This window comes from Pseudocercospora fijiensis, assembly GCF_000340215.1.
Source record: "Pseudocercospora fijiensis CIRAD86 unplaced genomic scaffold MYCFIscaffold_2, whole genome shotgun sequence".
NCBI classification, from domain to species: Eukaryota; Fungi; Ascomycota; class Dothideomycetes; order Mycosphaerellales; family Mycosphaerellaceae; genus Pseudocercospora; species Pseudocercospora fijiensis.
The window spans coordinates 4,941,478-5,007,165 of NW_006921533.1; the positions used below are offsets into that span (position 1 = coordinate 4,941,478).

Sequence of the window (65,688 nt, forward strand, 5' to 3'; positions counted from 1 at the left end):
TAATAGTTTAATTAGCAGTTCGATTACTAGTTTTAGTTTAACAAAAATTTTAATTAGTATTTTATTAGTAGTTTCTTTAATAGTTTTATTAGTAGTTTTATTAATAGTTTTATTAGTAGTTTTGTTAATAGCATTGTTTCTAGTTTAGTTAGTAGTCTTAGTACTTTAATTAGTAGTCCTATTTATAGGTTAGCTTATAGTCTTAGTAGTTTTAATTAGTAGTCTTATTAACAGTTTTATTAGCAGTTTTATTAATAGTCCTATTAGTAGTTTTACTAACTATTTTACTATTAGTGCTATTTGAGTTATTAGTTTTATTATTAGTTTTATTATTAGTTCTTTTATTAGGTTCACTAATAGTTTAGCTAATAGTTTATCTAATAGTCTATCTAACAGTTTACCTAATAGTTTAATTAATAGGTTTGTTAATAGTTTTCTTAATACCTAGTCCTACTAGTAGCTGCCTACTAGTAGCCCTACTAATAGTCTAATAGTCTAAAGTTACTAGTAGCTCTATAGCCTCTACTAATAGCTTTATTAAAATTAATAGTACTATTAGTAGTCTTACTAATATTTTCGCTACGGGGACCTTTATACTAGTCGATAGGCTTCGTATTTAGTAGAATATAGCTATATCTAGGTCTTTAGTCTACGTTAAGCTCCTACTAAATTTTTATTAGCGTTTTACGCTTATATCCGGGTTTCGTTAAGCGCTTTCGATTTACGTTCTATGCTAAAATCCGGGATAAGTTAAACTTCCCTTTAATTTTTAATTAAATATTACTTCTACTAAAATTCTTAGCTAATTATTTCGGTCTTAGCGGACAACTTAGATTTTCGCAGGCGGTAGGCGCGGTATCTAGATTAGTAGCTACGGTACTAATTATTTCGGTAGTAGCGGACAACTTAGATTTTAATACTAGCTAATACTAGCTAATAGTCCGAGCTAATACTAGCTAACACTAGCTAATAGTCCGAGCTAATACTAGCTAACACTAGCTAATACTAGCTAATACTAGCTAGCTAACACTAGCTAATACCTACGCTAAAATCCGGGGCAAGTCAAATTTCCCTTTAATATTTGTTTCGATTGACGTTCTACGCTGAAATCCGGGGTAAGTCAAATTTCCCTTCAATCTTTGATTGAATATTACTTCTGCGAAATTTCTCAGCCAATCATTTCGGTCTTAGCGGACAACTTGGATTTTCGCGGGCGGTGGCCGCGGTGTCTAGATTGGCAGCTGCGCTGCCAATAATTTTCTTTCGCAGGCCGTCGATGGAATTTCTTGTCGAAGTCAAAGTAGATCTCGGCTCACAGCAAGCAGGGTCCGCGCACTAGCAAGGAAATAACGGGCCGAAGCGAAGTCTCAACGCGGAAGGTACCACAATCCTTACCTTAATCGAAAGTTGCTGCTGTCGGCGATCCTATGCCACCTCTCTCCCTCCGCACACCGAACTGTGCAAATACGACATTAGCAGTTGAAAATCATTTTTGACCTCGTCTCACCCTTTCTCCGCCGCTTCTCTGTGATCAAGCCAAGTATTGGTACATCTACAAGCATTGCGGAGGAAATCTATGCGGCGAGTTCAATATGGCATCAACAGCGGACCCGGCGAAGAACACAAATACCGTAGAAGCGGCCGACGAGACCACACCTCTTCTTGGGGCTCCAGAATCAGCAGTGGACAGCCATGGCACCAATAATGGCGAATTTCCAACCAAAGGAACCTCGGAGACCGACAACGAAGAGGAACGCATGCCATATGCTCAGATATTCCTGTTATGCTACGCTTCCATAGCCGAACCTGTGGCCTACTTTGGAATCTTTCCTTTCATCAATGAAATGATCGAGAGGAATGGCCATCTGGACGAGGAGAACGTGGGCTTCTGGAGTGGCATGATAGAGTCACTTTTCTCCCTAGTGCAGATGGTGCTCATGATCTTCTACGGACGGCTTGCGGACCGGCTTGGGCGCAAACCGATCTTGGTCTGGTCACTTGCTGGTGTCAGTGTAACAACAGCTCTTTTTGGCCTGAGTAGGACTCTGTGGCAAATGATTCTACTGCGATGTCTTGCTGGCACATTTGCAGGGTCTGTTGTCACCATGCGCACCATGATCAGCGAGAACACCACGAAGGCTAGTCAAGGCCGTGCGTTTTCCTGGTACATGTTTGCCAGAAACCTTGGAATCTTCATTGGACCTCTCATAGGCGGCGGTCTGGCTGATCCTGCGGAGCAATTTCCAAATTTTTTTGGCGATGTCCAGTTCTTCATTGACTATCCGTACGCCTTGTCTACATTTTGCGCCGGTGCTATCTGCTTGACTGGCACTATGACGAGTCTACTGTTCATCAAGGAGACTCTCAAACGCAAAGATTTCGCTTCTGGACAACCTGAGCCTCCGATGTCCACATGGGCGATTCTGAACTCTCCTGGAGTACCCATCATTCTATACACCTTTGGTCACGTCATGCTACTCGGACTTGCATACACTGCCGTTGCACCTGTTTTCCAATTCACGTCGGTTGAGAAGGGCGGCTTTGCCTTTCCCCCTTACCTCATCTCGTACTTCATTGCAATAGGTGGTGCATCGCAAGCTCTATGGATGATACTGGCTTTTCCCGGTCTGCAGAGACGATTTGGTACTGGGTCCGTTCTGAGGGGAACCGCTGCTGCATGGCCATTTTTCATGGGATTGTATCCGATTCTGAATGAATTTCTCCGAAATGGCTGGAATGCGGCTTTCTGGATTGTTTCAATCACTGGCGTCGTCCTAGGCTCTGGAGTAGCGATGGGATTTACATGTGTGCAGCTCTGCCTCAATGACATCGCGCCCTCGCATACTGTCCTTGCTACCCTGAACGCTTTGGCACTCACCGTGAACTCTGGGATCAGAGCGGTTGCCCCGGCTCTCTTCACCAGCATTTATGCCTTTGGCGTGAAGATCCAGTGGGCCGACGGGCATCTGTGCTGGTTCATTCTGATTGCGCTTGCCGCAGCTCTGAACATTCCTTTGCGCTTTCTACCCGAAGCTGCTGAAGGACGACCAGACCAGCAGAAAGCAGACAAAAAGTCAACTAGTGCGACGGAAGACCAAGAGACAACACCTGGGATTCGAAACACTTGAGGCTGCGGTCTCTCAAATTCACCTTTTCGCGGGCTTGCCAGACCCTTATGATTGGTCCGCAATTCTGTGCATTGATGTCTCATCCGGACCATGCCTGCGCCCGAGCGCAAAGACACCCAAGAAGCCCCGGTATGTCATGTAAAGCTTTCGAGAGGTGGTTAGGAAGTGAAACCACACCTCCGCCTCGGCCACACTTCTGCACTGGATACTCATGTTCCACAACATGCTGACGGGCTTGACATGTTCGACTCTGACTGAATCAAGATATCGTCAAGAAACATGATGAGCCTTTTCGGGGTCTCGGCCGGCAACAATCGCGAAAGTCTGCCGACGTGCCATGAACAGCCATTCACAATGCTCACCGTTTGGTCGGCGCGCTTGCTATTGGAGCCAGATGCCCAGATTCACCACCAGCGCCGGCACGTCTCAAACGTGCTTCATCATGGTCTTGTTGCCCCAATCGAGGCTCGGCCTCGTAGCAGTCTGCGTCGCAGGCGGCGTTTGGCCAGTTGGTGTCGCAATCTTTGGCATAGAACCCCCTCTATGGCTGTTGTTTGCACTGTCGGATCTTGATTCGAGGCGAGCGGAGTCTCGTTTGGGGGCTGAGGTGTTGTTGTGGGAGTATTAGTTTCCACTGGTGTAGTCGCTGTCGGCTGGTTTCCATTAACTTCTCCTAGTCGTACACCGCTCAGTGCGCCTCCAAAAATGTTCGCCATCCTGATGTCATTCGGGCCTAAGACATGAGGGCAGATGGATCTATATAGTTCTCGTGATATATTGCTGTAGACTCCTACGTTTGCGCCAGTCTCTAGCTTGAAGATATTCTGACTCCAACGGCCGATGTCCTGGACGAGTCAAGAGAGCATTTGGTAGTGATATCGCAGCAACGTTGGACTTATGAAGTTCTGTTCTTCTCTTGTGACGTGGTTTCGCATGCGCCAGGAGCATAGGGGTTGGAATGATTAACGTGGACCGGAGATGGTGAATGTAGTGGAGTCCGTGCACAGACCAACGCTGATACCAAGAGTGTCTCCCTCTCGTGGCTCTGGGACGGTGACCTATGCCTTCCAGGCATTCATGAAGGTAAGCACGGTCCGCACGTAACTTCCACAGTGTCCCGGCATATTTCCCCACCAGACGTGATTAGCATCGAGAAACGCAGCTTCCATGGGAACAGATAGGGCAAGTACTTCCAGATCTGGCGCAAAGCTTGACGCGGCGCTGTATATCCTGCATGGGCGGGTTCGCTCACGCAGTTTTGAAAGAATTGCTGCATTATCTTGTCCACGCCGTCGTTTATCCAGCAGTAGTAGGAGGTCTTGCTGGAAAGATGCTGCGTCGGCTCTCCGAGAGAAGCATCGTAGTATGTGATGAACGTCATTGCTCCACCAACCGTGCCACGGTGCATGTGCCACTAAACGACACCAATTGAAAGGCGTACGGGATCAGGTGCGAGCAGTCCAGATTGGTAATTGAGGGGGCTGCATCACCTGAACTCGTCCAGTGGCGTGCAGATTGGACGCTTGCGTTCGAGCACTACTGTATTGCCTTCTGATAGCTTGATACGCCTGCACGTTGCCCCGTCACTGTCGCTATTCCTGTTCCTGGAGCTGACGCGTTGCTCCCTTGGCGTGTAGAAATGCAGCATTTGCCATTGCCGTGCACTGAAGAAGGTTTCTCAGCTGGTGGGAGTGGTCGCATCCTGTCGCCGGTCGCCGATGAAGTGTGGGAGAGGGAGAGGGCCGACTTTCGTTGAATGTTCGGCTTCATGCAGAGGGCGGAGAACAGGGGTGGCATTGGTCATCGTGCGGCTGCGACGTCCTTGTCCGTCTGAAGGCATAGGTAAGCTTTTTCTCGCGTGTGCAGTTGAGTTCACAGCTAATACATAGTTGAGGCACAGCGGCTAACGTTACTGCCCGACTCTGGAGACTTGGCAAGCACGATACAGGCGTGCAGTGTACATGTTATCATGGTGCCATAGCAGCAGCAGCGGCAGCATACGTGTACATGTCCCTCACCCTCCGTTCGTCGCCCAATAATAATGTGCACAGGGAGCACTGTTCCTGGAGGCCTTGCCTTGCCGTGAATCAATCGCTCCGAAGAATTGTGGGGATCCTTCCGCTTGAGGTTCGACTCCATCCTACCTGCTAGCGCGCTGCCGCAATCTTGCAATCGCAGCCGCTCTTCTTCTTCGCAGCCGCCAGGACTTGCAGAAGGCGGAGCGGAGCGGAACGGCGACGGCGACGGCGACGGCGACTGCGACGACACCACTTCTCCGCACTCACACCATCCTCTCCCCACCCCTATCGCCCTCTCCCTCCCCCGCCGTCGCTACCGGATCTGGTGCTGGATGCTCGCGCAAACCGCCGTGCTGATAGCGCTCAATGAGGAGACGTCCTTCCGGCTCGGGAGAAGATGAGGACAGCTGCAAGTCCGCACCGACCAGTGCTCCCAGCGACAAGGGCGACAAGGGCCGCGACAGAGAGCGAGAGATGACCACGCGGGAACATGGCCGCGCGACAAGGCAATCTGCGCGCCAGCAGAAGCGCGAGCCGCAGCAGGCTGGCGCCGACTTGAAAGTAATGCCAGTGTCGAGATCAGAACAGAAGGCGGCATGGTCGCGCACCACACCGATATCGAGTCCTGCCCTGGAAGCAGACCCGCAATCAGATTCGACATTGGCCCCTAGCCGGCCAGACGCCATGTCCGACCAACTGCACAAACTGGCGCGACTGAGAAGTCCATGGCGATGTTCATTTCTCACCCTCGCCACGAGCATAAGCGCGATAGTCATTCTGCTGACTGTCATCCACTCCTTCCTGAACCGACAGCAAGACCCGAAAGGATGCGCCATGTCATACATGCGACCGCGCTTCGACCCTTTCCCCGATTTCGACACAGAACACACTCGTTTTGCAAGCAAATACTCCCTCTACCTATATCGCGAGGGAGGCATAGATAATGGTAGCAAAGTCAGAGGCATACCCGTACTCTTCATACCTGGAAATGCCGGGAGTTACAAGCAAGTGCGGCCGATTGCTGCCGAAGCAGCAACGTACTTCCATGATGCACTTCGAGAAGATATGGCCAGTATCCGTGATGGCAAGCGGCCATTGGACTTCTTCACTGTCGATTTCAACGAAGAGCTCATAGCTTTCCACGGCCAGACTCTGCTTGATCAAGCAGAGTATTTGAATGAGGCTGTGGCATATATCCTAGCCCTCTATCACAACCCTCACCGCTCAGCACGAGACCCAGGATTACCGGATCCCAAATCTGTTATCATACTAGGACACTCGATGGGTGGTGTGGTTGCGAGGACGATGTTGAGAATGTCGAACTACCAAGAGCATACTATCAATACCATACTTACTTTGTCGGCACCTCACGCCAGACCACCGATCTCGTTCGATGCGGCAATGGTCTCGACATATCATGATATCAACACATACTGGAGGGAATCATTTTCAGGCTCGGCAGCAGGGCGGAATCCGTTGGATGATGTCACACTGGTTTCTGTCGCTGGAGGCGGCTTGGACACCATGATTCCGTCTGAGTACACCAGCCTGACATCGCTTGTGCCCGACACACATGGTTTCACTGTGTTCACGTCTAGCATACCTAATGTCTGGACTGGAATGGACCACTTGGCCATCATGTGGTGCGACCAATTCCGCAAGGCCCTGATCAAGGCTATTTACGATGTGATCGATGTTCGTCGTCCTTCTCAAACACGAAGCCAACCGGAGAGAATACGCGCGTTGCGAAAAAGGCTATTGACAGGCATGGAGCCTGTTGTGGAGAGGGGTCTTTTGGAGCAGGAGCCCACAACTTATTTGACGCTCGAACACAGCTCCACAGGAATCATGTCGCACGGACAGCGTCTCGTGCTGCGATCACTCGGCGACACCGGTGCAACGAAAGCTCATGTGATGCCCATTCCTGCACAGCCATTCACAGAGGGCAGCAAATTCACGCTGCTCACCGATCAAACCTTGGATTCGGAGGAAGATGACGGCACGCTCTCGGTATTGCTCTGCAGCGTCTTCCCACCTCCTTCGGCATTTCCCGTCTTGTCGTATGCCATCAATCTGGATGCCTCGAACAGCAATAACGCTGGATCTACGAGACTGGCATGCAAGAATGCGGTGAACGATGTGTCGCTTCTGCCTGCTTCGACAAATACATCTGCAAATGCCTTCGACAAGGTCAAGCCGTTCTCATACCTGCAGTACGAGTTGCCCTCCATCGCCGACTACCAATTTGTGGCCGTTGTGGAGAAGGCGAAGGATTTGACACCAGGATGGGTTGTAGCCGAATTCAGCAATGCTGCGGAATCGTCTACACAGGTCAGCAAAGGCCACCACCAGATACTAATCAGCGGCATGAAGGTCAAGCTTCCTGCCGATAGGCCCATGATGACCGAACTGAAGATTCCGGAGATTCACTCTACCATGTTTGCGTACTCTCTGCAGGTGAAGCGCAAAGAATGCAAAAAATACGAGGAGAGCTTTGCACCACTTCTGCGCCAGTACATCGCGGAACCCTACGAGTCGAAGTACTTCGTGAATACGAAAGGTGGTAATATCAACGTTCATGGACTTTCTCCATTCATGCCACCACCGCTTGCAGGAGGTCCGACCGACGGTCTGTCGTTGCAGCTTTGGACCGATCCGACATGCAATTCCACAGTTGAGGTCTCTCTGCAGGTTGATGTGCTTGGCAGTGCGGGTAAGCTCGTCATGAGATACCGCACTGTCTTCGCCGCCTTCCCGCTTCTAGTCGTGGCACTGGTCCTCCGGAAACAGTTCAAGGTCTACGACACGACTGGCGTCTTCATGAGCTTCACGCAAAGCATGGACCAATGCATCAGGTCATCCATTCCGGCAATCTGGGTTGCATTGACATTCTTCGCCGTTGCGGTCTCAAAGTCTAGCCACAGCGTGTGGACAAGACACCTGCTCAGTACCTCTACTGGCACCTCTGAGCAGGCCATCGACTTTACTGTCAACGACCTCATGCTGGGCACATCCGATCCCTTTTTCTGGTTCCTGGTGCCTCTCTTCGCCATCATCAGCGTCGGCATTTGCATCGTCATGAATTATGTTGTCCTCATGTTGACACATGTTTTTGCACTCATCACTGCACATACTAGGCCGGGCACTCAGCGGCTTGCAGACGGGTACGTCAAGCATCACATCTCGCAATATCTCATGTCTAACATTGTCTCCAGTACGACTCAATCCTATGGCGGTGCCATGAATCAACGATTATTCACGACCGGCATGTTATTGCTGCTTGTGGTAACTGTGATTCCGTATCAATTCGCCTACCTGGTGCTTTGCACAAGACAAATCTTTACCTGCGTTGGCTCGCTTAGAGGTGCACAGGAGACTCAATCTGCAGCCAGCTACAACTTCTACAACTACACGCATTCGATGCTGATCCTCATGCTTTGGATTCTGCCTATCAACATGCCTGTCCTGGTGGTTTGGATACACAACTTGACAGTACACTGGTGGACACCGTTTTCCACGCACCACAACTTGCTATCTGTGCTCGGGTACATCTTGCTGGTCGAGGTGATGAGCACGAACAGTATGATACCACGGGTCACGAGCCGGTATGTATCCCACTTTAAGACAGCAATGATGACCATGAGACTGACGTCCAATCCAGCATCCGATTCCTCACCAACACATTAATGTTTGCATTGGCACTCTACGCTGCCGTGTACGGCGTCACTTACGCCTACCGGATGCACTACCTCGTGAACGCGTTGTGTTTCTGGCTGTTCGTCATACACCTCTCGAACGGACCATACTCGCTGGCGAATATGGCGAAATTCTTCTCTGGCAGCGGCTCAACATCGCCGCCGCCTGGAGGACATTCCAGTCATGGAAAGAAGCGACCATGATTCTAAGGACAACAACAATTCTGAGATACCACCAGCTTTCGTGTTTATTGTTTGTGTGTGAAAGAGAGGGTGTCCGGTCTGGAATAGGAAGGACTGGGCGACCTTTTTTACTGATAGAAGATGAACCCGGCATGACAACTTTGCATCAACGCATGGAGCCTCTTTGCAGCGGAAAGCCTTTTTTTTTACTTGCGGCGTCCCGATGTACATACATACGCTTAGAGACACCCCAGTAGTATATAATGAGTAATACCCAACGCGCGATTGAGGTTTGAGAAAGTCTACACAACAATCTCCTTGGAAACCTTCGAAGTCATCTCACCACCACCACCGCCGACATCCTTCTTCACATTCGCGGCTTGTTCCTTGAACACTTTCGCCTTCCCATAACTCTCCCTATAACTCCCACCCACACACTCCATCACCGTGATCGGCTCATACTTCTTGCTTTCCCCCTCTTTCCTACAATTCGGCAAGCAATCGATCACATAATCCGGATGTCCCGAAAAGAAAAACGGGACGGAATATCTTTCTTTTCCGCTCTTGTTTATCACCCGGTGCAGGTTGCTGATGTATAAATCGTTGGACCACCGCATGAACATGTTTCCTAGGTTTACTACGTAGGCGCCTGGGACGGGGAGGACCTGTGAATTTTTTTTAGAATGGATCGTGGATTGGGGATGGGAAGGGAAGGGATCAGCTTACGTCGAGCCATTCGTTTGTGGATTTCTCGTGGACTTGGAGACCGTCTACTTCGTCTTGCATCAGGAGCGTGATGGAGCCGAAATCCGTATGCGCGCCGATTCCGCGGGTGAGTTTTTCGTCGGAGGTTGGCGGTTGGGGTGGGTAATGCAGGTATCTGAGTGTCGCTACGGCTCCGGTTGTGAAGGGTTGGAAGTAATCTTCCGGCAGGTCTAGGGTGAGGGCGATCACGCTGAGGACTTCGCGGGCGAGGGTGTGCATGTGGGAGTAGTAGTGCATGGATACGCGGCGGAATTTCTCGGCGTCGAAGGAGGGATGGGAAGGGGTGGAGGGGGGCCATTGGTTTGGACCGCTGTTGAGCTTTTCGCCGGTGAAGTAGGGGTGGGATTTTGAGATTTCTTCGCCGATGTAGAAGCCTTCTTTGAGGTCGGGGTTGGTTCCTGCTTCGAGGATTTGGGAGCCGATGGATTCGTAGCCGCGGTTCCAGGTTGTGTTGTCTGGGTTGGAATTTTTGATGAGTATGATGGGTATCGATCGATTCTTTTTTTAACAAAGATACACACCTTTGTGCACTTTCTCCTTTAGCTCCTGAGGGAGATTGAAGAATGATTTCAAACTATCTAGCACATCTTCCTGCAGTTGTCGAGGAACGCGGTGCCCGACGATTTGGAAGAATCCGTTGCGAAGACAACATTTCTTGACCGTTTCAACCAATTCAGACTTGGCAGCTGCATCGTTGCCGTAGATTACGGAAAAGTCGAGGATTGGAGGTGCTTCTGCTATTGGCTTTGACGACATATTTTACGATGTCTTCTTCTTGATGATGAGTGAGGTTAGAACACGATCAACTGAGAGTTTTTGACATGATATCCAGCATTTGAGAACTGCTGATCATCACGGGCAGTAGATATCGAGAGCTCCGCCAGATGAGGTTCTTCCAGAACAAGGTGGGTCGGATGGACCCGCTTGGCAGCAGGGAGAGATATGGAGGAATGGGGAAATCTTGTGACCAAGTACCCTGTCGTTGCAAAAGTGGGGAGTCAGTGCGCACGCTCGTGACATGCGCTTAGAGATGACCATTGATCTTGCGCCAAGAGGATATATCTGGTTTCTCTGGCGGCAATGTGGGACTCTTGTCTCCAGGAAGTAGTGGACGTGATCCGCTTCTCTTACGTCTTGTTTGTGCAAGACCGGGCGGGCAATGACTGACTCTCTCAAGCTACAGATACCAGGAAGCTCTTCTCGCCGTATTTAGGCTCAACTGTGCCCATTGCCAGGATTTCATCACCCACTGCAAGTCTCAGTCGCTCGGCGGTCGCAGGACTGTCGAGGACCAGCGGCTCTTGCACTCCACGATCCGCTCTAGCACTCTTCAATGCCTCCCGCAAAGCAAATAAGACGGTTGCTCCAAGAAATAAAGGTGGCTCGCCGACACCTTTGCTGCTCTGGATCGACTTTAGATGTCCCCACTCGACGCCTTGTAAGTAGCTGACATTGAATTCTTGCGGAATGTCGGCAAAGCCTGGAATCTTATATGTTCCAGGTCCGCGGGTAAAGAGCTGTCCGCTGCGCGTCCAAAGCGACTCCTCGATAGTAAACAGTCCTTGACCTTGCACAAATGCGCCCTCTATCTGTCCATAGTCGATAGCTGGATTGATGGAGCGTCCGATATCCATGTGTATATCTGTGCGTAGCACTGTGTGATCGCCAGTAAGAGTATCAAGTTCAACCTCCGAGCAGGCCACACCTTGCGTCCAGTAGTAGTACATATCTTTAGCCGTCTCTGGGTCGTGGTTCCATGTATAACCCACTCGGGGCATCTTCCAGAAACCGGTGGCATTCAAATTGACGCGATCCAGATATGCGGCATGTGCGATGGCCGCCATGTCATTCCCGTACTTGGCTCGATACGGCTGCAAACGCTCATTGAGCTGATCACATGCGTCCTTGATGGCCATTCCATTGAGATCGCTCCCAGATGAAGCTGCAGTCGGAGAGACGTTGGCAGTGTAGTAACTGCTGGTATCGGACGTGTAGACGGAATCGAGCGGTACGTCCAACTCTTCTGCCGCAATCTGACACATCTTGGTGTAGAGTCCTTGGCCCATTTCGGTGCCGCCGTGGTGTAGGAGAATGCTTCCATCGGCGTATATTTTGACCGCAGCCGTGGCTTGGTTCAGATTTAAGGCTGTTGCGAATGAAATGCCGAATTTGCATGGCAATAAGGCGATGCCACGTTTCCGCCATTTGTGTTGCTGATTGAAAGCCTCGATGTTCTTTTTCCGGGTGGAATAGTCAAACCTGCCGTAAGACTGTTCCAGTAGCAGCGGAATATGCCAATCGATCCCGAGCTTCTGCAGAAAAGGAGTCCGATGCTCTTGCCGGTAGAGGTTCTTGGCTCGAAGCTCCTCTATCGGTATGTCCAATCGCTCGGCAATGTTCGTCATGTAAGCTTCGGCCATGAACATACCCTGTGGCGCGCCAAAGCCTCTGAATGCCGTGTTACTGTGAGTATTGGTCTTGCAGACATGGCCCCTAGCGTGACAGTGCGGAATCTCGTAGCAATTGTCGAGATGTGTCAAAGTGCGGCCCATCACAGCAGTGCTCATCTCCGTAGAGAACCCGGCGTTATTGTAAACATCGATGTCGAGCGCCACAAGCGTACCATCTTTCATAACACCGACCCTCCAGGTCGCCTTGAATGGGTGTCGCTGTCCGCTCGTGATCATGTCTTCTTCACGAGTCAGCATCATCCGCACAGGACGCTTTTCCTTCTTCGCAGCGAGAGCCAATGCGCACGCCAAAGGCACGCAGCGAGACTCCTTGCCTCCGAAGCCACCACCCATACGCTTCACTCGGGAGTCGACCCGATTGCTCGAAACACCAAGCACCTTCGCGACGAACTCCTGGTTCTCCATTGTGTTCTGCGTACTGGACCATACCTCGACCTTGCCATCTTCTGCAGAGGGAACGACCATGGCCGCTTGCGTTTCGAGGTAGAAATGCTCTTGGCCACCCATCCGAATGGTGCCTTCAAAGACATGATCGCAGGTCTGGAAGATAGCTTCCATGGCTTCACCACCCTCAGCAGCAGCTCCTTTCCGGAGCTCACGCGGAAATGGAAAGTAGCTCTCAGCCTCGATCGCCTCGTCAATTGTGAGGATGGCAGGTAGGTCCTGGTAGGCCACTTTGACCAGATCCGCCGCCTTCCGAGCTTGAATGGCGGTCTCTGCATAGACAAGTCCTATAGTCTGCCCATGGGATTTGACCACGTCCGTAGCGAAGAGTTCTTCATCTTTGACTACGGAGCCCCAGATATTCGCTCCTTCTGGGACATCACGGTGATCAACGTAGCCGATCGCCAGTCCGGGGCCAATTGCCGCGGAGTAGTCCACACTGAGAATTTTCGCATGAGCTTTTGTTGAGAACACGAAGGCGCCATGAAGCTCTCGATCGTGCTTCGGTATGTCGTCCAGATACTCCGCTTCACCAGTACCGTGCTTCAAGCCAGATAGATGAGGAACTTGCTGACCTACCACACGCAGCGCCGTTGGGTTGACATTGTCTCGGGCACCATGCGATATGCCTCGATGGATCTCATCGACCAGGTCTTGGTCGTATCCGCCAAGATTCAGCTCTCGCATAACCTCGTGCCAGAAGCGGGTGAAGAAAGATAGAGACAGTGTAGTCCGATACGTGGCCATTCCGCCGGGAACACCATACGGGAGCCCAAGCTCTTCGCGAAGCGAAAGTAAAGCGTCGCGGAGAGTGCCTGGATCCTTCCACTCTCTGCCTTCCAGTAATGCCTGCGTCTTGGGAGCCAAACGAGTGATGGGAGCCATTCCTCCGAATGCACACGCAACATGTTCCACGCGACCGTTGTGATTGAGTCTAACTCGGAAGGCACTTGTCACAATAGCAATGTCATCGTCCTTGCGCTTTGCTTGCTTGTATGCTTTGAAGACTTCCGTCGAGTCTGCTGGTGGAATTGGCAGGATGATCTGAACAATGACAGCGTCGCGCGAAAGAGCAATCTTCCGATATCCCTGGAAGAATGTCTCAATTGGTAACACCACAGTACCGTTCGCTAAGCTGCGGGTAACAACTTTGGCTCCTGATGCAAGAAGCACAGGATTCATGTCTGAGATCGGAGATGCTGTGGCCAGATTGCCAGACAAAGAGGCTGCGTTTCGGATCTGACGACCGGCGAAATACCGCAACTGTTTCCTAGTAGCCTCCAATACAAGTCCTCGCCGTCCAAGCTTTGCCGATGCATTGGCGCAGAGGCTTTCCAGTTCTGTCAATGGCGTTCCACCGCCAATTTGCAGTTCTCTCATTGAAGCCCACTCAGCATCACTCTGAGGCAACTTGGTCTCCAAAAGCTCTGGAATGTCGCCGATGTAGACCATTATTGCAAACTTTGACTTTCGAAATCGAATGTCGACTTGCACTTCGCTTGAACCGCATACCATCTGCGCAGAAGGGTCAAGATTCTTGATTCGAAGAAGCTGATCAAGACTCGTAGGTCGCAGCCACATCTTTTCTGAATTGCCAAAACATAGCGGTTCGCAAGAGAATTTTCGTAGCGCCGGCGGAAATATGAGCTCGGCGTCGGATCGGTAGGGGCTGAAGTCCAGATCTAATCCATCAAACATGTTAGGGCGCTTCCTCTGCTTCTCCTCGTGCGTGATATCGGTGACAAATCCATAATCTGAGGCGTGGATCTCTGTCTCCGTTGTACTGGAAGGCGGACGATTAGGACTACCGTCACTAGAGCATTCTGGATCTGACATCGACTCGTCACTAGATTCTGCTGAAGCCTCTTTCTTGTCTCGACAGCATCCTCCCGGCCTTCCACACGACACTTTTGCATCTTTGCAAATGGTCTGCACTTGCCTTCTTTCTTCATCTTCAGCAGCCAGTGAGACATCTGCGCTGCTGTGATCATCCTGGATTAGTTCGCAACCCAAGTCTGAGGTGATGAACGTCTTGACTGCTGCGAGTATTGGTTTGTATCCGGTACAGCGACATAGATTTCCTGTATTTGCCGTGTCAGTATGTGAAGCACTCTCGACAGCCGGAACGTTCTGACAGACCATCCAAGTGGCCCTCGCTCTCAACCATTCGCTCTGACAGCGTGAAAGCTTTAGTCGCAGGGTCGTAGGCATTTCGGATCATGGCATAAACACTCATAACAATGCCTGGAGTGCAGAATCCACATTGTGATCCATGAAGCTTTGCAAGTCGTTCTTGAATCGGATGCGGTCTCTCTACGTTGCCCAAACCCTCAACTGTGATGAGATGCTTGCCCACAACACCGACCAACGGAAACAAACATGCATTGACAGCCAGATGTTTAATCGTTCCCGCGCGATCAAGTTGCTGCAAGACCACTGTACAAGCACCACAGCCGCCCTCGCCGCATCCGAGCTTGGTGCCTTTAGCATCGGGCCGAGATCGAATATAGTCCAGCAATGTCCATTCTGGATCGGGATTCTCAAGCTCGATCTTCCTACCATTCATATAAAAGCGCAGAGTGTTGTCGGTGAACTCAGACTCGATGATCGGCTGTACTTTCTGGAATGCCTCTGGTATTGCTGGTCGCCGTAGCGTGAACGGCAGTGCGTGAGGCATCATTGTGGTTGCGAATTAGATGCTATGTGACGGGATTTGGCATGGGAGTGTCCTGTTCAATGCGTGAAATGTGCTCACGGCTATGTTTGCAATGCACGAGCATAGGATAGTATTGCTGCACTTGAAGGAAGTGGGGTGCGTGGTAGCAGTAGTACTGCAGTCGAAAGTGGGGAAGGGAAGAGGTCTGATAAGAGGTGGATTCCAATGCCAATCCAATGTTGAGCTGCGGACGACTCTTGGAGCCCACCCATACCCATGCCCATGCCCATGCCCATGCCCATACCCATACCCATGCCCATGCCGCCGTCGACGTCGTTGTCCACGTCTCACTGTTCACATCATCCTCCTACGCGTGTTGCATACAGTAAGTTGGAGGAGCATATTGTCCTCGCCTCTCCACCTCGTTTGCCATTCGCCTTCTGCTGTAGCCCACTCTTCCTTGTGCAGCAGCTGGACTCTGGAGATCAAGTCTTCGCCATTGCAGGGCTTTTTCGAAGGCATGCCAACTGCTGGCAAGTGAGGTTGTGGTCAAGGACAAACGGAGGCGCTGAGCTTTGTTTACGTGCACATCTCAGAGGAAACAGCCGGAGTCCAAAAGCGGGCTAGCGAGCGTCTGCATGCTGAGACAAGACAAGGTCAGAGAACACGAGGCAACTCCTTTTACACATCACATAGCATAGCATCATAACCTCGTGACTGTTTCTATATCCCATCACATCATTTCAACAAATGCTTCTTCCCTTGAAACATGAAAATCCGATTAAGAAATCTTGGGCAAAATCCAAGTCACCACACTCTGCGGCGGGATGGTTCCACTCCAAGTCTGACCGCTGGTAGTGTTGAGTGTCATATAAACACTGTTTGTAACAGTGCTGAGAAAGACGACAGTTCGCGTGCCATCAGGATTGATGGATCCGACACTCTGGACAGCCTGTCCATTTGAAATGCTCCCACCACCAGCGACAGGCAGGACTCGTGCACCTCCAGGCATGAACTTACTGAACTGCGCCATCATGTAGTAAGCAGTATTCAGTGTATAAGATCCATCGTTATTGATGGTGACGAGACCGGTACAGTGTGCGCAGCCATTGTAGATGTGAGGACCGTTGTTCACATCGGCAGCGAGGTTCCAAGCCATCGCTCCCGAAGCCCAGTTTTGTAGAGGGCCCATGGTGAATGCTGCGGCGTTGTACCAGGGAGGTGTGGAAGGAGTCCAACATTCGGTCATGTATTGGATCACGTTGGTGTTGTTTGCTTTGAAAGAGGAGAGGACGTCCCATCCTGAGGTGCCGGAGTAGCAGTGCCAAGCTACCGTGTTGACGTATTGGCCTGCATGGTCAAGGATTGTTTGAGGATAGGATGGCTTGTCTGTGTTGTGATCGTAGGCCCAAATCTGAGTAGTCAAGCCTGCTTGAGCGAAGGCTGGCCCGAGACGGTTCTTGATCAAGAGAGCGTTCTCGTAGTCATATACGTACATAGTCGGGAAGCCAGCAACAGAGTTCAGGGGTTCGTTTTGTAAAGTGATGGCATTGACTGGTGCTCCAGCATTCTGGTAGGCTTGAATGTACTTGACAAAGTAGTTGGCGAAGGCATAAGAGTAGTCGGTCTCGCTAGAGTTGAGATATGTATCTTGTAGATTGTTGTTTTTGGCGTTGCCTGTGAGAGCTTTGTTTCTCTTCATCCACCCAGGTGCGCTCCAGGAAGAACCAAGGAGTGTCATTCCAGGCTGAGCTTTCCGCATCTTGGCAAGTACGGAGGCCATGGCTGTGCCATTCGTACCGAGCGTGAAATTGGCCAGATTAGGATCAGGCTGATTATTGTTGTCGTCATACGTGTAGTTGGTGGCACTCATGTCGGAGCCACCGATCGTGTGCCGCATGAGGGAGAAGTTCGCTCCAGATGTTGTCATCAACGTATTGATCAGACTGTTCTGATTGGTGCTTGACATTCGATTAAAGGTGACGACGGTGGAGTCGGTCACCGCCGCGCCGAAGCCGGTAATGTTCTGTCGGTACGCAGCTGCAGTGTCGTTGAGCACCAAACCCCAAGCTGTTGTGCCAGACGGCTGAGTGCCGGCACCACGGGCAGGGGCAGTAATGGCACTGAGCTTGTATGTGCCATTGTAGTCGCTGCAATAAGCTGATGTGGAAGACTGCCGGATCTCTAATGGTAAGGCAGCGATGGAGATGGCACTGGCAATGAATGAGACGATAGCGAAGCTCAGCATGATGGCAGTCGACTGTGGTGCCCCTTTCGAGTGTTAGCTTTTGCGCCGTCCATGCACTTGCGATGCAGAGAGCGCGTTATATGTCCTCGCCGGCTATGACAGGTGTAGTCCTGCAGCGTCATGGCGCTACTCAGAATGTCGTTCTCGATCATCGATCACAGCCTTGCATTAGGGTCGCGGCGAGGTCCAGAATGCTCCAAGCGTGTTCCTGCAAAGCGTAATGTGGAAGCCACAAGCGCTGATAAAGAAATTCAATGAGGAGATTTGGGTTCAACAGTGTCCTTGCGATCGCTGCATATGGTGACGAGAGAGCACTGCTGCTAACAAAGGGTGTCTGCGCTCATCACAAAGTGCCCATCGAAGACTCAACCAAACCGGAGTCGCTGAAACATGACCCCCTGTTTCACGTGCAGCTCCAGGAAACTTTTGTTGATAAGCGCGTAGACTTGCAGGCTGTCACGACAATGCAGTTCCCAAGAAAGGAGCAGTGCCTCTTCAGTATTCGCTGGGCCGCTGAGAGGCAACTACGCCAGCGTAGTAGACATGCTCAGAGGTACGCCATGCTCCAAGTGGCAACATCCAGGCACTTAGAAGAGTTCAGCTTTTCCCAATGAGTACACATGCGGAACGGTGTCTCCAGAACTGCCCATCGGTTAGCTTGTTATCTGTAGCGACTGATAACCAATGGAGTGATTGAGGGTGCACCTCAGCTTGGCGTACGGTCCCGGCAGCCCTACCCACTCATACGCTGCAAGGACAAGGACTCTTTCCCAACAGCAAGTCTTCCGGCCAGGTAAACCCACGATGCCGAGACAAACTTTGTGCGATCGCATACGTGGCCGCCGAAGGCCAGGAGGCCATGCATCTAGAACCAATCAATGGCGGTATTCGGCGCAGTGGTAAGTATGACGGGTGCCTCCATACTCTGTGCAGCCCGGTGGCAGCTACGCTCTGAAGTCCTGGGTACATAGACTGCCAACTGCTGTTGTTTGGCCGTCAACGATGCGTGGGTCGGACGAGCAAGCGCTGTCCGGTGCACTCTGCAGGAGCCTCATCCAGGAACTGTACATGCAGGTGCTCATTGATTGAGTTCATGGCGCTGAACTACAGCTATTGTCCTTTCGTAGGGCAGTTCTGACGTCCAAGCTTATTCCGGTAAATTCGATGAAGCTGCTGTCGCCCAATCAACTTGCACCTTTGCTGAGTCCTGTCATCGCTTATCGCCGTCCAAGTGGTGTGTTACCGGCTTCTGATCGTGCTTCTCTTAGAGAAGGCTGGTCAAGATCCAATGTCTGCATAGCAGTGCAGCGCCTCGGCCCATATACAGTTGGGATCATCCTAGCTGGCCGTGGTCCAGCGACTGCGAAGGCCTCTACTGCATAGTCACACCGTGATTGGCTTTACTCAAAGATCATGGGGTGCTGGTGCAGGAGCGTGGTGGGGGTCGCACCTAAGGATAAATAATGCCATAACTAGACACGTCGACGATAAAGATCAGAGAGACGTCGGAAAGAGTTTCGAAGTTGGCCAGGTGACATCCGGGGAGTTGGACCGCATCCGGAGAGTAGGGGGTCACATGCATGCACAGGGCTTCCGGGCTGTGATCTACAAGGCAAAGTTTGGTAGCTTGCTTCTCATCCAGGCTTCAGTCTCGCCAGCCTGCCTAGATGTACAATATTGAGACCGCGAGGCCAACATGCTGACGCAAGGGTCTACTCCCGTAACGAATCATGCTGCAATAATAACGAGTACTAATGCTTCACAGCGGAATAACACACCATGACGATGTTAGCCTGAGCTTATTCCAAACTTACTAGAAGGCTTCCAGCCTTGGCGCACGGTCAGCCTTGGCGCACGGTATTTAGCCACTTCCGTAGACTATCTTTATATGTGAATAACTCTACAACTATAGACCCGATTAACAAGGCGATTAATAATCTGAATAGCCAGGACACTCCTAATATCGCTGCTACTACTAGGACCTATAGAGTGAACCGTTATACGCTTTCTAAGCGCTAGAGAGGTGTCTAAGGTAGTAAACAGGCCTAATACGAAGATAAGCGATTATTAAGTGATCCACAAGAGACTAAGTTAGTCTAATATATTAATAAGTTAACTAACTTAGGCCTACTACCGACTGCCTAAATAATATAGAATTTCGCTAAGTAGGTCTATAGCTAGGAGCCTAATAAGAACTAGCCTACTAAGTTTACTAAAAGGCACTTAGACATATTGTCTTCTAAGTACCTTAGCAACCTAGATAAGGCTCGGAAGAAGGCTAATTTATAGTCCTCGTATACTAACTACTTTACTAAGCTAGAAGCAAAGATAAAGAAGTATAATATTAAGCCTAAGAATATATATAATATAGATAAGAAGGGCTTTATAATAGGTGTACTTAGCAAAGCTAGAAGGATCTTTATAAAGCAGGCCTTATTAAGTAGCTAGCTAAAGGGGTATATATAGGATAGCAACCGTAAATAGATAATAGTTATTGCCTATATTAGTGCTAATAGTAAAGCACTGCTACCTGCCTTAATCTATAAGGCTTAACCTAGCTAGTTTTAGGATACCTAGGTAGAAGATATAGACCTATAACAGCATATAGCCTTCTTTACCGAGTTACCTTCTAGCTAGACAAACGATAAGCTTAGCTTCGTATAGCTCACTTAAGTATTCGATCGCTTTACAAAGCAGAAGGCTCGTAATAGTCGCTCTTAGCGGCTATTAATGCTAGATAGCTACGGCTCTTATTTAAATATAAAGTTCCTTAACTAGGTACTATAAAGACAGATACTAATAGGCGTATATCCGCCTTATTTAACCTATAGATTATAGCCTCTAGATATCTCGTTGTTTGCGCCTCTTATAAGCTATTATTTAACAGCCTTAAACTAGTTTATACACAGATCTATAGGTATATAGGGTGTAACAAAGCGGGTGTTCTTTAACCTATTCTAGCAGGCTTAGACTAAGGCTATAGTAAAGAAGAATATATCTAGTAGCTTCTAGAAGATAGGCATCTATCCGTTCAATCTAGAGGTAGTGCTATCTAAGCTAAAGAAGCTAAAGAATAAGACAGAAGCGACATCTAGTAAGCAGGCTAGTAAGCCTTCCTTAAAGGCTTTAACTAAGTCGAGTATTAAGCGAGCTAACTAGAAGAAGATTGAGGCTATTGTTAAGACTATAGTAGACGCGAAGAACTCGAAGAAAGTGCTAAATCTAAGGGACTAGGTTAGCAGCTTACAGGCTTAGAATATATAGCTCTTAAGTTAAGTTAGTAGACTTATAGCTGCTCTTAGTAATAAGCAGAAGCGTAGAAAGCGAGGCAAGAAGTTGTTTAAAGAGATAAGGGCTAAAGACGGCTCTACTACTATATTTCACTTACCTAATAAGATTTAGTAAGCAAGAGATATACTTATTAGAAAGGAGTAAGAGAAACAAGTAGAGGCTACTTAGAAGGAGGCTTAGAGGGTCTAGCAGCAACTAAATAAGCAATATGCTATATAGGCTAAGGCACTAAAGGTATAGTAGAGACAGGTTGCTACTAAGGAAAGGAAGGAGAAACTAGCTTAGAAAGTAGCTAAGAAGGAGGTAAGGAAACAGTTAGTTGTAGCTGCTAGACAGCTGAATAACAATCTTTAGGATAGTGTTAAGAAGGTAAGGAACCCTCTAAGGCGTATTGTATTTGAACAGCCACAGGAAGAAGATGTTGTATGCACTCTAAGGAAGAAAGCCGGAAATCGGGCTTCAGAGGTGAAGCGAGCTATACTAATTGTAATACTACCTATAAGGGTCTAGAAGTTGTCCCAATCAAACCGGCGTAGTCGAAATGTATATAGAGGAAAGCATTAATGGTATAGCCGTTATATTGATAGAATGCGACCGTAGAGAAGGTGTATAAGTTGAATTATAGAAAGCGTGCGCCAAGGCTGACCGTGCGCCAAGGCTGGAAGCCTTCTATCGTTTCCGGAACTTCGCTAAGTGGCTGCATTTCTTCGTCAGCAATAGAGCCGGGATGTAGGCAGTAACTTCCGCATGCACCACATCCTTCATAAAGATGCTTTGGTCGACCATGAGACTGTGCCAGCGGAGCTGTTACCGCGTCCGGGTCTACATGGCTCGAGTCGCGCTGCCTGTACGCACAGTGATATCGAAGTGCGTATTCTAGAGCCACTGGAACTTCATCGATTTGCGCTGACTGCGGTCGAGGCAGAATGACACCGGCAGCGTGTCAGATGAACATTCCGGTGTCGGGAGTCGAATGTAACTCTGTGAAGTTCCGATGCGTAGCTCCGCAGCACACGTCTGGGAGCTGCGGCATGAATGGGTGTCTCGTTCTTGAAGTCATGCGGACACTCCGTATGTTTCGTGCGAATCAAAAGTTCCATGACAACGCAGCATCAACATCGAAGATCGGAAGCTGTAAGAGTCTGCCCTGCCCTGGGTGATTAATGTAGACTTGCAACAGCACCATTTTTTACTGAGAGCTGTCGGATCTGTCTCATATTGACCTGACGTCTGGGTATTGTTGCTCAGATCCCTGGAAGAGGCGGCAAACGGCCTTTCTTCAAGTCTGCCCGGATTCATTGATCTTGTGATGCGGGTACATTGGAGGTTGCTGCGTGGACAAGCATTTGGAGTTATCGCTCGGTGAACACCTCACGCATGCTTTAACCATGAGTGCAGCATACCGAGGTAACTATATTCCACACAGGATCGATGGTTCCCTTACTCGGGGTTTTGAGTCCAGGCCAATGCGGAACGCGTCGCAGCATCCAGTCCGTGCCAGGCACAGCACTTGGAGGATAGCTCGCGTAAAATCCAGGACATAGACCAATCTTCCATTTTCTAATCATGTGAGAAAATGATCTCGGGTCGGAGCGGAAGGAGGTGTTTGCACGAGAGGTTGGCGTGTGTGTTGTGCGGTGCGGTTGCCGCCAAGAATATATAGAATATTTCGGGAGCGGAAGTCGGCAGCAAGCGAGATCTGATCGGCAGTGAGCCCCACGTGAAACTGACGAACCTTGATCAGCGACGGGTACATCGAAGGAAGGAGCACCCAAGCAAGCATCCAGCCCCAGCTCTCCGCGACATACACGTTGGCCGCATCGCAGGCGACATGGAGCACGAGACCGAGCGTGGACGAGTGAAACTGCTACTGTAATGGCGAATCGGAGAACGCTGGGAGGCGGTCGGGTATTGGGCAGCGGCAAGAGCATCGGACCTCCACGGCCAGCGCCATCGCCATCGCCATCGCCAGCACAGGAACCGGCAGTGCGCAATACAGGCTTGTTGTCGCCCTCCGAGAGCTCGGTGTCCCTCAGCTCACACACCTCGAGCACGCCGATATCGACCGACCATGAAGACCTCGCATCCCGCATCGCCCTGGACGGCGACGGGGTGGCTCAAGCGGCCGCAGCGGCCACGAGTCGTATGGTCTGCCCGATATGCAACGAAGAGATGGTATGAAGTGGACACATAAGCTGCAATCGGATGAAGTCTGGCTGACATGCGCCAGATGACTCTACTCCAGCTGAACAGGTAGGTACGCAGGTCTGGGACAGCCCGGTGTGTAAGGTGCGAGCCCGGTTTGACAGGACATAGACATATCGATGACAACCACGCCAATCTAGAGGAGATCGAACAAGATGAGGCCAAGACGTGGTTCAAGCAGCAGATGACCAAGGCCAAGAAGTTCCAGCCGCTTGCCTTGATCAACCAAAAGCTGCGGGGGTTGGAGGCCTTCGAGTCTAACAATGATGTTCCTCCCATACTGAGCCAGGCTGCTCGTATCGTCACGGAAGGGCGAGAGCCTTCCCCTGCGCCGGCACCGAAGGCACCACTAGCAGAAGCGCCCCATCCAGATGAGGTTGTGACCAGAGCACATTGGCAGCGACCCCACGGCGGCGAAGCGTGCTCGGATCCCATGTGCGGGAAGCGACTGGGCCCTGCAAACGGCCAGATCAACTGTAGACACTGTGGGAAGCTCTTTTGTGAAGATCACACCATGTATCAGATGAAGCTTTCGCGGGCTGCCCAGCATGAGCCTGTTCGCGGTCTGTGGTGTCGTGTATGCGAGACTTGCTATAAAAGCAGACCCGGCTACAACGACCACACTGGCTTTGAGAGGAACCACACAGACTTCTTCAAGACTGCAAGACGGAAACATGTCGATAAGCACTATCTCGAGCAGAGCAGGTTGGAGACCAGACTCACGAGATTAACGCAACTTCTCGCCGATCCGCCGCCACCCGACCAAAATCAAAGCACGACCAACCTGCTGTGGTCTTCGATCGCTGGCAACAAGAATCATCTCCGCGCGTTGGAACAGTCTGTCGTGCCTTGGGAAGACGATGCTTCTATCCACGAATGCCCGTTCTGTCAGCAGCCCTTCTCACAGTACAGCCTCCGCAGACATCACTGCCGAATCTGCGGGCGTGTCGTTTGCGGCGATCCTGCAACAGCATGCTCATCGGAGATTGGGTTCGATGTTGAGACGAGTAAGTTTCGACAACGCATCGTCTGTCGTCACTAATGAAGCGCAGATGCTAATTCGATATCAGAAAAGCCAGGGGTCGGCAAGATCGCAGTTGACGTACGCATGTGCAAAGATTGCCAAAGGACCATCTTCAGCAAGGCCGACTTCGAACGAGAGCTCAATGCGTGGCCGCCTGATCAGCGTGCCTTCAACAATCTCATTCAGTTCGAACATGGTATTAGGCTACTTCTTCCAAAGTTTCAGCGATTGCTTGGTCCACTTCAGGATCCGGAAAATCCGCCGACACCAGCGCAGTTGGCAGAGGCATCGAAAGTACGGAGACGACTCATGGATGCTTTCACGCAGTACGATGTGGCCGCGCGACGAATACGCGACCTCCCTACCGAAAGTCCCACCCAAGAGCGGTTACAGAAGGCAATCTACTCTCAAGCCACGAACTTCTTGCATATTCACATGTTGCCATTGAAGTCTCTGCCCAAGATAATGAGACATGCAACACCAAACGGAATGCGAGGTCCAGGCCAAACAGCTTTGTCGGCCATTAATTACAACCGCATTGCGAACGGTGGTGGATCCAGGCCGAGTTCCAGTCGCGCCAGCAGCGAAAGCTCGGTCGCTGTCACCGCCTTAGAAGCTGAGGAGAAGCAGCTCAAAGAGCGCTTGATAGTGCTCGAGGAGCAGAGATTCTTTGTCTCCGAGATGATAGCAGATGCCAACAAAGGCCGAAAATTCGACGAAGTATCAGCGCTTAGTCAAAATGTGGAAGAGATCACCAAAGAAGTCGACCAGATCCAAGCCCAGCTAGCTGGTATGGACTTCGCAAGCGCATATGTCATCAAGTGAGACCAGCTGATTCGAGGACTTGTAAAATAACATATCAAGGGAAGGAGCTGAATAACATCTACCAGGCCGTGGATCTGGATTGAAGCTGCGAGGATGTCCCCAGCGATCAGTTGGATCAATTGTGCTTGAGACCAGACCGACGATGCCGTGATCGCGTGCGACTTGAAGCTCTTCAGCCAGACAGGACTGGACCGGGAAAGAAGGAGGCCATGATACTTCAGACAAGGCTCTTGCTGCTGAGGAGGACCGGGAGCACGACTCTGCCTCAATCCACCAATGTAACCCGGGCAGAGGCACGGTCGCGGTATGACTTGCGCGCCGGCATGATATATCCCCGATCGCCAGAACATAGAGGATAGATAGTCACGAAGGAACAAGCATTAGACGATTCAAGCCAGCGATAGGCACTTTGCAGACGATGATGACGACACACATGTGTAGATCGGAATTGCCCCGATATGAAAGAGAATGAGCAGAGATGAAATGTTGGGTGGAAAGAAGATCCGTTTTGTGATGACGATTTACCATACCTTGAGGAAATTATGGAAAGACCAGCCACGCGAAGAGGCTACCAAAGCTTACCTTCAAGGACAACCCAGCCGGCCTAGCTCTCAGGATCACTCTGCAATATCTAAAAGGCGGTACGCCTTATGGGCTTTGCATGCCTGCTTTGAGTTCTCGACCTTGGGAGATGGAGGAGAGCACGGCGCCGGAACACGGGAAAACGAAGAGAAGCTCTCGGTGCTAGGATTGGACCGTGTCAAGGATGAACAATCGGAGCGCTGGTCCTCATCGTCCAGGTCGACGAGCCATCCGGCCCAGACTGAGCAGCCGTTCGCGTACCTACCTCGCTTGGAATAGAAATTCACCAAGTCCTTCAAAGCGTCGACGGCGCGCTCTTCGAGCAGCTGGATCCGCATTTCCAGGTCGTCTGGGAAACAGTCCTGCATGTCGGCGTTCTCTGCCTTCATGAGGGCGATGAGCGCGGCTATGCGGTCGTGCTGACGCTCGGTGGGCGTGACGTTCGGGTCGTTGACTGTGTTGAAGTTAGCTGACATGAGGAGATGGGGACGGGTTCCGGAGGTTGTGACGTCGAAGGGATGGCTGATTGCTGGATCGCACTGTTGGGGTGGAGATGACTTGCCCAGAAGCTTTCGAAGTTTCCGCATTGGCGCGGGAAGTGGCTTGCTGGAGGCCATGTCGGTTGGTGAACAGGCTGGCTGGTCTGCATGTGACTTACCTGCTTGGTCTTTGGATTTCCCGAACATGCCGAGAAGATTTCGGGACGTCGAAGTGTTGGCCGGCAACATGAAGGGGCGTTCTGAAGAGGCACGAGCGTTGTCCGGCAACGTGGTGTGTAGAGGGGTGAGTGTTGCGCTGATGCCAGATAATCGTGGTCGAGGAAGCAAGCCGGTTGCTTTCGACGAAGATTTTGCTGATGCGGATAGCCAGGCATATGCTGCACTGCCGTCTGGGAAGACGGTGCATCGAGCCTGCAATATATATTATGCTCGTCAAGCCCGGGGCCACAAAGGCGCTTCACGAACAATGGTTCGGTTCGGTTGGAGGCCCATGATTCTGCTCAAAGCATGTCGTCGGCGTTTGTTCGATACAATAGGATTCTCATCCAGGACAAAGAAGACGAAAGGGCCTCACACGACTCAAAGAAAGCGCTTGGCCCTTTTTGGTCAGCAAACACCAAGCTTCACTCATCCACATGAACTTCCCTATTGTTGACGCACTTTCTGCCCGCTCTTCATGTGATGGTCGACATGCCTTTTCGAAGGCCTTGCGGCTGCTTCACCCGACTGCTTCACTCGTCTCGATGGTTTATAACATTCTTTCTATATGGCTTCTTGTTCTTCTTCCTATATCCAACTTTTCAGCAGCTACGACAATCACGACGACCTACGACATTGGCACCAGCTCTATCGCCTCCCACATCGCTTACAAGTTTGCCGAATACGACTTAAGTACTACACACTATCTTTCACAAGTTTCTCTACACCATGGACAGCAATTCCGAGGATTCCTACGCCATATCCATCTCGACTGACTACAACACGTTCGACGTCGACGGCCTCTGGCGCAATGACCAATTTGAGTCGCCAGATGATCCCACTGCTTTCAACGAGCTACTGCGCATCGCAGATGACCCAGCGCTAGATCATTCTGCCTTTACATCCGACGCCGAACAATTTGAGCAGTTCGAGCAGTCCGGCGGGTTGGCTGACGAACAATGGTATGCATTGCAGGCAACTCCACAAGTTTACCCTCAGCGCCACCATGATATACCCCTCGACACCATTGACTCCATTCACCACTCGTCAGCGTTGCACGCCTCTCGCCATGACTCTGTTGCGACGACTGCACAGGGTGAGGAGGAGAAGCGAGCAACAACTCCTACAGACGCTCATCCAACATCACAGACACTTTCTGGCGCTCAGAAAGTGCAGGGCGATGACTTGCTCTACCACATAGATCAGCACAAGGCCATCTACGGACGTCACTTGGGTGAGCCTGATGATCAGCACATTTCTGAGACCGACTGGCAGCATTATGAGAATGGGATCAAGGAGATCTTTGGACGCCAGTATTCTCAAGAATTTCAGCCACCGGGAGCCACGCCTAGACTACAACATACAACTTCTCATCAGCTAGATTATAGCGGTCCCAGCCCTTCGTCCAAGTATGGACATGAACAGATCACTGGAGCTAGTATGCCGCAAGCACCAACTCACGACGATTACCGTGGGTCCTGGGACACCAGAAGGGATATCTTTGTTCGAACTGGCATCCTCGGCTCCCAGAATGGTAATAACAACTACGCATACCCGCCAATCGACAACGGTCGGCGTCCAGGCCATTATGATGATGTTCATCCTGGAGAAGAATGTCACTCAGGTCAAGGCTTGAACGGACTCCAAGAAGACGGTTATGAAGATGCCGTCAACAGCTCTCAAGGCGATTACACATATCGGCCCTCGAGCACGCTCCAGCGTGATGGCTACGAACAGCCGTTCCAGCCCAACAGTGACCACCACGCATATTTGGGACCACCTCACAGTGAACATTTCACTGCCACTCACCCAGATCAGTATATTCCAATGCCGATGGATGCTGGACTCCATCCTGATAGACCTACTCAGATAGTCTCGTCAGATTCGCAGTATCAACCGCAGACAGTCACCCCTAGAAGATTGTTGAGTGAGGAGGAGAAGGTTCACTTGGCAAATGTGGTACGGAGCAAACAGGTGGCATACGGCGACCAGGTCAATGCCATGATCTTGAAGCATGAGATCGATTACTACCCACCGATACCACTCACACCATATCCAAAGCAGCAGGACAAGTCAAGCATCGATCATGGTTTGTCTGATCAGTACGAACACCTCAGCACCGAGGAAATTCTTGCGGGAGCAGTCCATCCTGATCAGATGTTTGGTGGCCTAATCCTTCGACTGTCCAAGACCTACAACAACAAGGACCTTGGTGATAGAATCGACGCGCTCCTTGGCAAGAAGATGGACCGAAGCACATACACCATTCGCATCTCAAACGCCGTCAGAGCCGCTGCGCTGAGAGAGGGCATCACCACGGAGCAATTCAGGGCTCGGCTGAATCAAGAGCGGCCCCCTCAGGCTTCGAAGAACTAAAAAGTAGTAGCATATCTTCTAGCATTTCTTGCGTCGACGGTCAATCCGATGTGCGGGATTGGAAACATGGGCATTTTAACGGCAGGGCAAATCATCAGGGCAACATGATCAACATCATCCCGATAGCAATTCCAATGTCCTGCTGATCTCTCTTGACGCTCTTCTCTCCAACGTGAATCTTCTCCGTTTACCTTTGTCCGTGCAGGTAAAAGCCATGCATGTCTTTAGAAGAATCGCGAAAGTGAAGCAAAGCGCTTTGACTTGTAAAACTCCCAGCCTTGCTTGCCATTTAATGCGCCTTCCCCTTCAATCCTGTACCCTCTCACGTAATTGCAGGACTCGATCGGCGCCTTCAACACATGAAGCCAAGAATAAGAAGAGTCAATCGCTCGAGTCGAAGCATCACAGCGCAAGAGTTTCTTGCTAAGTACAACGCCGTTTGCTCACACCATCAACCTCGTCCGCCACTCGGCACTTCGCCTCACTCAAGACGCGCCTTGGGATCGCAGTGCCATCAAGTCGCGCCAACGTATCAACCAGTGAACCACCAGAGTTACTCGCCGCCTACTTTTGCTGAGCGACAGCAGAGCAGTACGCCGTCATCTCACTGGAAAGCGAGAGGCCCGCAACAGCTCACATCAGATCGTTCGAGCCATCCCACCATGACTGATCCACACATGTCGCAACCAGCAGCAGCTCACGGACATTCGGATCGATTCGAGTCGCTGTCCATGTCTCATCAGCAGGCATTTAAGATTCCAATCTCAGGCATCTCGGGTTCGCAAGACGCCTTCCTGACCGTAACCGGCACGGTCGAGACGGCGCGGAAATTCCATCCGGCTGCTCAGAGTCTGATACCGCAAGCGAATGAGCCAGCAGAGATGATGACCGCCTTTCAAACCTCGTTGAAAATTCTACAGCTACAAGGAGTATTCCCGACAAACGAGCAAATCGAGACCTCCGAGCGACAAGGTGGAGCGTTCTGTGATGTGGAAAATCCCGTATCAGACGCCAACCAACCAAGTATCGCTGGCAGAGGAAGTCCGCCGATTAAGAACGTCTTCTTCATTGATGGTGTTCTAGCCTTCCTCCGACATGGCGCGGCGTATCATGGACATCAATCCTGTTTCGAGCTTGGACTACTCACCCACGATCTCGATCACAATACTCATCGCATCGACATCTTCCCGTCTGAAATCGGCAAGCCAGGAACCACCCACACATTGTGGATGCTGAGAAAAGTGCAAGCGACTCGAGGCTTCTTCAGAGTCGACCACGAAGAGAGTTTCCTAGGCTTCACCTATCGCTCCGATCACCCGCTTACGAAACCCAAGCCCAAACCCAGCATCAGTCCAGCACATTTCCGCAGCGACAAAGATCTCATCACAGAACGATATACTGTCGAAGGAATTTTGAGCGGCAAAGCCGGATTGACTCCGGACCACTTCTTCGGCGAAGTCTTGCTGTACGTTGCGATGGGGATCAAGAATACAAACCTGCTGACGGAGAAAATCAATAATCTTCGTCAGAGTCCTTCGTCGCCGAAGTTGACGAATAACAACCTCACCAAGAGAATTACTGCCGCGCTCAAAGCTAAAGCTTGGCTTGAGGATCGCTCTGAAGATGAAGTTATGGATGAGTACGATATTATCGTACGTGGCAAAGTCAACACTCGTCGGAAGCAGATTCGTGATGGTACCTCGAGGAGAAGCAAAAAGCGTAAGGACGTCGTGCGCACCATAGTCGACAACGACGATGAGGAAGAGTTGATGGCAGAGATCTCGGAGGACGAGGAAGAGGAGGGGATGATGTTCGATGAAGAGGAGACCGCTGACCGTTCGAGCCCGAGTGGCCCACATGCTCGCCGTGGCCGCTCAAGTCGGCGCCAGGCTGTATCTTACGCTGAGCCAGGCTTTGAGAGCAGCGGGGACGAGGAGGACGAGGAGGACGAGGAGGGATCGGAGCAGGCGCGCAAGAGAGTCAAGCTTCGTAGGTCGATTGTTGAGTCTGATGACTCCGACGTATACGAGGATTGAGTGATGCTGAAGGCTGGCATTGGATCAGGCTGTTCACACAATCTTAAACGTAGCATGCAGAACAAAGTCTTGCCTCTCAGGACTTGTTTCACTCGGCATCCTGATCCTCCCAGAACACCAAAGTCCTGCCTCTCAGGACTTGTTTCACTCGTTATCCTGATCCTCCCAGAACACCAAAGTCCTCACCTCAACAGACTCCCTTGGCGGACCGTGATCTTCATCACAAGTAAAAGCCGTGTGCAAAGCCCTCCTGGCCACACCAGTCTTCTTCGAATCGAAGATCTTGATGAGAAGAGCTTCCTCGGGGTCCAACTTCGAGCAGTAATACCACTTGTGCTGATCCTCGCGAGACGGAGGTGCCAAGGACCAAGTCTCAACGTCATTCCTATTGTACGCCGCTCTTGTCACTGGGGTCAGATTCTCCTCGTCGCCAGGTCTCCTGAACCTCGCAATCACGGGCCTCAACTCGCTATCGTCGACCGAGCGAGCATCGCACATGGTGAGATTCTCCCTGGTCACAGTCTTGCCAATCGGACGCCAGACATTTATGATTGCCCAGCGTGTCTTGCTCAACTTCTCAGCTTCTTGAGGGAGGTAGAACTCCAATCTCGTCTTCGCGCCATCGTAGGAGTAGTCCACGTGGACATATCGAGCGGTCGTGGGAAGCGGTGTCCGGTCCATGTCCTGCATCGCTTTCGTCCTCTCGCGAAACTCATCCCAGCTTTGGCGTCTGCAGACATGGCCCATCACGTGTACACGGCTCGCTCCTGTCCTGCAACAGCGACTCAACACCGAGCTCTCTATCCTTGCCCGATGCGACTTACATCCTCTTCACCAGCTCCGCACATTCTGGGTAGTACAGCTTCTTGATCGTGTCGAGGTCAACGAATTCTTTCTCGGCGGAAGATTCCCTGACGTGCTGAAAGCCTTGCTTATCCAGATGGAACTCATCTTCGCTACCTCTTATGTCCGCAATCGGAACCTCCACATATTCGAACGAACGTCGCTTCTCCCCTGCCGTCCCAAACCAGAAGTCTTTGTGGCCACCTTTGGCGGGATCGAGGAAATAGCTGAGCGTTGATCTGACCACGTGCGATGGGCTTTCGACTTCAGCATGAGGCATGGCTCTTGTCGTCCACGAGACGTGCGGAGAGGGTACTGCCAAGGCTTTGCAGAGGACATGTATAGGTGAAGCATTCATCGCTAACTTACCGAGTGCCAGTGTTTCGCAGCAACCCCACTCTCCGGCGTACTGTAAGCTTTCACACGTGCCGAGCTTGTCGCTGCCGCTAGAGGCATGAACCTGGAGTGGTGGAAAGTTACGAAGATCAGCCGGCGCCGGCGCCAAGGCTGCTCCAACAAGGCTGCGAGGGGCTATATAGAGCTTTCAGTGCGCATCTCTACACAATATCATGCTGCTTTCCTCCCACTCCACGCAATGACTCTGTGCTTCCACATCCCTCATACCCAACATCGACGGAACCATTCATCCACCATTCAGCTACGTGAACCAATCCGATCCGGACAGCGAAAGTCGGCAAAGAATTCCACATCCCAATTCAAACCCGCCTCCGGGATAGGAGGTCTCATGGCCTCCCCTCTATCCTCAAAAAAGCGTATCAGCTCGGGAATGGCAGATGTATCAAAGCCCGTAAAAGGAGTATCATGCACTTTTTCCAAGCACATCGTCAAAGGTCCTCTATCGCGACCCTGCGGCCAGTCCTCCCGGGAGATATTCCGACCAAGCAGCTCAAGCTTTGTCCTTTCTGCAGAGGGAGGGTAGATCTGACCACCCGCCCAGTGATTTGATGTCATTCGATCATCGACTTCCAGGACGTTGGGTCCCTGAAGTGGAATATGCATCATCTTCATCGCGTAAATCATGTGTTTTCGAATATAATTTCTGGTCCAGACGAATTTTTCGGGGCAGAATTTACCTCGGACAGAAAGTAGAGTTTTGGCGACGATTTCTGCGCCGATGCCGTTTCGGATCCAGCGGATGAGAATCTCCTTGACGCATATACAGTCGGGGAAGAACGTCAGTAGCTCTTTTGTGCCGTACTCGATATCGTGGGGTAACTCCATGGTACGAATAGCGCTAGCTTGATGAAAAGTTGGTCGAAGCGGCTCCAGACCTCTTGGTGGAGACAGTACATGTATTGACTGACGAGGTCGACTGCCAGGATGTTCAGGATTGATTGCCGCTTGTGGGGTATCAGCCCGTGATAGCCTTGTCTTGTCTCTTTCGTCCGTCCTTTCATCACTCTTGCCTTCTGGCAACCATGCGCCTCCTTTGTAATGCTGCATGTCGAAATTCGAACAGCTTGTCTAGAGAAGAAGGACCTTTTCTGCTGGACGATTCGTAAAGATGGTCGACCACGCTTGAGTGAAACATTCAAGTTCCGATTCTTCTCCCGAAAGGATGCTCTGCAAATCAAAGTTGTGGTTGGTCGCTCGCCCAGAACCGCGTCAAACGAAGGAGGTGACCTTTTCTTGAGAACGCGAAGCAAGAGCATTGCCGGTCGCTGGAAGGAGCTTGTTTGCTGCACCCTTCGAACCTGTCTTCAAAGACGCAGCCTTGTGATGCCGCACACTGCAAAGGATCGGAAGAGGAGAATCAAAGAGAACTCGCAGCCATCTTTCTCCAAGCTATATTTTCGCGTCCATCATCCTCGCAACTCCAATAATAGTTTGATCCCGTCAAGCAGTAAGTTGCATTATTTACATGCACAGGCCGAGGCGTTGGCTCTTGGCCTCGTGCGCCTTTTTTTGGCATGGAAAACAGCTCGCTATTGGTAGTACGGGAACCTGCGAGAGTGTAAGTGCTGGGCTGAGCTGCAGTGTTATAGTGTAAAAGCTGTGACAGTCGCCAACCCATGCAACTACTTTTGTAGATAGTGAAGCTGCCGAGCGCTGAGAATTGATGCATTGTGTTGTGGTTCTGACAACTCCAGAATGTTTGTTGCTGACAGTAAGATCTGAGCGAGCTAGTTTCCAATGGCGCGAGTACCTCCTGCTCCTGCCTCCTTCCTTTGTCCGCAAGCGGTAGGTTCGAAGGCATGGAAACGTTTCTTTGTCTTTCGGTATCCTGAAAGTGTTCGAGCATTGTAACTTGGCGAGTCTGGGGACAAAGATCTATGACCTTTGTAGAGCTGGTCTGCCGGACGCTGAGCCGGGGCAAGACTAGGGCCCAGCAATGACCACGACCTTTTCGTCCTGCGAACCAATATCGCTGACATGATCGTATCTCGCTCCATTAGCATCGTGAGTTGCATCCCAATCGTCGACTTGACTCAGAGGCACCTTGACCAATACGTGTGTCTGCGCGCCGTCTCCGAGAAGAAGCAGCTCTTGACGCATCTTGTATCCTCGAAGCTTCGGCAGAACGATAATCCAAGTGATGTAGTAGATTGTGCAGATGACCAGAATCGAGATTCCGACGACAATATACGTCCCATACCAAAAGGAAACATCCCCGCCGTTGGCACCGCCCGTCGGTGGATACCACGGCATAATGATGAGGTAAAGTTGAACTGCGATGTTGAACACGAGGACCACATTCCAGGCCTTAAAGGTCGGCCTCGGTAAGCCCAGTTTTCCGCGATGGTACCGCAGAACGTAGATACCAGCTGCCATGAGCAGGTTGAACACTGAGCTTGGATAGATCTGCAAGTCAGTGATGAAACTGAACGCGTCTCCGGCGGGTGGAGCCAGAATCATGATGATGGTCAATGCCCACCTAAAAGCAATGGGTGTAAGCGTCAGCAATGTTCCAACCATGCTCGCTCCGAGACAAAGTTACGGTGTTTGACACCGCTGCTTTAGTCGTACACATTTGCTCGGAGTCATGGCTTATGCGCAAGGGTATACTCACTTGACAAGATACGGGCCTGCTGGCGTCCCGAAAGGCTTTGTAGATGCCCAAAACGATGGCCAAGGAAGCACACCTGTCCAAGGAGATCCTCGATCAGCATTGTGCCCACTAGAAATAAAATTCTCAGCTCACTTACCTTGACGACCACACTCACGGATGACTCGTGATGACCCAAGGAGAACTGCAATAAGATTTCCGAAGGAGCTGAGCGCGATCAAGAAGTTCAGTCCACGCACAGCGCCGTGGCTGCCGAAGACTTTGGTGAACAGCAGGCCTGCAGCGATCTCCTTGCCGGCAATGATCTCTTCCTTCGGGATGGCGGCGAAGAATGCAATATTGACGAGAATGTAGAGGACTGCGACCAGTGTGACAGCGGCAAATCCATAGTTTCGGATTCTCTTTACAGGGTTCTTGACTTCATTGACCACGTTGAAGGCGTTCTCATACTGGAAACGTGGCGGTCAGCATTTTGTTCTCGCAAGAAACGTCAGTTTTTTGACTCTTACGCCAGCATCTGCAGAATCGATTAGCATAGAGCGTTGCAATATGATTGATTACTACTAACAAGCGAATATGATTTTGTACATCGCGTTTGTAACGCCATAAGGCGACGCTTCTCCATCGAAAGCATTCTGGAAGTTCAGCTTGGGACTTTTGATGCTGGTATGGCCACCTAAAACGACCAGTCCAGTAATGGCAATAAATACCAGCGTGACGAGCTTGATCGCTCCAATGGTGTTGCTTGCAATGTAAGAAAACCTCGTGTGGAAGATCACGAATAGGACCGCGATCGTGTAGCAAGCTATTGCCAGTCCTTTGATCTCCCAATTGGACGGCTTATGGTCTCCGATTGCGAAAAGGTATCGAGCCATGACCACAGCGTTACCGCTAGAGAACGAAAGTATCACAGACTGGATAGCAAACGTCGTAGGAAAGAACCATTTGGGTCTTGGGTATGCCTGTTCCAAGTATGCGACTTCAGATCCGGATCGAGATGGAAAGTATGCGGCGTATTCGAGGTAGACTGAGAGCGAGGACATGGAAGTCAAAAGTCCGATGAACCAGAATATGAGCGAGAGTCCAACAGATCCTGTACCTCTCAGGATCGCCGAAGCTAGCCATGGATGTCAGCTAATCCGTGAGATCTCGAAAAGCACTGATGTCTTACGAGTTGAAAAGATACCAGTGCCTACCATCTTCGACAGATTGAGAAACACGATGGTCACTGGCCCGACGCTGTATCCCAAAGGTGACTGCACCTCAACCGGAGCTCCACTTGTCTCTTGGTATCCGACAGGTGCATCATTTCCACCTTGCTGTCCAACGTATTTCCGATCACCATCAGAGACTTGAACATCGCCGCTGGCTGTGACCGATTGAACAGTCGAGCTGTTACGGTCTCCATCGTTGTTGGGTTTGAATCTGTTTCGAAAGAGAGCCGACATTGTGACGATGCCGTGTAACAATATCCAATCCTCGCGGGCCAAGGAACCGAGGGCGGATGTCTGTGTAGTAATGGTACACGTAGGGCGTGTGGTGGCAGGTCTACATATAAACTGCCGGGAAGTCTACCGCGTCTTGAGTTTGCAAAGTGCTGCCACAGTAGTCAGCACTTGAGTTCAGATTTCGACATAGCACGCCATCGCACAAGCTCGCCAACAAACATGGATATGCGATACGATCTCCACCAAGACACATGGCTCCCACGCGAGGATGCCACGCAGACGAGGTCAAGAACGCGCAATCGCTGTTTCAAGCCCTTGGCGCGAGTCTTGAGTTACAATCAAACCACATATGAGGCGTTTGACGGCTGTCCTTGCGTATGCCTCTGTACCCACCAACGCTCCGCTCAGCTTTGCGCCATATGGGATGAGAAAACGCAAGGCGAATGTATTCAATTTTGCATCTGGGAGGTCGACTGCAACTGCAGGTCGCAGCAAATATTTCAGGTAGGTGGCAGACTTTTCAAGAGACTGCACGACATGAAGAGTTGTGGTTCTTGGCGATTTCGTTGAAATTGGTCCATTCGACTTATCTTAGGTTGGTGCAAATTCCTGAACAGCTGATGCCATACTACATTCATTGCACAGGCTTCGTCTTACCAGCACTCGAGCTTCGAATTCTTGGCTCAAGTGGGAATATAGAGTTCTCTGGTGTCACGTTGCCATAAACATGATCCCAGCGACCTTGCAGTGCAGCTGGAGTCGGCCAAGCGTGTTCGGGGTCTCGCAGCCAGAGCCGAATGAGATGACGCCTTCAGAATCGTTAGTTAGATCAGAGCACGCATGGGAGTTGACTTAAGCCTTACTGCTGCTCTGGTGTGTCCTTGAAAGCGTCCCGAGCGTGGAAGATACTGAGATTGTTGGCGTATTGCACATCGCCCTTTTGGAAGTCCAGAGTCACAGCATGCTTCTCTGCGAGAAAGTGCAAGGTGTCAAGAGCTTCGGCCTGTGCTTCCGTGATAGGCGGAATGTTCTCAGAGCGTGGCAGGCCCCAGTAGCCTGTGAATGTGCGTCTTGCATATTGAATGATCATTCGTTCTGGCGTAGATGCGCTCTTAGGAATGTAGTGAAGCAATGGTCGCAGCGAGTACTGCTGGCCTTGGCCGGAGAAACTGGCACGATATCAGTATGGAGCTATCGGTCTTCGTCAGTAGACATACTTCTCCGCAGCCCAGGGCTCGGCTAGGGTCCGAATCAGGTCGGGACGCGTTCGAGCAAGTTCGTTGTAGACAGTCCACGAGCTGGAAAGCTTACTCTCGCCTCCGGATGCCGCAGTCTCGAGACAAGCCAAGGCAATAATGTCTCCAGCATCTGAGATAGACCGCACGCGTAAGCATATGTTCAAAGCTGAGAATCGAGGCCAGCGTACGACAACTGAGCGTCGTCATGACACATAAAGTTGTCGTGCGTGAGGCCTCAAGAGGAGACGAGATGCTGCTTCAAGAACGACTTACCAGTATGGAAGACCTGCTTGTCTGTGGTATATGCTGGCGAACCGATTTTAGAAGCTTCTACACTTGCGCTCATGTCCTTGACATGGTTCAAGACAACATCGGCCGGTCTGCCTTCAAATTGATGGTCTTGCCGGCCCCTGATTGATGCAACATGACTAGATACACCGGCGTAGATGATGACATTCTCTTCACGCGTATGTTTCGCGAAGGGGAGGCCACGCAGCACTTTAAAGCCGCGACCATTGTGGATCTCATTGGAAATTTCCCGAAGAGCATGATGCAGTTGAGGAAGCGGGAAAGTGTCCTGGTCAATGAATCCGAGAGGCTTGTTCAGAGCTACACCATTGTTAGCATTGGGCCCGACTTGTGTCCCAGCTTGATGTACATTTGAAATGCTTCAGCCCGGCTTCGATCTCGTCGAGTTCAGCCCCATTCAGCTCGTAAACAACGTTGTACTTCTGAGCAATGTCTTTGCCGTCCCAGACCAGGTCCGATACCAGTTCCTTCGGAAAGCCTTCTGGCAAATCATGTGACAGCTGCTCGGTGGCTCTCCGACGATTGACGCGAGCGAGATACTTGTCTAAGTCTGGAGCATAGCCGATATCAGGCTGACCTGCGGGGCCGGGTCTGATGGCCTGGGCTGTCGCCATTGCGAGGCAGAGATGAGGAATGGGAGAAGGTGGTGATGATGGTGATTCATGATGTCTGAATGGTTTGCGTGTTGCACATATAGTAGACAAGCCAAGCTTTTTCACGCCATACTGCGAGAAATCGCGTCAAGGTTCGGGCGGGGCGGGGCGGGGCGGGGCGGGGCAGATACTATGTGCTGAGTCCAACTTGTCAGTGCCGGTGCGGGGAGAACCCTGCACCTCCGAGAGAGGAACCACACCGCCATTTTAGTGGTTTTTGAATTATTTGTTCTCCTTCTGAGGCCTATAGTCCTCCAATATATGGTAGATATCGTGTCGACGGTTTTCTAGTAGTATAGACCCTTCCGAGGTATTGTTGTCGTCCGCTATAGTAAAGAAAGCGCGTATTAACGACGACTAGCAAGGCTAACTGATCAATCTCTTTAAGAAGGGCTTTACTGCTAAGTAGATACATGCCTTTATAAAGCTTCTAATATTAGTCAGATCAGTATATCGCTATTAAGAGAGATATCGCATAACTAGAGCGTTATATCTAAAGAATACTAGCACTCGGCGTAGCTATAAGAACCTCTAACTTCTCGCTATAGAAGAGGAGTTTATACTCGGGTATCTCGACGATCGACCGGACGTATACTTTATAGAGATAATCCAAGCTCTTTAAGACGAATTTATACGGCTACGGCTAGTAAATAAGGGCGGAAAGGGTATAGTAGAGCTTCGGCCGTCTCTAATCGGTATAGTGTTGAAAAGGCACGGGTATACTTAAAAGGAGGTAAAGCGGGCGGCGAAGGAACGTAACCCGTTCTTAAGGGCTCTATAGACGATTAGGTACGCTAAATAGCTAGTAGATCGACTAGTATTTATCGACGAGACTACTAGCAATTAGAAGACAGGTTAGCGGAAGTATAGCTAGAGTCCAAAGGGTATTACATACTTAGATCTCTAGTATGCGAAGCGAGAAGTACGGTAGAGTGTGCTACCGGCCTTTACGGTTTATAGCTACTTGCTATATACCTGTATATACTAAGGATCGATTAATGCTAACCGTTTCTATACTTGGATTACTAAATAGGTGCTTCTATGTCTCGAAGAAGGTCCGCTAATGATCTTTGTAATAGATAATGCTAGTATTCACTATAGATTGAGGATTAAGTAGGCGATTCTCGATGCTAGATATCGACTCGAGTACTTACCGCCGTATAGTCCGGATTTGAACCCTATCGAGGGCAGTTTCAATCTGCTAAAGAAGACTATTAAAAGACACAGAAGTTAGCTGCCGAAGTTCTTTGGCTTTTAAGATTACTTACTATATTGTCTGCACCTATATCGAGGCCACCGCGCGCGTAAACTCTTCGCTTATGCTAGATATAATGTCGAAGGGGTAGATTTGCCGTACGACGCTTCGCAATTCGAGTCGACCGCTAGTAACGCTTAGAATATAATAGCACTCGACCCGGAAGAGTCCTAATAGATACAATAGGCTCAGAACAATAAGCCGTTAGTGCTAGATAATATAGAAGAGCTATGTGTGTTATATAAAGAAGATAATAAGGAAGATAAGGAACAAGAGGTAGATTTTGACGACTTTGAGTAATATAACTAGTAGCGACTAGCGCGCGGCAAGCGCCGTAGGTAGAGATTCGAATAAATATGTTCGAACGCTAGCTTTGCCTATCGCGCTTAGTATTCTACAACTAACGTAGTATATTGATCAATTATATATAGGCTAAATAAGTGCTATTACCGCAAGAATCTCCCGCTTATTACAAGTTTATATGTATTGTGGATGTACAAAGATTATAGCCTGAACGAAGCTAAGAATTCTTAGAAATCCTCTCCCTCCTTAGCGGCGGCTACTTCCGCCGCTATAATCTTATCCTATTTCTTCCTTATAAACTCGACGATAGCTTTCTTCAATCTTAACCTTATTCCATCTACTTTATTAAGTGCCGCCGGCTAGTCGTCCTTTGTTAAGTTGCAGATAGTCTCTAGCGTCTAGCCTATGCCGACGAAATAGGCGATATAGGGCCGTAGATAGTCGTAGTCCTAGAAATCGCGGTAAAGAGATACCTAGTCGAAGAATTCTACCGTTAGCTGTTCGCACTAGACGATATTGCGCGGCAGCACAACATTACGCAATCCAGTCTTAATAAGCGCTCGTCTAGGCGTACGAGAAGGCGTACCTAGAATAATACCGCTGCCTCGCAATTTATTGTCGATAATGCGGCCGAGATCGTTACTAAAGTTGTTAAGGATAATCGGCTAAATTCTAGCACTTCTAGGCTTCCGAGGGGAGTTAGACTCACTACTACGGCGACCTCTTATCTTCCGGATAGTAGTCTTCTATATATTATTCTCGACCTTTCTCTTAATTAACTTAATCTCTAACCTTACCGGCAACCTATCTTCGAGAGCGCTAGTTTGCTCGTCAACTTTCTACTCTCCGGAAGCTATAGCCTTATAGCTATCGATTATAGCGGCTTCGAAGAACGGAAAGTGATTCTCGCTACAATCCTTTAGCTTCCGGTTACGCTAGCACGTATACTTACTAGCCTTCTAGAAGTTACTATAGTCCTTTGTCGCATATAGAAAGTCACGGATAATCTAATAGTCGTACCGCTTCTAAGTCTCGAGTTCAGCTATTATAACGCCGGCGTTAGCAAGCTGAATTGAGGTTGGATTAGAAGCCGGTTTAACTAACTTCTTGCCGCCTAAAGATCTAGCTGCTACTGTCGCTTTAGGCTTCGTAAAGAAGTTAATATTAATAAAGACATTCTTGCGCGAGGCAAGCGCTAATCCTTTGCTAGTATCTAGAGCTTCACTATAGACCTCGTCGCTATTAATATTATCTCTAGCTTAATGCTAATCGCTAGTAAACGCCGTCTTCTAACCGTCCGCTCTAGTACGGATAACGATACGAGTAAATGCCGCTAAGCTATATAACTTCGCTATCTTCGCTGCCTACGCGTATCCGTTCCAAGCTTCTTATTTGTTAGCCGATAAAAACTTTACCGGCTTCGTTGCTATCGTCCGCGCCGCGCCCTTCTTCGTTATATTAAATATAGTCTACTATCCTTTATAATAGAAGGTCTCGTTTAAGAAAGAGCTAGGTTGAGTAATAGGAACGTTGCCGGCGGTAAGCGTAGCCTAGCTGCTAGCAGCAGTAGCGGCCTCCTACGCGGTATTAAAAGAGGAGGATATAGAGGTCGTAGCGGAGGAAGAAACAGCCGTTTTTAGTAGCGCTATACCGCTATTATCCTCTGCCGGTAGTGCTACGGTCTCCTTGTTTAGTAGACCCGAGGGATCAACGATTGGGTTAGGCTCTTCTACGGTAGTCGCTTTACCCTTCTTGCCGCCGGAAGACCTACTCTTCGAGCTACCCTTTGCCTACTAAGCCGTATTAGCATTCCGTCTAATTAGCGGCGGACTAATAGCCTTCTCGAGAGTATAGATTACCTTCTTTAGCGTAGAGACAATCAATTCGTCGTCTAATCGCGCTAGAGGTACGCCGGCAGTCGTACGAGTCGCTCTTATCGGCATTATTGTTGCAGTATAGCACTCGGAAACAGTCAGAATACGCGTACGGGGCTCGAATATACGATTATCCTCTACTCGACGACGACAATTGGGAAGAAACACGATAAAAACCACGTAAAAGTGCCCCTATTGCCTACCCCTATGCGGCTCAAGAGAGGAGGCGGCTCTGCGGACCGTACTGACAAGTTGGACTCAGCACATAGTAGTGGAGCCGATCCGTTCCGGGCCGGAGCTTGGGCCGCGGCTTTTGAAAGCATGGCATCTCTCGCTTCCCCGCGTTCGAAGATTAACAACCACATCCACATACTGTAGTCTTCTGATGGCGTGCTTTGACGCTCTATAAGATGCCGATGGCGTTATACCGACAACTCCCCGGATAGAGCTGACGTTGGTGATGGAGCCCTTTGTATACCCGCATCAAGAAAGCTGCTTGGGATGAACAGCACCGTATCTGGAGGAACGACCAGAGCTATAGGAGAAGCTATACAACTCCGCTGGATTTGGAAAATGGCTAGGCGTCTTCTCCGACACCTACACAGACCGCGAAGCGAATACAGTGTATTGCAAGTATTTCTGCTGGAGAGGACCTTAGCCTCACGGAGGCACGTGTCGGCCTCATGCGGCCCACTTGCCATTACTTGCTACTCGCAGTGCTGCGGACTGTACGTTCTCGACTCACTGCTATCTTTCTCAGCCTCGTGACGGTTCAGAAACACCTGCGGCTTTAGTCTGATGATCATTGAGAAGAGCTGACACCGGCTTGGCGAAATATTTGCCCCTGTCTTTGATCTGCTTTCCTCTTCCTCTACCTCAAGGCGATGCAAGTTGCTGTCCCCCTTCTCGATTCAGTCGATATGCTCGTTGCCTCCCTTGCAAAACGCCGCATCTGTACAATGTCGAATGCAGCTCCACGCGATGAAAACTGCGGTTCGTGTAACGTGACACTGCGTGCTCGCCCGTGCTACGTCAGGTGCCAGGTCGATAGGCTTGCATCCGTGATGTATGTAGCTTTTTGGCTGCGCACAAGACGGACCTGCGCGGCACTAGAACTCTGTGAGCATTGTCGAATGCATTAGACAAGGCAGCTTCCGTCTCCTGAGCCACTATCGCTGTCCACAGCACGAACAAAGACCTGGAACGACAGGCGCGTCCTCTTGCCTACCCGACACAGGTGGTCTGATCGCAGCCCACGCTACAGCCTCGAGCTGAAACGTGCAGAATATGGAGCCAGCATCCAATATCTTCAGACTGTCCCCCTATAGCACTTCCACTGTTCTTTGCTCTTCAAACACATCCCTTTCAGCTTATGCCAAACCTAGATATGGCGTCGAGGACAGTCTCCGGCACCTTCATCGACCGAGACAAAACTAGTGGCATTCCTCTGAAGCCGTCCGACCACGCTTATGCTGCCAGGGAGAGAGATGATACTTCTGCAAACCCCAGGATCAGCAGGCCAGTGACATTGATTCGACCAGAATACGAGGTTGTTGTGATCGGATCTGGCTATGGAGGCGGAGTTGCAGCAAGTCGTTTTGCTCGAGCCGGCAAGTCAGTCGCCGTTCTGGAATTCGGCCTGGAGAAATGGCGTATGTGGATAAATTCTGGCTTTGTTTGCTGTGATGGCTCAAGCTAATTCATCATGTTGAAAGCCGGTGAATATCCAAGTAGCCTGCTGGAAGCCGCACCCGAATTGCACGTCTCTGGCAACATAGGCCAAGACGAGGAGCCAGTCGAAAATATATCTCTGGGAAGACGGACTGGCTTGTACCATTTGATCTTAGGAGAGGGCCAGAATGCTTTCGTTGCCAATGGTGAACTTGTCTCTCAAATACGATCTGGATGATGCTCACGATGCATAGGACTTGGTGGGACCTCCCTGCTCAATGCCAATATATTTCTCCGTGCAGATGAGAGGACTTTGAGCATGAATGAGTGGCCAGTCGAGATACGAAATCAAAAGGATTCTCTAGCGGATTGTGAGTGCTCGATGGTCGCAATGATGCGGTACTGTACTGAAATGACCAGACTACAGCCGTGCAGAGCGGATGCTACAGCCGTCGCCATACCCTGATTCCTACCCTCCTCTAAAGAAGCTCGAGGTTCTGGAGAAGCAAGCAAAAGCACTTGGGTTTGAGAACAACTTCTACCGCGTTCCTCAAACCACGTTCTGGGAAGAGAAGCGCAACAATGCTGGGGTTGAAATGAAGGCTTCGACTTCCTCCGGACAGGATTGCACTGGAGTAAACGATGGTTCGAAAAACTCAGTGTTGATGAATTATCTGCCTGACGCGTGGAATTGGGGAGCGGAAATCTTCTGCGAGTGTGAGGTCAGGCACATTCAGGTGCATCCAAGCGGACGAGGCTATCTAATATTTTTCGCATGGCATGCAGATGGAAGGGACAGCTTCAAAGGTGCATTTCACGACCAACTAATGTGGGTGTGGGCGGTAAGTCATGCTAGTAGCTTACCAATTGCAGCAACCACTGATATCAGCTATCAATAGAAAGAGTTCTGCTTCCTTGGAGCTGGGGCACTAGGAACCACCGAGATCTTGCTTCGCTCGCAGGCTCATGGCTTGAAAGCATCTCCGCTTGTTGGACAGAAGCTGAGCGGCAATGGCGATACGCTCTGCTTTGGCTACAATACAGACGAAATTGTAAATGCCATCGGCAAGGAGCGATCTGATCAGGACAATCCTTGCGGGCCTACCATCACCGGAGTCATCGACAATAGACATCCCAAGACTTCGCCAGAGGTACTCGATGGTTACGTGATCGAGGAAGGTGCGATTCCTCAATCACTTGGATCTCTCCTACAGCCCATGCTTGAGCTAATGCCAGGCAACCGGTATCTCACCCCGTACAACAGCTGGCGCCATTTCGCATCTCGGATGAGGTCTCGTCTCTTCGGGCCCTATGCTATCGGAGGCAGTGTCAACCGCACGCAGACTTATTTGGTCATGTCTCATGATAGCAATGAGGGGATCATGACACTCTCCGGCGACAAAGCTTACTTGCAATTCTTGGGTGTTAGCAATACTAAGCATGTTGCTTCTCTGGAGGACGTCCTTAGGAAGGCAACCAATGCCATTGGCGGCACTTTGATCAACTCGCCTTTCTACGCAGGTCTGTGACTGGCACACTTAACAATTATCACGCTGACATTCTCAAGCTTTCAACCAGCGTGAACAGATCACAGTCCATCCAATCGGAGGCGCCAAGATGAGTTCTGACGGTACTGGACGATCGGGTGCGACCAACCACTTAGGCCAGGTCTTCAAAGGTGAAGGCGCGGAGAGTCATGGTGGTCTTATATGCGTCGATGCATCTGTGATACCAACCGCTCTGGGTAAAGGAACTGCTCATCCCCTGGCATGGCATCCTGCTAACATATGAGCTAGGCGTAAATCCATTCGCAACTATTACTGCCCTCGCCGAAAGATCCTGCTCGTTGCTTTTAAAGGAGTCCAATCTCGTCGAGGATGAGAGTTCCAACGGTAATCTGGACCTTCGTGGATTCCCTCGGAAAGTTCATGAGATGAATCTCAGCCAAATTCAAGAGGTAAAAGCGATCAAAGATGCGACAAGTCAGCGTGGAATCCGTTTCACCGAGATTATGGATGGGTACGTCGATGCTGGAAGTGAAATCGACGATTTTGTGGTTGCATACAAACGAGCAAAGGGTTCCTCGAGCTCAGCTAGTCTGTATGTCACTATAGATGCTTACAGCATACAGAACCTGGTCGAGCGAGACGATCACGCTTCAGTAGCGACCGGTACATTGGCATGCGCAGCTCTCTCAAAGGACCCACTCATGATACAGTATGGAGACGTCCAATTCTTCACACAGGACGAGACTGTTTCCGATGCCGAAAACTTTGCCTACAAGCTCACTCTTCTGAGCACAGAGGGCAAGACCTACTTCTTCTACGGCTACAAGAAGATGGACTCATCCATGACGCTTTCTGTACGGAACACTTGGAAAGCGACAACAACGCTATACGTGACCATCACGAATGACGACGGTTCGATAGCTGGTAGAGGTATCATGACCATCAGTTGGCGAAACTTTGTGTCCCAGCTGGAGAGCTTCGGGTCGACAGGAGAGCCAACAAGCCTTGCCGACAAGCTATTTGCACCTCTGAGGTTTGTCAGCTTCTTCGCGCAGAACACGGCCGCCTACTTCTTCAGTCCCTTTCGCAGCCTGCAAAGACCGATCAACGACACTTCAGGATTTCTCAAGAAAGCAGCTCCAGCTCGCAGTGTGATTCTGACCGCGCAAGATGACGTGCAAATCTCGATGAAGGTGTGGAATCCTCAGGAAGGCAGGACCAAGCACACTATGCCGCTGCTGTTCGTTCCAGGAGCTGCTGTGAACGAGACAGTCTTCTCACTGCCAACAATCCCCATCAACACGATCGATTACTTCACCGACCTCGGCTACCGGTGTTACGTCGTCGTTCCACGATTCGGGATTTCCAAGACAGCGTATTTGGGGTATACAGCTTACGATGCTCGATTGGACATTCAAGCTGCGGTTGAATATATCCGTCAAGAAGAAAGCGGTGTGAAGCCATACATCGTCTGCCATTGTCTTGGATCCATCGCCACAGGCATGGCTTTACTTACTGGTGCAGTAGATGTGAGATCTATACGTGGAATGACCTCGAGCCAAGTATTCACCAACCTGAGATTTGGTAAAGTCAACGCTCTGAAATCTAGCACTCAGCTACTCACACAACTATACGAGGTTCGTAACAACGCTTTAGACTTGTTGACTTTGCGTCTTCTCACTAAACAATCCCATGTAGAGACTTGCCGGCTCCTGGTTCCCATGCAGCACGACTTCATCTTCCTCTCGCCTCGTCCAAAACCTCCTCGACCAGATCCTCCGCCTCTATCCCGTAGGCAGTGCAGACGAGATCTGCAATTCCAGCGTCTGTCATCGAGGAAGTCTTGTTTTCGGCCGTCTCTGGCAGCACGCCAACCTCAACCGCGCAACTCATGCTCATCTGAACAAATTCCTCGGTGGCATCCACATGAACTTCCTCTCCCATCTCATGCGCATGGGCGCCGACTCACCACATCATCCACGGAGCAACGAGCCGGATTTTGTAGACTTGGTCGAGGATTCTGGGAACTTACAGAGATTGAAGGGCTTGAGGATACAGTTCATCAGTGGGGGAGAGAACGTGGTGTTCTCGCCTTTGAGTACGAGTGAGAGCTATGACTTGTTGAGGGATGCTTTTGGTGAGGATGGATATGTGAGAGTCGTGGTTGATGGGTATGGGCATCTTGATACTTGGATGGGCAAGGCTAGTTTTAGAGACGTCTATCCGCGCGTGCAGTGGCACATTGAGGAGTGCGAAAGGCTTGATACGAACCTGTGAGAAAGAAGTGGCATTACTAATGGAGAACCCATTATTACATCTTTTTTTTTCTTTTCAAAGCTCCACCTCGAGACGAGGCTGAGCATCGTGCTAGTTCTAGCGTGTCATGAGCGCGCTCTAACAAGGTTTAATGAGTTGACATCGAGCACGTCCACGTCCACGATTCAGACGCGTTGCTATCGTGTTGATTTATAGACAGCACGACAGAACTCTGACAAGAACATGGCCAAAGTCATGGCGTCTCAAACCCTGCAGGGAGCGTCTGCTCATCCAACGCTCAGCTTCGATCCGCTTGCACGGATTGCGTGGTTAGCACAGCAGAACCAGATACTATTCAATGATGGTGCCAAGCAGTACGCTGAAGTGCAACGACTGTCAAGTGAGAATCAGCGGTTACAGGATGCCATTTCTCTGGATACCACAGTCTCGCAGCGGATAATTGGAAGCCTCTCTACGGACGTCGCCAATTTGACTAGGCGCGTGCAGGACCAGCATGGAACCATTGCTTCTCAGAAGGCTCGGATCGATCGGCTCGTTGCTGAGAGAGATAAATTGCTATCCTCTACGGAACGTGGAAATTCAAGCTCGCAATTGCAAGATGTGAAAAGTCAATTACAGAAGGCCGCCAATGTACGTGTGGAGGGCTACAAAAGGTTGAGCGAGAAACGTAGACTGGATAATGCCGAACTCGAGAAGAGGATTGCGGATCTTGAGACTGAAAAGGCAATGCGTTCGAGCAAGAGGTCGAGGAATTTGGTATCCTTGGACAGCGAGGACGAGTTCATGTACCCCAGGAAGAAGCTCGCCACCAAGTTCTGCTATGACAATCAGTATGGTGGCGAATCCTGGACTCAAGTCAGTGACACCGAAGATGATGCCTCCGGGCTCAGAATTATTCCCACAGAGGTCGCCCAGAGGATGGAAGAGCTTTGGAGGCGCAACATCTACCAGGACACGAGGCTCGAACCTGGGGCATTCGAATGGCTGGAAGAATGGTGTGTGGACAATGCGGATCGCATTGAGCAGCGGCGAGCAAAAGAGCGGGTTGAAAATCAGTCTGAGGCGAGGAAAGTGGCCAGGGAGAAGGTGGATATTGAGGACGAGATTAGCAAGCTAAAAAGGCGCTTGGCTGAGCAGATTAAGAAGAAGCGAAGCATCAGGAGAAAGCTCATCGTGCTGAGCGATGAGCAGAGGCTGGACGCAAGTGAAGGAATGGAAGTGGGTAAGAAGCTGTACCTGTTCTGCAAGACGATGGGATATCCTCAATACGACTTCAGAAGGGCCCACTTCGAGTTCGTGAGGAGTGAGACTGAACTCGTCAGGTGAGTTTGAAGCAATCGCTACTGTAGTCCATTTCGCCTGGCAGTGGCGTGTGCTGACTTGCTTCTTGAAGGATCTATCACCAGGTCATGAGCGCCATGAGGATTCTGTATCAGGACCTTGTCGAAGAACCGAAGAAAGCCGACAAGAAGTTCAAGCATCGCAATCCTTCGCCGACGAAGTGGCAGGTATTATTGTATTGGCCGGAGCCAGACTCTCCAGGCGAGCAGAAGTATCCACTTGAAGAGCAGTATGCCAGTAACGCAAAGGATGCGAGGATGGCTTGTACCGCGCTGCAAAACTTGTTGTACTCCTGGCAGCAAGGATATCTTTCATGATCAGAGGGTGTATACTGTAGCTCTTTCTGTGCCGCGGGGTCTACAGTAAAGGCCCAACAATAATGTGACAGCTCAGGAATAATAGTGGCGACCGCGAACATGGCATCTGTGCAATGACGGGGCTTGTCACATCCTCTGCCGTTTTCAATTCGCCCCAGCTCTTGCTGTTCCACCACAGCTTCAGGTTGGTGCTCCATTCCTCCTTTCTTTGAGTGGACACAAGCTCTTCATTCATTCAGCGAGCGGCAGTAGCGGGTGGTAGGAAAACTAGCTCTACATTTCAACCACAAAAATGACCCGAACGACGATCAGAATCCTGCGTCTCATTGGTGAGTTCCCTTCTGGTATGTTTTGACGTTGATCGAGAAAGAGGTGCCGAAAGGATTGCTCGGAACTTGGAACTTGGAAGGTCTCGGTCCCGACTCCCGAGACACAGTGCAGGAAACGGAGTGAAGTCCTGCTTCTTAGTCATCTGAGGGTAATTAATATTCTCGAGCTTTGATCCAGGACACCGAGAAGTCGGACATCTTCTACCTCAGAACATGCTCGACTTCATACCTGAGCAAAATGCCGGTCAAGATCTCGTTATTTCTCAGGCGACTCGATTCTAACAATTTAGATCGCCGATAATGCGAAAGTACCAACAATGCGAGCAACGTCGTCTCCTTTCGGCGTCCGAATATCATCAATGAACCTGGAGTAGCTCCATAATGCCTCGACATCGACCGATGCGGCTAGAGAATGTGTCGCGGACACCGAGCCCAGGCCCTGAAATCTTGTCTGGGCATCACAAGGTGGTTAGAGGAGATACGGCCGCAAGCCATGTGCACTATGGCTCAGGAGCAAGACATGTGTGTCGCAAGAGCTGTCGGTGGCAGCTACTTGCATCTGAACATCTGTTGCTGAAACTGTATGGTTCTGAAGACAGGGGGCGACAAGTGACTTTCTAAGCTGCACGGAAAGCGACACACGGCTTGTCGGATTGAGTCTTTTGCAGTATCAATCTTATTCCTCGAAGCTTTGGGAGGGAGACGGGATCATGCGAAGTCGTCTGCTTGATAAAGTAGCGAGTGGATCAAACGCAGAAGGACAGGTGAAGCGGAGAACAATGAACATCAAGCAGTTGATCGATGCTGGTCCGGGCTGATATGCAGCCTGAAAAGCGCATTGACGTGCACAGGTAAACGGATGTAAAGCCTCACCAATGCGCGGCAACGTGCGAGTTAGAACCGATGCATGATATGCTGTCCAAAGAGTCGCTTGCACGGAGACCGCGAGATTGCATGGCGTAGCAGAAGCGAGTGGTTCTCGAGATGCATTACAGCACCAGCGTTGCCAAGGGAGACATCCTAAACCTCTTTTCTCTCGCCACCTACATTTCTTCATCTGGAGCCTTGCAGAACGCCCATCGTCCTTGTCGAAATCAGGCAATTTGTCTAGACCGGGAGAGGCGTGTCCAGCCAGCTTGGCACGAGATCAAGCTGCATCCAGAGGCAGGAAGGGTGTATTCTACACTGTTCCTACTATCGCAAGAAATTCGACAAAGCTGGCAATACTTCCATCGGGATCTCAACTCGAACTGCTTCCTCCTCGTATCACAATGCAACATCTCAAGCTGAATGGAATATTCTAAACCCTCGATCTCGCATGCAAGTGGCTGGCATCTACCTCTCCCGTGCGCCGTGGCGATCAGCCCAGAAATTCTCGATCCCGTCCCGTCCACAAACACCTATTCAGGCAGCCAAGCACAGAAGAAGAAGAAAAAAAAAAAGAACGCCATGTGGCAGGCATCTCGATTCCAGAACAAAAAAAAAGAAAATGCTTTTCCCGTGCCGTGTCGCGTGGTAGCCAAGACGCTACCTATTATTCTATTCTACCCGGTACTTGGATACTACTAAAACAATAGGTATAATATTGCATTTCTTCTGCAGCTAGCCACAGCCAATTCACGGCTTGTCCGAATGGCTTGTGGCTGTTATTAAGCCTTTGAAAGCACGCGGAAAGTATATTTTGTTAGTTACTGCAGTCTGCGGAGTATGTAGGGCTGGAGGAGAGTTTCCATAGCTTTGCAGCAAAGCAGCGGGAGTGGAAGCCTCTCTCGTGCGTGGCCGGCTGAGAAAGGCTGAGTGAGTCCTACTGATGCAGTGTAATTTTGATATCGTGCCGAAATAAGGCAGTAGCATGCAAGTGGAAAGGGATCGTGAGAGAATGTGTTGGTGAAAGCGCTCTGCGCTGATGGTCTCAATTCTGCTCATGGCAGGTATGCTATACAGAGAAGTAGACCAGATCCCAAGATCTTCGAATCGATAGTAAAAGCTCCAACTTTCAAGGTTGTTGCGAACCGTTCATGCATTCCTTACTGTGTCATGGTATCATTAAATTCAGGTTCCCGTCTGGCCCCTTTCAGATGGCCCCCCAACTCCTCGCTATACGCATGCAGAAAAATCCGAATAGTCGTCTCAAACAAGGCTTCATATCGTCTAAGATAACCTGAATTCTGTGCCAACGCTCGTTTGTGTGATTCGGGTCCAGGATGACTGTGCTTGAGAGAAGAGCCTCATGGCAGCAGCTCGACTCCGGCCGAGCTTGAGTGCGTCTTGACAGTCGTAGAATGATACAGTCGTGCCGTCTTCCCAGAGTGCCTCAACCACGATTCGGCGTACCATGACGTCCGCCCATCTGACGTGGTCTGTTCTCGAAGCTGCGGCTGGAGATTCTGTTGGATCTTCGATGGCGTGGAGCGTCTTCAATGCTTCTTCGATTGTGACTTGCTTCCAGTTTCCTTGCGGTGAGAGGGGCCAGTTCTCAAGTAACTCTCGTAGCATCCGAACGATCTTGTAGTATTCGTACTTCCATTCTGTCGAAGCACAGTCGGGGATGGGCAGAGAGACCAGAGCAATCAATCTCTGTTTCCGAGACAATGTTCGTGGTGCAAGTGGAAAGTCCATGTGTGGCATAGCAGGAGCGGTTGCAGGTAGTGTTCTGAGCATTGCCATTGTGGTTGTGCGTTGATGTGGTGTGATTGACAGTCGCGTTGGTAGGTAATGGAGTTGATTGTCGATAGCAGAAAGGATCGATAGCAGATTATGTAGGCAACGCGTGTGCGGCCTAGACTCCTTCGACAAGACTTGCTCTCCGTGTCTGGCGCTCGATGCCGGATCAACAGTAGCCAAAAGCTTCATGCTGTCTCACACTCAGCTACCCGCTCCGCGCGCGCTGGAGGTCAGGGTAGAGTGGGCACCGAAAACCCGTGTTGAGAGGTCCCTGACAGAGCACTTGGCGCGCTGTGATGATCGGTGGCGCGGCCCAACGGTCCATTGAAGAGCGCTGCTTACCGTCTGGCATGGAGAGAGTTCACGCCATCTGCGTCCACATGTCCACGGTCCACGGGGGGAGAAGAGTGGTCTTGTGGCGCATGACGAGACGCGGCAGCACGCGACGCCTCGTGCTGTGTTCCGACGAGGACTGGACCGGGGTGGCCGCGTATTGTAAATGGCTGCGGGCTGGCTTGGCTTGGCTTGGCTGGTTGGCTGCAACACTTCTTCTGATCGCGAGATCAAAGCGCATGATGTCGATTGAGGGCGTGAGGGGGACTTCTGGAGCTTCAGGCGTGTCGAAAAGCCAAGCCAGCGGGAACGAGTCGAGGCAAACACTGGAGGCAACGCTTCTGACAGCATGCTCAGTACCGGTAGCGGTAGGCAGCACAAGCGAAGTGTGTCGACTGTCTGTCACAGTGTGCCCGTCCCGCTTCTGATTCTCCCTTCTCCCTGCAGCTGTGTAGCCACCTGTAACAGGAGATGGCAGCGGAGGCCTTGGCGCGCAGAGACATACGTCGGCCGAGCGACGCGGCTCTGCACGTACTGTACATACAATTACAGTGCCGTACTCACTCACACGTGACACGCGGGCGAACAGCGTGCGTGCTGCGTGCTGCGTGCTGCGTGCAAACTCGTCAGCGCTGGAGTCAGAGTCATGCTTGGCCAAGGAATTGAACTGACGGGTCGGGTCGGGTCGGCTGCTCTCGCTCCGCTGTCTCCGTATGGACTTGGCGCACGGCGTGGCAGCGACCGACAGCCCGATTTTCGCCTCAGGCCCATGGGGTCATGCGGTGCGCTCTAGAGTCTAGCCTCTGCTGTGGCGTCACCCTTGCCTGAGGCTTCTGGTCCGCATCGTTGCCCAGCCTTCTCGCCTTGCTTGGGGTGTCTGTATTCTGGCACCGCCAAGGCCGCACGTGCCTTCGGAAGTACGCGGTTCCTAATAATTATAACGAAACGCACCCATTTTCAGCTCTTCTTTAGGAATAGCGTAGCACCGCTAGCACCGCTAGTACCGCTAGCACCTGTTATCGCTGCCGCTAGTACTAGTTTAAAATAAAGCTAAAGTGTTAGTAAGGCATTAATAGTATAGCAAAATATAGGTATTATTAACGCACTCTTGCTTGTCTATCTATCTGCCTTGCTATCGCTATTGCTATCTATTTGCCTTACTATCGCTATTACTATCGCTATTATCGCACTCGCTCTACCTACTCTTCTAATGCCTTATTAGTTAGCGCCTATAGTAGCCGTCTATCGTAGTGCTCTTACGCGCCTGTCTATAGATTATAGTATAGATTAAAGCGGCGGTTCTACTATTATACGTCCGTATTAGGCAGTAGTCGAATTAGTATATTCTATAGAAAGTTCTCGGACTAGCTATCGCTTATAGTGTCGATAGTAGTATCGATAGTAGTAGTATATCGCAAACGGCTCGGTATAGAAGGTACGAAGGGCGTAGAAGGTAGTATTTGCGCTAGGTATCGTATTAGTAAGTAGTCTTTACTTTTTAACGCATACGGACTAATATATTCTATATTATTACCGCCGGCGGTTATCTAGAAGCTGTCTAATACGCGCGCAGTGCGCTAAGTCGCAATAAAGGGTTATAATAAGAATAGTAGCAGCGGCGCCTACGTAGTACGCTAAGTCGTAATAAAGGGTTGTAATAAGAGTAGTAGTAGCGCCTATATACTAAGCCTAGTCTTACTTATATAAGTAGCTTCTACTAGGTTAGCTATTAAGCTAAGAACCTACTCGTCGATATCGTCCTCGTCTACTATATCGTTATTAAAGAAGTTGTCGCATATCTAGTTAATTTGCGCCTATAGGTTATTATTATCGGCTAAGTTTATATTCTCGAGCTACTATTTAATCGACAACTACTAAACAGCCTTACTAACGACCTTCGAATAGTGCTTATAGAGGTACTAAATATAGTTATTATAGTCTTTCTTCGATAGGTCGTTTATTAGCTACGCGGCTCTTACTAAGCTATAGAAGTCTTCCTTAAAGTTGTTAATAATGTTATAAAGAAGAATATAGTAGTTGCGCTCTAATACGCCTTTGCTAGCTCCTTCTACGGTGTCCTATATAGCAAGGTCGTTAATAGGCATACGATTGCCGTTAAACTAGTCCTTATAGACTATTAAAGCGTTGTTTGCCTCTTATCTACTATCTATTAACTTCTAGCGGTCTATATACTTATTAACCTGCTTCCGAGATAGCTAATTGTTCTTAAACTCGCTATTAAACAGTATATAGTTGCACGGCTAGTACTAGCTAAGGAAGAAGAGGCAGGGACACTTAGAAGGAGTCTCTTCGTCGACTAAAGGTTCAAACCGAGACTAGGTAAGAGCACCTCGTTTAAAGCGAGAGCGTACTATATTATACTACGTAGATATCTTCTTTTAAAGGAAGAAAGGCAGTTCTTAAAACCTCGGATAACTAAGATTGCGGAAGAGTAGCAATTATAGCATAGAAGCTTTACTATTATCGGCCTTATTAAGCTAATAATTATCTATATTAAGAGAGTATATAAGGGCGCCTGCTAGTAACTAGTTATAGATAGTCGACTTATTGCCGCGCTTATAGTAGGCGTAGTAGCCCTCGATATAGCTAGTTATACGATCCTTCGGGGAAGTTAGCTCTACCTAATATATACTAAATAGGAAGAAACAGCTATATTTACCTATAAAAGGCGTAGATTGCCCCGGCGTGCGTAAGTACACTAGAGCTCGGCGTACTAAATAGTCTATTCTCGTTAGAAATAGGGGAATAAGGTGTCCTACCTTCTGCCTAGTAATAAGTCTTCTACTAACTATATAAATTAACTAGCCTCCTTACGGTCTTCTATAAAATTATTAAAATATAGAGCGCTAAATAGGGCATCTTGCGTCTTCTTATAGCTACGTTTAATGCTAAACTTCTTCCTTATTGTCTCGACAACATAGCGCTAGCAAAGGAAGATAGTAATAGTGCTATTATACGCTATCTAGAAAGCGGCCTATTCGCTTATAGAGTCGTTAATAATAGACTATCGGAGGTACTAACTACTAGGCTTCTTGTAATCGGCCTACGAAGACAAGTGCTAGAAGCTAGTCGCTAGAACGATAGTATACTAACTCTTAAGTAGCATATAGGCAATAGGAAGGTAGTTATTGCCCTTATTCCGGATAAACAGGTTAGATAAGAAGAAGCTAGCATTGTTAGTATCGTATATAGCGTCTTGCGATAAGAACTCGCTATATCTCTTTAGTAGTGTAATGCCCTCCTCGGTCGTATAGATAATACTATATTTAAGCCCTTTAGAGGTCTATATTTAGAAGACCTAGTAACGACAACTACGCTTAATAGCACGCTCTTCTGCCTCTCGAATTTAGTATAGAATACTACTCTTGCTAGGCATAACGTACCGCTTGTTACGATAATAATATAGCGACTAGCGACCGAGATTATATAGCGTTTAATAGCTAGTAGACTTGCCGCCGATATTAGCGTAGTTATTCGCAAGGAAGTCCTTTACTCGACTCGCTCGTAGCGACTAATCTAGCAACTTCTAGCCTATCTCTTTAAGATAGTCGTTCGACCGCTATATATCGCATTATTAGAGAATATAGGTATACTAGTAGCGATAATCGGTACGCTTAATAACTATATTAATAGGAGAGCCTTCCTCGCTGTCTTAATATATATCTACTACTAGGCTAACCTTATAATAGTCGTTAGTAGTAAACTCGGGTTTATAATAGCCTCTACTACCTTCTATAGCCTTTTTCTTCTTATCCGCCGCTGTCTGTTTCGACTTAATATTATTATAGTAGCTGCCTAGAAAGCACCGACAAGTCCTATAAGCTAGCCGCTATACTATAAAGTAATGTCGGATTTGAGTTGCCTTAGTAGTAGGGGCCCCTAGCGAAGCAAGTCGCCTAGTTAGCCTAGGTCGCCTAGTACGCCTAGTACGCCTAGTACGCCTAGTACGCCTAGTACGCCTAGTACGCCTAGTACGCCTAGTACGCCTAGTACGCCTAGGTCGCCTACTTAGCCGTATAACGTAATATCTTAGGGACTCCCGCGGAGGCCGTATATAGTAGAACAATACGTTATATATTAATATACGAACGACGGGACTGTACTAAACTACGCGTACGTATATACGGACGACAGTAAGCGAGATATATAGAGTCGTAGGATAGATCCGAGTAATAGGAAGGAACCGGAAGGTAGGGAAGAGCTAGGAGAAACATATTTGCTTAAGAGCGGTTAAACGAGTTCGTATACGCGCGCTGCGCTAGTTAGCTAGGAGACAAAGGCGCTGCGAGACAGCAGACAAGTAGGATATACGTGCTTACGCTTACGCGTCGGACGCGCTAGACGGCTATAGGGCGGAATACTAAGGAAGAGGCTCTCCCTCTAAGGCACCCTTCTTCCTTTCTTCGCAGTTCGTCTTATATAGATAGCAGCTATATTAATTTAGTGCTCCCTTTAGTTTAGTTCAAAGTTTCGTATATACTCTTACTACTTAGCTACTAACCCTTATATTACGAACTGCCTTAAAAAACGCCTCTATTAAGATAGATACGCCCGACGAATAGATTTAAAATATAAGACTTAACGAAGTACCCGATTTTTCAAGCTTAGTATAGAATGAAATCCCCGCTACGCGCGAATAGCTAGATTACGCCTACGCTACCGACCCGGAACTGCTCGTTAACCTGCTTAAGGCTTATAAAGATGCTACTCGTTTCCTCTCGGTCTCCCGTACTAGCCTTAGTACGGCTCTTAGCGACGCGAATACTTCTATCGCGGAAAAAGAAGACGAGGTAGGCTACCTCTAGTCGTAGCTCGCCTCTACTCGCCTAGGCGCCGCGGTACCCGCTTCTTACCTATTTATACCTACTTCGAATAAGAGTAAGAAGCTAAGCGACCCCGAACGCTTTACCGGTAAGCGTAAAGTGTACGAAGAATTCAAGATATAGGTTAAGATCCGCTTTCTCGCTAACGCCGACTACTATCCGACTAAAGCTTTAAAGACCGGATTTATGTTTTCTCTACTCGGTAGCTCCGCCCTCGATTCCTACCGTAGCCTCTTAGAAAATATAGAAACAACTATAACGGCTACTATCTAGAAGGCCCTCGACGCTAGTTTCGGCGACCCCGACCGCAAGTAAACTACGCGCCTAAACTTAGATAAACTTAAGCAAGCAAACAAGACCTACTAAGAGTACTATACCGCCTTCTAATACGAGATTAGGTACGCCGAATACCCCCCGAACGTCGCTAAGTAGATCTTAGTACGCGGCCTTAGCGAAGAAATAATACTATAAGTCCGCGATAAGGATACGGAGAATCTAAACATTACCGAACTATACGCCTTACTTACGCGTATCGATAATACGACTCGAAACTTCGCGAAAATTATCGCTAACCGCGGAGGCGCCCGTACGAATACCGGTCGCTTTACGTCGCCGTTCGCTACGCTACTATCGAAGTTATAGACAGCTTAGACGCCGGCTTTAGCACTAGCTCCGGCTATAGCCCTAATACCGCTAGGCGCCTAGCCTACCGCCGATCCGATAGATTTAAGCGCTGCCTCGCTCGGCGCCCGTCTACGCGCGCCCCTAGTAAATAGTAAGCTTTCGGAAGAAGAGAAGCAGCGTCGCCGTACGGTAGGAGAATGTATCTACTACGGAGTAAAAGGATATATTGCTCGCCTTTACCCGTCTCTCGTTGGCCGGCTAAATACGCTAACGATACAGCGAGTCGCCGCCGCGAATGTTATAACTCTAGATACGCCTTTACCGGCTAGCGCTGCTCCGAGCGGCTAAGGAAAAGCTTGAACCTTATATATAGTCGCTTATAAGGTTTATTCGTTCTAAAACTAAGAGTATCTGCTACTACCTTCCCTTTCTCTAGCTCGGCTATAGAGAAAGAGTTAGTCTACTAGCCTTTCGTAGTAGAAACGTTAATAGGAAATTAAAAGAAATTATTAAAAACTGCAGCTCTTATTAACAACGGCGCAACCGGCTACTCGTTTATAGATTACGACTATACGAGAGAGCTCGGCTTAACGTTCTAAGACCTTACGTACGCTCGGGAGTTAGAAATGTTTAACGGTACGACCGCGGCCGCCGGCAAGGTAACCTAGATCTGCTACTTATCTATTACTATCGGCCTGTATACCGAATATATTATGTTTTTCCTTACGAAACTCCCGAAGACTTACCCCGTTATTCTTAGTCTTCCTTAGCTTAAAAAGTATAATCCGGTTATCGACTAGGCCTCCGAATCTCTGTCCTTTACGAGCAAGCATTACGCTAAGCACTGCTTTAACGAATCTAGTTCTACCTCCGATACTCCCCGAGATCGTACCGTATTCGCTATTAGCGCGGCTGCCTTCTCGCGTCTTGCCCGCGATAAACGCACTTAGATCTTCGCTATAACAATATAGGATATCGAGAAGGCTATCCGAAAGTTCGACGAAGAACTAACGGATCTAAGAACGAAACTACCGAAGGAGTATTAGTACCGACTCTACTAGTTTTCGAAGAAGAACGCCGATATTCTACTACCGTACCGGCTAGGTATCGACTATAAAATCGAGCTAATCGACGGTAAACCGCCGCCGTACGGCCCTTTCTACTTAATGTCTCGAGATAAGCTCCTCGTACTAAAGAAATACCTAGAAGACAACCTATAAAAGGGCTTTATCCGCCCTAGTTCCTTCGAAGTAGCCGCACTAGTTATGTTTGCCCGGAAACCCGGCGGAGGTCTCCGTTTCTACGTAGACTACCGGGGCCTTAACGCGTTAACGAAAAAGAACCGCTACCTAATCCCTCTCGTAAACGAAACGCTCGAACGCCTTTCGAAGGCTCGCTAGTTTACTAAGCTCGACGTAATCGCCGCCTTTAACGCGATCCGTATTGCCGAGGGAGACGAATAGTTAACAGCCTTCCGAACCCGTTACGGCCTTTTTAAATACCTAGTCTTACCGTTCGGGCTCTATAACGGACCTAGCACGTTCTAATTATATATTAACGATACGCTTAAAGAATTCCTAGACGCCTTCGTCTCGGCGTATATAGACGATATCCTAATTTATAGTAAAACGAAAGCGGAATACTACGAACACATCGAAAAGGTACTTAAGAAACTCGTAGAAGCTAGACTATATATCGACATCGATAAGTGCGAATTCTACAAGTAAGAGGTAAAATTCCTCGGCCTTATTATCTCTTTAGAAGGTATTCGAATAGATCCCGGCAAGATCGAAGCCGTTTTAAACTAGGAAGTGCTACGAAACGTAAAAGAAGTCTAGGGCTTTCTCGGTTTTGCTAACTTCTACCGGAGATTTATACGGAATTTCAGCGGAATCGCCCGTCTACTTACGGCACTTACGCGGAAAGACGTTAAATTTAAATAGTTACCGGCCTATTAAGAAGCCTTCGACTAGTTACGGTAAAGTTTTACGACCGCACCGATCCTATAGTACTTCGACTTCGATAAAGAAACGCGCCTAGAAACCGATACTTCCGACGGTATAACTAGCGCCGTTCTCCTTTAACGAACGACCCTAGAAGATACGTAGCTACCCGTAGCCTACCTCTCTAAGAAAATGTCCTCCGCGGAATGCAATTACGACATCTACGATAAGGAGCTCCTCGTAATCGTTAAGGCTTTCGAAGAATAGCGTCTAGAACTCGAAGGTTCTAAGTTACCGATCTAGGTTAGCTCGGATTATAAGAACCTTATCTACTTTCTTAAAAGCAAAATCCTTAGCCGTAGGCAGGTACGCTAGAGTAAGTTTCTTTCCCGGTTTAACTTCGTTATTTAGTATACGCCCGGCAAAGCAAACTTATAGGCCGACGCACTTATAAGGCGCAACGGAGACTCGCCTTTACACCTCGATTAAGCGAGATAGCGGACGGCGGTAATCCCTGAAAACGGGATCTAACTGGTCAAAGCTAGCGTACTGCCTAAAGGAATTATCCGTACCTTTAAAAAGTTCACGTCTAACGCTTTTAAGCTAGCTGCCGTTTACGGGGATTACCCCCGTCCGCTATCTCGCTTAATCGGGGTATAGATCGAGGTCCGTAGCGTAAAGAACAGTCTATCCTTAAGGAGTATAACCTTAGCTAGGAACTATACGAGCTCCTCGGAGACGACTTTACCGGCCTAGAGCCTCTCGTAGTATCCTTTATACTAATAGCCGCTCCCGCCTTTCTCGGAGACGACGATAGCTCGGACGACGAAGATACGAGTTTAGAAAGCTTAAACAGCGACTAGGAAAGCGAAGAGGAAGTATAGGACCTCCTCGAACCTACCTAGCTCGAATAGTAGCTTACGACAGCATACGCCGAAGACGCTTTTACTAAAGGTCTAATTCAAGCTTTATAGAACGAGGAGCGGTTATACGAGAATATTTCTCTCTCGGAGTACGAGCTCCGTAGAACTCTACCGCGAGCACCCCGTACAACATTTAGAAATGCCCTCTACGTCCCGGATTTCGAAGATTTACGCGATCAGATTATGCGTTCCGCTTATAACCCTCTCGGAATAGTATATCCCGGTCGAGCTAAGATATTATCTTAGCTCCGGAAGTAGTACTACTAGCCTAATCTATACCGGGATATCGACCGATTCGTTAAGAACTACGTAGTATACCGCAGAGCGAAAGCAGATACGCGTAAGCCGCAAGGGCTGCTAAAACCTCTTAAAGTCCCTCTACGACTATAGTAACACATTTTAATAGATTTTATTATAGGCCTACCGAAAGGATCCGACTTTAACGGCCTCTAGTTTCAAAACATACTAGTCGTAGTTTGCCGCCTTACGAAACGCAAGAAGGTATTAAATGCCCGTAGCCTAACCGCAAAGAATACGGCTTAGGTCTTCTACCGGGACGTATAGAAAGATATAGGCCTACCTAAATCAATTGTATCTAATCGCGGCCCGAATTTCGTTGCCTGTTTCTAGAAGCGCTTCTACGAACGATTGAAAATTCAAGCGCGCCTTTTAACGGCTTACTACCCGCAGACCGACGGACAAACCGAACGGGCTAACGCGTAGATCGAGCAAATTATTAGGTACTTCTATAATTACTACTAAAACGACTAGCTAAGATTAACGCCTTCTATTGAATTTACTATTAATAATTAGGAGTCGGCTACAACTTAGACTACGCCGTTCTACGCCTCTACTAGATTTTACCCTCGAACCGGTATAGAACCGATAGAGATCGAACTAGAGCCTCTAGCAAACGATCCGGAAAGAGACGCCGATGCCTTCGCTCTTTAAATAGCCTAGACCTACTAAGAGCTCTAGGACGAGATAAGGTATACCTAAGAAGTATACGAGCACTACGCTAATTAGCGTAGACGCGCCGCGCTAGATTACTAGGTCGGAGATTACGTCTACCTCGACTTACGATATATTAGAACTAACCGACCTTCGAAAAAGCTCGACTAGAAAAATCTAGGACCCTTCCGAATTGTAAAGAAAATCGGTATACACGTATACGAACTGGATCTCCTAGAAAATCTCAACATTTACCCGGTTAAATACGTTGTTAACCTAAGAACCGCCGGAGAAATCGCGGACTCCGAAGATATCCCGCCGATACTAGAAGCTACCGAGGCTACCGATTAGGCCGAAGACGAGCCGGAATCTACCTTAGGTATAGTACGGGCGATTATCGGATAGAGCTTTAGTAATACAAATTTCGGAAATCTCAACCCTCCCGGGCCGTAGGGAGAGATATAATAGGAGAGGTACTTAGACGAGGATACGACCTAGGAACCTCTACGCTATATTATCTTCGCCCGCGAAGCAATCGAGGAATTCCTACGAGACTATACCGACTATACGATAATAGAAGGAGCTGTCCCGGAACATTTTCTCTAAGAAGCGTACGAATAGAATTTAGATTAAGGCCTCCGACCCGAACTAGGACAAGAATACTAGCACCTATTATATACGGACCTCCTTTAGCGTCGTAGGAACTCCGCGTAGAACGAGGGGGGGGCTACTATTATAGTAGCTGCTTAGAAAGCACCGACAAGTCCTACAAGCTAGCCGCTATACTATAAAGTAATGTCGGATTTAAGTTGCCTTAGTAGTAGGGGCCCCTAGCGAAGCAGGTCGCCTAGTTAGCCTAAGTCGCCTAGTACGCCTAGTACGCCTAGTATACCTAGTACGCCTAGTACGCCTAGTATGCCTAGTACGCCTAGTACGCTTAGTACGCCTAGGTCGCCTACTTAGCCGTATAATATAATATCTTAGGGACTCCTATAGAGGCCGTATATAGTAGAATAATACGTTATATATTAATATATAAACGACGGGACTATACTAAACTACGCGCACGTATATACGGACGATAGCAAGCGAGATATATAGAGTCGTAGGACAGATCCGAGTAGTAGGAAGGAACCGGAAGGTAGGGAAGAGCTAGAAGAAATATATTTGCTTAAGAGCGGTTAAACGAGTTCGCATACGCGCGCTACGCTAGTTAGCTAGGAGACAAAGACGCTACGAGATAGTAGACAAGCAGGATATATATGCTTACGCTTACGCGTCGGACGCGCTAAACGGCCGTAGGGCAGAATACTAAGGAAGGGGCTCTCCCTCTAAGGCACCCTTCTTCCTTTCTTCGTAGTTCGTCTTATACAAATAGCAGCTATATTAATTTAGTGCTCCCTTTAGTTTAGTTTAAAGTTTCGTATACACTCTTACTACTTAGCTACTAACTCTTACAAATATAACGATAGTATGCCTTAGAAACAAACCTACCGCTAGTACGATCTACCTTTACGTTAGTAATCTTATTACGACTATATATATTAGACATTAGCTTTATACTAACTAGGAAATCGTCGTACGGCAATAGAATATCCTTATCGGCGAAGAATAGCGATTCTCGAAGAGCCTTAAAGTTAGTATAGCCGCTAGTAGGCGCTAGTCGCGCTAGTTCTTCTATTATAGCGATATTGCTAAAGTAGTAGAGACGACGAGGTGCTGCACGTTTCGAGAAGCCCAAAATTAAGCCTCGAACGCATACAAATTCGTGGGTCTTGGCGGGAACACAAAAACGTCATCAATTTCGGGTTCTCTACGGACCGAGTTAAGCGAGATTTAGCGAGGTGCCAGTATACAGACACCTAGTGCGGGTGTCGTTTGGGTGCAACTTGCTTGCACCCAAACCCTTCACCCTTCACCCTTCAACCACCTCTCACCATTGTCAAGCGTCGAATACAGCTTCGTCACACACCCTACCGTCACTCGTTTCAGCGGTATGCAAGCAACGCAAGCGAGATCGAGATCGAGAGCCACATCCACGTGTGAAGTTCAAAAGAACACGTACCACCCAGCAAGCTTGAAGTTACCTGTCAAAAAAAGCTCCCATCGGCGCCCGAAATTGTCCGCTGTCGACGTTACCATCCGGTCCATCCCATATCACATCTCGATTGAGAGAGTGCTTGCGCTCAGCGTCGCTGGCTAGCCGCACATACCATCCACGATCATGGAGAATAGATCGCTGATATACCACACCTCGTGGATCCATCACAATATGGCAGGATATTCGCATCTGTGACTTTCTCCCCTTCTGGCATTCGCATCTCGAGGCGGCCGATTCGAGTGCCTACAATCACTTCAATTCCAGCCAAGCAAGCTCCTGCCCTGGCGTCTTGGCTGAAATTGGCGAGCCATCTACCCAGATCAGGACGGCCTACCCATCGGTTTGGCCGGAAGACAAGGACATCATCTTCCCAGATTTCCTAGTCATGGTGAAGATCAGATGTCGCCATCGAAACCTTACTAACCTGGGGCCATGCTCCACTCCCTGTACTGCTCTGGAGCCGCCGGATCGACTCGAGTCAGCCTCGATAATGCGCCGTGCATCGACCGAAGGCCTTCTTTGACCACGGCGTTCAGCGATGGTAAATCGCCGAGCATGGCCATGGATCTATTCTCGCTCAATCAGGCCACAGCTCTCTCAATTCTGCTTGAAGCTTTTTTAGCACATCCGGACGTCGCAGAACCAGGTAAGCTGTCTGCGTGATGAAGAAGGCAGTCGTATCCCATCCGCCAGAACAAGCTGCCATCGTCGCCCGGGGAGAGCTGATCCTGTCTTGTCACCCAACGGCAGCGAGCGGTGGATGGTAGACCTCCGCGCGGCAGTTTTGTTCTTTTCTCCAATCTTGAGGTCGACGTGAGTACCTTCCTGCTGCATGAGCTTCTGTTTCATATTTTCTGGAAACTGCGATGGTGTTAAATTTGGTATATCAGACGCTCGCCTCAACTTACATTGTTGAAGTCCAAGAAGCTGGCAGTCGGTTCTTTACTATCGAAGAAGGGTTGATCTGGGATCGTAAGAAGATCAGAACAATGGGAATCATCCATGCTATGAATCTCCCAAGATCCTTAAAGCCGAATAAAACATCGAATCGTCTGTCATACAAACTTCGGGTTGTCCGTTCATCCTCGAACAATCCATATTGCTGGCCATACATGTAACTTCGTTACAGCACGAAACAGAACCCTACGTTAATCGAGGAGCACAGTTAGCAAACCCTACGTTAGACACTAAACACTCGATTACTCACGCAAGATCCACACTCACACCCTGTTTTCCCTTCCTCCTCATAACCTCACATTCCTTCTCAATCTTCTCATCAACAACCAAGCAGCTACAACTCAAAAACTCATCCTCTTCTCACCCCGTATTCCCCAACCGCCGCCCGTCTCTTCTTATACAAATTCACATTCCTCGCCGCCAAACATGGCATATGTATATATCAAACCGAACCGTCGTCTTATAGCAATTTGCCGCACTTGTCTAAACCCCCTATAATATAATCTAAATAATACGGAATCTTCGGATATCGATTTTAAATTTTTTCTTCTTCTTCTTCTAATTACTCTTTAGGCCGTATTTATATATAAATTTGGAACTATATAGAAAACGGAGGAGATTAGGGACTAGAGACGGCCGTATTAGACTATTAGTTATATAACTGTCCTAGTGAAATTCGTATATGACATTCTAGAACGGGCTGCCTAGTATAATTTTTAACTAGATAGGGGAATTCGGAGAGAGAGACAGGGTAGAAGTAGAGGCGTTGTGTGTAGATTATGCATTTGAGAGACTGTAGGCGGTATAGTAATGGTGATGTGAGAGAGCAGGTGGGAAGTCGCCATGGTACCTACCGTATGAATCTGAGAACTTTGGGGGGAGATAGTCGGAACTTGTCTTCATTCCAGTAATGACAATGCTGTCTTCTTGTATATGATATAATTCAGCGACGATTCATGTGGCTGTAAGCGTAATGATCCTTCAAAATTTTGTCTTGCGCTGATGTGAATTTTGCATGAGTGGGGTGAGGCGGTTGTTTGGGCGGTACAGGATCGAACAAAGAGACTCTCACTGATGAAGTGTTTGGTACTGCCAAGCAGAGCCCCCCCCAGAGGATCCCGTAATGGCTCTTTGGACTCGTGGCGAATATGTGGCACAAGAGAGTATTGACAAGTGCTGCCCACACTGCTTCCATGGTACGAAAGGCTGCCTACTTTCATCTGATCAACCAGGACGACATGGTATCTCAAACTACAAAACGCCAACCAATGCCCTCGAAGTGAAGAACGCCGCCGCTAATGTCTCAACA

At 49.4% G+C, this 65,688-nt stretch overlaps 20 protein-coding genes across 20 annotated transcripts in view; 8 read left to right on the forward strand and 12 right to left on the reverse strand.

The window, feature by feature from the left end:
* Positions 1 to 1,150: 1,150 nt before the first annotated feature.
* Positions 1,151 to 1,562, reverse strand: MYCFIDRAFT_172132 (uncharacterized protein; the record flags this gene model as incomplete). Its single annotated transcript, XM_007925474.1, has 5 exons — positions 1,151 to 1,167; positions 1,200 to 1,311; positions 1,337 to 1,395; positions 1,435 to 1,442; positions 1,498 to 1,562. The coding sequence occupies 5 exons, from the start codon at positions 1,560 to 1,562 to the stop codon at positions 1,151 to 1,153; spliced, it is 261 nt and encodes an 86-aa protein (XP_007923665.1).
* Positions 1,563 to 1,592: 30 nt separating this feature from the next.
* Positions 1,593 to 3,128, forward strand: MYCFIDRAFT_45398 (uncharacterized protein; the record flags this gene model as incomplete). Its single annotated transcript, XM_007924327.1, has 1 exon — positions 1,593 to 3,128. The coding sequence occupies one exon, from the start codon at positions 1,593 to 1,595 to the stop codon at positions 3,126 to 3,128; it is 1,536 nt and encodes a 511-aa protein (XP_007922518.1).
* Positions 3,129 to 3,173: 45 nt separating this feature from the next.
* Positions 3,174 to 4,829, reverse strand: MYCFIDRAFT_172134 (uncharacterized protein; the record flags this gene model as incomplete). Its single annotated transcript, XM_007925475.1, has 11 exons — positions 3,174 to 3,354; positions 3,384 to 3,452; positions 3,491 to 3,650; positions 3,689 to 3,730; positions 3,764 to 3,781; positions 3,814 to 3,861; positions 3,917 to 4,192; positions 4,240 to 4,375; positions 4,417 to 4,511; positions 4,544 to 4,664; positions 4,695 to 4,829. 11 exons carry the CDS (start codon positions 4,827 to 4,829, stop codon positions 3,174 to 3,176), a joined length of 1,281 nt encoding a protein of 426 aa, XP_007923666.1.
* Positions 4,830 to 5,830: 1,001 nt separating this feature from the next.
* On the forward strand, positions 5,831 to 9,045 carry MYCFIDRAFT_45451 (uncharacterized protein; the record flags this gene model as incomplete). Its single annotated transcript, XM_007924332.1, has 2 exons — positions 5,831 to 8,751; positions 8,808 to 9,045. 2 exons carry the CDS (start codon positions 5,831 to 5,833, stop codon positions 9,043 to 9,045), a joined length of 3,159 nt encoding a protein of 1,052 aa, XP_007922523.1.
* A 165-nt stretch (positions 9,046 to 9,210) lies between these two features.
* MYCFIDRAFT_60863 (uncharacterized protein) lies at positions 9,211 to 10,545 on the reverse strand (the record flags this gene model as incomplete). Its single annotated transcript, XM_007924481.1, has 3 exons — positions 9,211 to 9,689; positions 9,751 to 10,244; positions 10,311 to 10,545. The coding sequence occupies 3 exons, from the start codon at positions 10,543 to 10,545 to the stop codon at positions 9,327 to 9,329; spliced, it is 1,092 nt and encodes a 363-aa protein (XP_007922672.1). The 3' UTR covers positions 9,211 to 9,326.
* Positions 10,546 to 10,961: 416 nt separating this feature from the next.
* Positions 10,962 to 15,381, reverse strand: MYCFIDRAFT_45300 (uncharacterized protein; the record flags this gene model as incomplete). The annotated part of the gene is made up of 4 exons (XM_007924324.1): positions 10,962 to 14,386; positions 14,552 to 14,638; positions 14,714 to 14,814; positions 14,882 to 15,381. 4 exons carry the CDS (start codon positions 15,379 to 15,381, stop codon positions 10,962 to 10,964), a joined length of 4,113 nt encoding a protein of 1,370 aa, XP_007922515.1.
* A 201-nt stretch (positions 15,382 to 15,582) lies between these two features.
* MYCFIDRAFT_210486 (glycoside hydrolase family 30 protein) lies at positions 15,583 to 17,790 on the reverse strand. The gene has a single exon (XM_007925477.1). The coding sequence runs from the start codon at positions 17,606 to 17,608 to the stop codon at positions 16,142 to 16,144; it is 1,467 nt and encodes a 488-aa protein (XP_007923668.1). The 5' UTR covers positions 17,609 to 17,790; the 3' UTR covers positions 15,583 to 16,141.
* Positions 15,583 to 19,473, forward strand: MYCFIDRAFT_206800 (uncharacterized protein; the record flags this gene model as incomplete). The annotated part of the gene is made up of 16 exons (XM_007925476.1): positions 15,583 to 17,690; positions 17,717 to 17,748; positions 17,781 to 17,830; positions 17,868 to 18,177; positions 18,203 to 18,260; positions 18,307 to 18,545; positions 18,580 to 18,672; positions 18,699 to 18,723; positions 18,755 to 18,839; positions 18,877 to 18,910; positions 18,951 to 19,051; positions 19,085 to 19,139; positions 19,197 to 19,208; positions 19,235 to 19,328; positions 19,358 to 19,395; positions 19,426 to 19,473. Exons 1-16 carry the CDS (start codon positions 17,660 to 17,662, stop codon positions 19,471 to 19,473), a joined length of 1,305 nt encoding a protein of 434 aa, XP_007923667.1. The 5' UTR covers positions 15,583 to 17,659.
* Positions 19,474 to 19,897: 424 nt separating this feature from the next.
* Positions 19,898 to 20,056, forward strand: MYCFIDRAFT_130761 (uncharacterized protein; the record flags this gene model as incomplete). The annotated part of the gene is made up of 1 exon (XM_007925478.1): positions 19,898 to 20,056. A coding segment is annotated over one exon (159 nt), but the record flags the coding sequence as incomplete, so codon positions are not given.
* A 1,462-nt stretch (positions 20,057 to 21,518) lies between these two features.
* On the reverse strand, positions 21,519 to 22,732 carry MYCFIDRAFT_172139 (uncharacterized protein; the record flags this gene model as incomplete). The annotated part of the gene is made up of 9 exons (XM_007925479.1): positions 21,519 to 21,744; positions 21,786 to 21,878; positions 21,913 to 21,966; positions 22,003 to 22,069; positions 22,093 to 22,229; positions 22,268 to 22,279; positions 22,322 to 22,459; positions 22,512 to 22,634; positions 22,671 to 22,732. The coding sequence occupies 9 exons, from the start codon at positions 22,730 to 22,732 to the stop codon at positions 21,519 to 21,521; spliced, it is 912 nt and encodes a 303-aa protein (XP_007923670.1).
* A 48-nt stretch (positions 22,733 to 22,780) lies between these two features.
* On the forward strand, positions 22,781 to 25,344 carry MYCFIDRAFT_161987 (uncharacterized protein). The gene is made up of 4 exons (XM_007925480.1): positions 22,781 to 23,074; positions 23,130 to 23,152; positions 23,216 to 24,111; positions 24,175 to 25,344. The coding sequence occupies exons 1-4, from the start codon at positions 23,045 to 23,047 to the stop codon at positions 24,951 to 24,953; spliced, it is 1,728 nt and encodes a 575-aa protein (XP_007923671.1). The 5' UTR covers positions 22,781 to 23,044; the 3' UTR covers positions 24,954 to 25,344.
* A 1,618-nt stretch (positions 25,345 to 26,962) lies between these two features.
* On the forward strand, positions 26,963 to 28,609 carry MYCFIDRAFT_84515 (uncharacterized protein; the record flags this gene model as incomplete). The annotated part of the gene is made up of 1 exon (XM_007924717.1): positions 26,963 to 28,609. One exon carries the CDS (start codon positions 26,963 to 26,965, stop codon positions 28,607 to 28,609), a length of 1,647 nt encoding a protein of 548 aa, XP_007922908.1.
* A 662-nt stretch (positions 28,610 to 29,271) lies between these two features.
* On the forward strand, positions 29,272 to 30,645 carry MYCFIDRAFT_194451 (uncharacterized protein; the record flags this gene model as incomplete). Its single annotated transcript, XM_007925481.1, has 1 exon — positions 29,272 to 30,645. The coding sequence occupies one exon, from the start codon at positions 29,272 to 29,274 to the stop codon at positions 30,643 to 30,645; it is 1,374 nt and encodes a 457-aa protein (XP_007923672.1).
* A 162-nt stretch (positions 30,646 to 30,807) lies between these two features.
* On the reverse strand, positions 30,808 to 31,621 carry MYCFIDRAFT_124537 (uncharacterized protein; the record flags this gene model as incomplete). Its single annotated transcript, XM_007925482.1, has 2 exons — positions 30,808 to 31,417; positions 31,470 to 31,621. Coding segments are annotated over 2 exons (762 nt in total), but the record flags the coding sequence as incomplete, so codon positions are not given.
* A 2,207-nt stretch (positions 31,622 to 33,828) lies between these two features.
* On the reverse strand, positions 33,829 to 35,964 carry MYCFIDRAFT_45186 (uncharacterized protein; the record flags this gene model as incomplete). The annotated part of the gene is made up of 6 exons (XM_007924311.1): positions 33,829 to 34,384; positions 34,520 to 34,592; positions 34,656 to 34,965; positions 35,026 to 35,033; positions 35,085 to 35,633; positions 35,688 to 35,964. 6 exons carry the CDS (start codon positions 35,962 to 35,964, stop codon positions 33,829 to 33,831), a joined length of 1,773 nt encoding a protein of 590 aa, XP_007922502.1.
* A 564-nt stretch (positions 35,965 to 36,528) lies between these two features.
* MYCFIDRAFT_89106 (uncharacterized protein) lies at positions 36,529 to 38,169 on the reverse strand. The gene is made up of 5 exons (XM_007925483.1): positions 37,861 to 38,169; positions 37,476 to 37,811; positions 37,182 to 37,332; positions 36,828 to 37,133; positions 36,529 to 36,773 (listed from the first exon to the last, which is right to left on the reverse strand). The coding sequence occupies exons 1-5, from the start codon at positions 38,123 to 38,125 to the stop codon at positions 36,599 to 36,601; spliced, it is 1,233 nt and encodes a 410-aa protein (XP_007923674.1). The 5' UTR covers positions 38,126 to 38,169; the 3' UTR covers positions 36,529 to 36,598.
* A 4,814-nt stretch (positions 38,170 to 42,983) lies between these two features.
* On the forward strand, positions 42,984 to 47,052 carry MYCFIDRAFT_45248 (uncharacterized protein; the record flags this gene model as incomplete). Its single annotated transcript, XM_007924315.1, has 8 exons — positions 42,984 to 43,248; positions 43,312 to 43,473; positions 43,522 to 43,638; positions 43,688 to 44,109; positions 44,167 to 44,788; positions 44,835 to 45,011; positions 45,064 to 46,412; positions 46,474 to 47,052. 8 exons carry the CDS (start codon positions 42,984 to 42,986, stop codon positions 47,050 to 47,052), a joined length of 3,693 nt encoding a protein of 1,230 aa, XP_007922506.1.
* Positions 47,053 to 50,909: 3,857 nt separating this feature from the next.
* MYCFIDRAFT_210489 (uncharacterized protein) lies at positions 50,910 to 51,749 on the reverse strand. Its single transcript, XM_007925484.1, has one exon. The coding sequence runs from the start codon at positions 51,704 to 51,706 to the stop codon at positions 51,191 to 51,193; it is 516 nt and encodes a 171-aa protein (XP_007923675.1). The 5' UTR covers positions 51,707 to 51,749; the 3' UTR covers positions 50,910 to 51,190.
* Positions 51,750 to 63,874: 12,125 nt separating this feature from the next.
* MYCFIDRAFT_210490 (uncharacterized protein) lies at positions 63,875 to 64,915 on the reverse strand. Its single transcript, XM_007925485.1, has 2 exons — positions 64,704 to 64,915; positions 63,875 to 64,679 (listed from the first exon to the last, which is right to left on the reverse strand). Exon 2 carries the CDS (start codon positions 64,269 to 64,271, stop codon positions 64,041 to 64,043), a length of 231 nt encoding a protein of 76 aa, XP_007923676.1. The 5' UTR covers positions 64,272 to 64,679; positions 64,704 to 64,915; the 3' UTR covers positions 63,875 to 64,040.
* Positions 64,916 to 65,543: 628 nt separating this feature from the next.
* MYCFIDRAFT_89109 (uncharacterized protein) overlaps positions 65,544 to 65,688 on the reverse strand; it is a 2,464-nt gene continuing 2,319 nt past the window's right edge. The window contains exon 2 of the mRNA XM_007925486.1: positions 65,544 to 65,688. This exon is cut by the window's right edge and continues 1,969 nt beyond it. The gene's annotated coding sequence lies outside the window, so the exon portion shown is untranslated.

What these genes read in the sequence shown, in the direction of transcription:
- MYCFIDRAFT_210489 (XM_007925484.1), bottom strand. Translation starts at nt 51,706, where the DNA reads ATGGCAATGCTCAGAACACTACCTGCAACCGCTCCTGCTATGCCACAC.
- MYCFIDRAFT_210486 (XM_007925477.1), bottom strand. Translation starts at nt 17,608, where the DNA reads ATGCTGAGCTTCGCTATCGTCTCATTCATTGCCAGTGCCATCTCCATC.
- MYCFIDRAFT_89106 (XM_007925483.1), bottom strand. Translation starts at nt 38,125, where the DNA reads ATGGCGACAGCCCAGGCCATCAGACCCGGCCCCGCAGGTCAGCCTGAT. An exon ending in CGGGCTGAAGCATTTCAAAT is followed by an intron (nt 37,812 to 37,860) that starts GTACATCAAGCT and finishes ACAATGGTGTAG; the next exon opens with CTCTGAACAAGCCTCTCGGA. An exon ending in GAGCCCTGGGCTGCGGAGAA is followed by an intron (nt 37,134 to 37,181) that starts GTATGTCTACTG and finishes ATATCGTGCCAG; the next exon opens with TTTCTCCGGCCAAGGCCAGC.
- MYCFIDRAFT_210490 (XM_007925485.1), bottom strand. Translation starts at nt 64,271, where the DNA reads ATGAAACAGAAGCTCATGCAGCAGGAAGGTACTCACGTCGACCTCAAG.
- MYCFIDRAFT_161987 (XM_007925480.1), top strand. Translation starts at nt 23,045, where the DNA reads ATGGTCTGCCCGATATGCAACGAAGAGATG. An exon ending in CGATATGCAACGAAGAGATG is followed by an intron (nt 23,075 to 23,129) that starts GTATGAAGTGGA and finishes GACATGCGCCAG; the next exon opens with ATGACTCTACTCCAGCTGAA. An exon ending in TGGGTTCGATGTTGAGACGA is followed by an intron (nt 24,112 to 24,174) that starts GTAAGTTTCGAC and finishes ATTCGATATCAG; the next exon opens with AAAAGCCAGGGGTCGGCAAG.